Raw genomic sequence first — 72089 nt, 5'->3', positions numbered from 1 at the left:
GATAGGAAATTACACCAGTTGATTACAGGACAATACCAAGTCATGAAGCAAGTTGTAGATTGGTTGGGCACATATTGGTTCATTCTGCCTACTGCTAGAGAAGGACTTTGTATAGTATACAAATATTAGGGATAGATAAGATTTTTTTTCAACCACATCGGAATACATATATTGACTTAGTTTGTTGAATTAAATATGAATGGAATACATATATTGACTTAGTTTGTTGAATTAAATATGAATTTTTATGTATGGATTTCACTCTTATATATTTTAATAAATTTTGACATCAAATATTCGTTTACTGTATGAATTTAAGGGTCCTAATTTTTAGTTTTTTGGGATACTGGAAATTGTATCTGATACATATTTGTGATACATCTAAATGTCCCATTACGTTCTTTATGGGATATTTATATTTGTTTCAAAATCATATAAGGACGAATGTAAATGTCCTAATACTATGTCTGTCGGGACATTTAATTTTGTCTCCAACTTTATCGTAACAAATATATTTTTCCTATCAAGTGTCCCGATAAAACACTCTGTAGGGACGCTTCAAGTGTCCCTAACTTTATAGGACACACATACTTGCGACATTTGCAACAATTGTCCCTAAAACTCTAAGTGTCCCAAGATGTACCTTATTGGGACATTTATCCGTGCCCTAATATCCAGTTTTTGTTGTAGTGTACATGTGGGTTTATTCAAAACAACTCAATCTTTGGAATCACACCTTCCAAGAGATATTTATATACAGTGGGTACAAATATAACCCAAAATCCTTTAAATTTGAACTTGTGATTAATAGCCTCTAAGTTGGCTTTTGACGGGTTTTAACTCGTCTAGTGACTCAACGAGCTTCAGGCTCGGAGATATTTTCAAATATTTGGCCTTTAAATCGGCTTTTGACGGATATTATCACGTCTTGACTCAACGAACTTCAGGCTCGGAGTTATATTTATGATTTAGCCTATAAATCGGCTTTCTTGTCTCAACGAGTTTAGACTCGGAGTTATATTAACGATTTAGCCTCTAAATCGGCTTTCTTGTCTCAACGAGTTTAGACTCGGAGTTATATTAACGATTTAGCCTCTAAATCGTCTTTCTTGTTTCAACGAGTTTAGACTCATAGTTATATATCAGCAACAATTCAAATAGTATACAATGAGCTGTAAATGTATATACACGAATCCATCATATCCTTTGAGAAATAATAGCGTATAAAATACTGAAGTATTCGCTAATCATTCTCGTTTGTCTTTTCGACAATAGATCGATGATCTGGATTTTCGTATAATAAAAAAGAAAGAAGAATACGAAAATAGCAAATCCCTATCGAGCAAAACCTCGTGCTGATATATACAGTGGGTACAAATATAACCCGAAACCCTTTAAATTTGAACTTGTGATTAATAGCCTCTAAGTTGGCTCTTGACGGGTTTTAACTCGTCTAGTGACTCAACGAGCTTCAGGCTCAGAGATATTTTCAAATATTTGGCCTTTAAATCGGCTTTTGACGGATATTATCACGCCTTGACTCAACGAGCTTCAGGCTCGGAGTTATATTTATGATTTAGCCTCTAAATCGGCTTTCTTGTCTCAACGAGTTTAGACTCGGAGTTATATTAACGATTTAGCCTCTAAATCGGCTTTCTTGTCTCAACGAGTTTAGACTCGGAGCTATATTAACGATTTAGCCTCTAAATCTTCTTTCTTGTTTCAACGAGTTTAGACTCAGAGTTATATATCAGCAACAATTCAAATAGTATACAATGAGCTATAAATGTATATACACGAATCCATCATATCCTTTGAGAAATAATAGCGTATAAAATACTGAAGTATTCGCTAATCATTCTCGTTTGTCTTTTCGACAATAGATCGATGATCTGGATTTTCGTATAATAAAATAGAAAGAAGAATACGAAAAATAGCAAATCCCTATCGAGCAAAACCTCGTGCTGATATATACAGTGGGTACAAATATAACCCAAAACCCTTTAAATTTAAACTTGTGATTAATAGCCTCTAAGTTGGCTCTTGACGGGTTTTAACTCGTCTAGTGACTCAACGAGCTTCAGGCTCGGAGATATTTTCAAATATTTGGCCTTTAAATCGGCTTTTGACGGATATTATCACGTCTTGACTCAACGAGCTTCAGGCTCGGAGTTATATTTATGATTTAGCCTCTAAATCGGCTTTCTTGTCTCAACGAGTTTAGACTCGGAGTTATACTAACGATTTAGCCTCTAAATCGGCTTTCTTGTCTCAACGAGTTTAGACTCGGAGCTATATTAACGATTTAGCCTCTAAATCGTCTTTCTTGTTTCAACGAGTTTAGACTCAGAGTTATATATCAGCAACAATATATTCAAATAGTATACAATGAGCTATAAATGTATATACACGAATCCATCATATCCTTTGAGAAATAATAGCGTATAAAATACTGAAGTATTCGCTAATCATTCTCGTTTGTCTTTTCGACAATAGATCGATGATCTGGATTTTCGTATAATAAAATAGAAAGAAGAATACGAAAATAGCAAATCCCTATCGAGCAAAACCTCGTGCTGATATATACAGTGGGTACAAATATAACCCAAAACCCTTTAAATTTAAACTTGTGATTAATAGCCTCTAAGTTGGCTCTTGACGGGTTTTAACTCGTCTAGTGACTCAACGAGCTTCAGGCTCGGAGATATTTTCAAATATTTGGCCTTTAAATCGGCTTTTGACGGATATTATCACGTCTTGACTCAACGAGCTTCAGGCTCGGAGTTATATTTATGATTTAGCCTCTAAATCGGCTTTCTTGTCTCAACGAGTTTAGACTCGGAGTTATACTAACGATTTAGCCTCTAAATCGGCTTTCTTGTCTCAACGAGTTTAGACTCGGAGTTATATTAACGATTTAGCCTCTAAATCGTCTTTCTTGTTTCAACGAGTTTAGACTCAGAGTTATATATCAGCAACAATATATTCAAATAGTATACAATGAGCTATAAATGTATATACACGAATCCATCATATCCTTTGAGAAATAATAGCGTATAAAATACTGAAGTATTCGCTAATCATTCTTGTTTGTCTTTTCGACAATAGATCGATGATCTGGATTTTCGTATAATAAAATAGAAAGAAGAATACGAAAATAGCAAATCCCTATCGAGCAAAACCTCGTGCTGATATATACAGTGGGTACAAATATAACCCAAAACCCTTTAAATTTAAAGTTGTGATTAATAGCCTCTAAGTTGGCTCTTGACGGGTTTTAACTCGTCTAGTGACTCAACGAGCTTCAGGCTCGGAGATATTTTCAAATATTTGGCCTTTAAATCGGCTTTTGACGGATATTATCACGTCTTGACTCAACGAGCTTCAGGCTCGGAGTTATATTTATGATTTAGCCTCTAAATCGGCTTTCTTGTCTCAACGAGTTTAGACTCGGAGTTATACTAACGATTTAGCCTCTAAATCGGCTTTCTTGTCTCAACGAGTTTAGACTCGGAGTTATATTAACGATTTAGCCTCTAAATCGTCTTTCTTGTTTCAACGAGTTTAGACTCAGAGTTATATATCAGCAACAATATATTCAAATAGTATACAATGAGCTATAAATGTATATACACGAATCCATCATATCCTTTGAGAAATAATAGCGTATAAAATACTGAAGTATTCGCTAATCATTCTTGTTTGTCTTTTCGACAATAGATCGATGATCTGGATTTTCGTATAATAAAATAGAAAGAAGAATACGAAAATAGCAAATCCCTATCGAGCAAAACCTCGTGCTGATAACGTGTTATAGAATAAAAAATATAATACAATAGTATATATATATAGTATATATATATATATATATATATATATATATATATATATATATATATATATATATATATATATATATATATATATATATATATATATATATATATATGAGATATACTTTTATACTGTAAGTGTTCAGAATACAAAATAATAGATGATGCATTCGAGAGAGAGAAAATGTGGAATTGCTAATGAAAGCTGCTATGTTTTCATTGCTAAAATGGGTATTTATACACAAATTTATTACAAGCATTGTCATGCTTTATTTCACTAAGCAATTGCTAAAAACATGACACGTATTTCATCATGGAATAATATTGAGCTTTGATATATATCTTGCTTTGTCATTCCTTAGTCCATAAAGTAATTAAATATAATAATAAATGTTTATTGTAATTATTATTTTTTACATATGCCCTCTTTTGTTTTGTTTTTTTTTTTTTTTAATTTTTTTAATTGTTTATTTAATTTTTTATTATTTTAATTTTTTAATTTATATATATATATATATATATATATTTTTCATTAATTCAAATTTTGATAAATTTACTGTACTGAATTACTACACATGACTATAGTATGCTACAAGTTATATAGTCATGTATAGTTTTATGTAGTCATGTATTGTCTTTTTGCCCCAAAATTCATCTACAGCAACAACAAAATTCTCAATTTGGACATTAATATTATAAATCAACTAACCAACAAAAAAGAAAAATACAATCACATGCATATATTCTTCAAACATGAACAAGTATTACTTAACATTAAAAAACATATAGCATGCATATAACTATATGTGACTATAGTTATCTACAATTATCTATAGTTATGTATAGTGACATAAAGTCTGGCGTACTGTAGCAAGAATGCAACTTCACATGACACTTTTCTGTATCTTATTCTTTGCATCTCATAAAGTTATACAAATAGCAAAACTTGTGAGAAAAAAATACGAATTAAAGAAAACGAAGAACAAAAATGGAACACGCAAATTACATTACATGAAAATTTTTAAAATACAAAAACAATGAAAAACATTTCTTTTGACTAATTTACTTTAGTGAACTATAATATCATTTAGTCAACTATAGCCTCATGTAGTTATGTTCTTTCTTGTTATTACATGTGACTATATAGGATTACATGTGACAATATATATAAATAAAACTCATCTACACGAGCAAAGAAAAAAGGTTGTAAACCACGTACTCCAGACAGCAAAAAAAAACAGTAAACCATGTTTGTAACATTCATATACAAACGAAAGATTAATTTTCATCATATAAATACAATAAGTATATACAAATCAAAATATATACAAACCAAAAAAAAAAAACAAGAGCAAAACCTCAAACCACCGTTCTTCTCCACCGCCCAACTCAAGGAAAACAATTCATCAAGCAATTTATTAAGGAAAAAAATACCTAAACAATTGGATAAATCATCATTCTAATAAATCGGAAATATATATTTTTTCACATAGTTCGAATTTAATACAAGTGCCAAACATCAATCTAGAAACAATCGAAAACTACAACAAATTACCTCATTATTTTTCAAGGGACGAGTTACAATCTTGCCAAGCCAGAAACTCGTGCAGCGGAATACGGATTCCCTTCGCCGATTTGGCCGGAATACGGATCCTGTTCTTCGGCAATACTAATCGTCGTCGAAATACGGATCCCGTGCGGCGGAATATGGATCATGTTCTCAGCATAGGGGAACACCGGCGGCGGGCAGCGGCAGATGGAGCAGCGTCGACGGGCGGCGGCGAAGAGAGCAACATCAGCGGGCGGCGGCGCAAGTCGGGGGAGGAGTAGAGGTGGGGCGCAGGGCTGTGAGAGAGAGAGAGAGAGAGAGAGAGAGAGAGAGAGAGAGAGAGAGAGAGAGAGAGAGAGAGAGAGAGAGAGAGAGAGAGAGAGAGAGAGAGAGAGAGAGAGAGAGAGAGAGAGAGAGAGAGAGAGAGAGAGAGAGAGAGAGAGAGAGAGAGAGAGAGAGAGAGAGAGAGAGAGAGAGAGAGAGTTAGAGAGATGAAGAGAGAGGGATGGAGATGTAACGGCTGAATGAGAGGAGAGAAAATACTAGAGTTTGAATTAAAATTGAAATTAAAAGGGTAACATAGGTACTTCAAGTTGCTCAGGGGTCTCACTGATTAAGATTAAAATTTTGATTTTTGACTAGGTGCAAAAAATTATTGGATCTATCCCTATATATTTTCAAAATTAGGTTATCCCTAGGGATGGCAATTTGACCCGCCCCGACGGATTCCCGCCCCGCCCCGCCCCGAAATTTGCGGGTATTACCCGCCCCGAAAAAAAATGGGGCGGGTATGGGGATTGAAATTTTTTTTTGACCAGGTACGGGTACGGGGATGGGTTTGCCTATACCCGCCCCGTACCCGTCCCCGTACCCGCCCGCATTATTTATATATATAATATATATTTTTTAATTATTATATTAAATATAAATAATTAAATAGTAATAATATATTAAATATTAGTTAAAAAAGGGGATTTTGAGGTTTCATTATATAATTAAATATTAGTATTATAATTAAATATTGATTTATTTGTTGAAATAAACTTTTAAATTATAAGTAAATTGCATATTTATTTAATTAAAAAAAAAATAGACGGGGATTTTTACCCGCCCCGATATCCGCGGGGATTTTATGGGGCGGGTATGGAGATTCTTTTAATACCCGTGGGGATTTTTGACGTGGATGGGGATGTGGATTTCCATAGCGGGGCGGGGATGGGGATTGCAAAACTCGCCCCATACCCGCCCCATTGCCATCCCTAGGTATCCCTCATTATCCCTTATAAATTTGTGTTTTGAGTATTAAGAGCATCTCCAAGAGTGTAATGTAAACCTATATTATACACAATATGAACAACAAATTGTAACTTTGGCTAAATTGTAACTTTGGCTTCTCAAATTTGAGAAACCAAAACTACAATTTAGCTAATGCAAAAGATATTAAAATAATATTATATTGTTCTTTATAATATATTTAGCATTAAAAATTATTTTATATTGTCTTTTTTTTTTGCAAATAAATGTACTAAAGATGAAATTTATTATTTTACTTAACATTAATAATAAATAAAATTAGAAAAATATTTATCATTTTAATTAACATAAAAAATATTTTCTAATGAATTATAAATTTTTAATGTTTATTTATATATATCAATTAAGTTATTGAAATTTCTTTTATCAAATTTAAAATTATTTTTGTATACTTATTAATTAGTATTATTAGTTATTAGTATATTAACTAAAATAAAAGTCAAATAATTTTGTAAAACAAAAATTATTAAATATTCCACATATAAATATATTGTTTAGAATAATACACATTTTTATTAATATTTAATAATAATTGAATATCATGTAGAAATTATTTAATAAAAATAATTAAATATTATAATTGTGTAAAATATAAACAATATTGTTGGAGTGCAATGTTAAAAGTGAAGTGCTAAAACACTGTTCATTGTGTATAATATAGATATAGACAACCATTTTTAGACAAACTGTTGGAGATGGCCTAACATCTTTTATATATTATTTTAACATTATAAAAAATTAAAAAAAATCAATTAAATATTATAATTAAAATAATTATTAAAAAAATCGGTAGGTTGATAATATTTACCCACCGACTTTTGAATAAATTGAAAATTATCGGCCGACGCATTTATATATGGGTCGGGTTAAAATTACATGTCCGACACAAAATCATTAACCGAAAGAAGCAGTGGAAAGTGGGTCGATTAAGCGATAAAACTGACCCATGCCCAGCCCTACACCATTCATTTAAATAACCCAATTGATTCTACAATTGGTTTTCTTTTCTTTTTTGTTAAATAATAATCAATATGACAATGCAAATAATTTACTTCCGCAAGCATAAAGTCAAAAGAATTTCTCATTGCCAAAAAACAGAAAAAAAAAAAAAAAAAAAAAAAAAAAAAAAAAAAAAAAAAAAAAGAAAAAAATAATCATCTTCACTGGTCATCCGTCATCATCGTCGTCGTCAGGCTGCACCGACTGGCGAAATTCAGCATCCATTAAAACCCCATCTATAACATACACCACCACACTCCCCTTTCTCAAACCCTTCTTCTCCGAAGCAACTCCGTTCACCACCACTCTTCCCTTCAAATCCTTCCTCACAACCAAATCGAACCCCGATATCGAACCGTACACTCTCTCCAAATCCAAATCCAATTCCAAATCCGCCGTACTAATCCACCGCGGCACCGCCGAAAATCCCAACACTCGCGTCAGCGTTGCGTAGGAATCGCTGTCGTTCCGGTCCAACCTCAAGTCCCGCCGGAACGCTTCTTCCGACGGCAGAAACAGGGTGAAAGCGAGATCTTCAGGTAACATTCCGATCACCGTTTCCCCCAATTCGCCGATTGAGGGTTTCATTACTGGTTTGGGGGAAGAGGAGATTGTTGAGGTGAGCTGAAGAAGTGCTGAGATGATTTGAACGATGATGAATGAAACGGTGACGATTATGCAGATTAATTTAACTGGGTTCTTCGAAGCCCTGATTTTTCTTCTTCTCATCATCTTCTAGGTAGAGAATGATGATAAATTTTACATTTACTTGGAAAAACTAATTTTGATGAATTATATTTGGGTTTTTTTTTTTACCCTTTTACAAATGGACATAGCTGGGTTAACTCGGATCACGTTATGAGTCGTCAACTGAGTCGGCGCTGGTCAACTTAAAAAACGTTGTGTTGACTTAAGTGGAATTTTTTTAAATTTGAAAATTTGTTGTCTGAATTACGAAAAGTGGATCAAGAATAGGATGAGTTCTTGAATCTTATGAGGTGTTTCAAATAAGTTTAGTCAAACATACTCTAAACATTGAGAATATAAATTGTATATCCGACAAAAAGCACTTCATCCCATGATTTTATTTTAATTACATTTTGTTGAATTATAAGTTATGTAATATGGAAACTTTAAATGTTTAATGTTTTCGCGTTTCGAAAACTCCAGGACATCTGTAAGAGCACCTTATAGCTTGTTTTGCAATTTTAGAAAAATTAAAAACATGTTTGAATTATAAAATTTCAAATATTTTTGTTGTTTTCCTAATTATTTACATGATTTAACGATCAATTGCATATTGATAGTTGATACCTGATAGCAATGTTGTTAGAACCGGACCGGACCGGCCGGTTCGACCGGTCCGACCGCGACCCGCGATGAAAACGGTCCGGTCCAACACTGAAACCGGGCAAATCAAAAACCCGGGTCAAATGTCAAAACCCCGGTCCGACCGTCTGAAACCGGAGAACCCGCAAACCGGTCTATGACCCGGGTTTTCATACAAAATGTTGAGTCGGACGCTGTTGGTGGCGGGATTTGGCCGTAATTCGTCGAGGGTGGCCGGATCTGGGTGGAGTAGGCCGTGGGTTGTCGGAATTTGACGGATCTGGCCGTGGATTGCCGGAATCCGATGGGTTTGGTGGTTGCCGAACATATGTGTGGCTAGATACGGAGGGAGAAAAAAGCTAGAAAAGAAGAAAGAAAAAATAGAAAAGGGAGAGAGAGAGGGGTGCTGAATTTTCTCGAGAAAGAAACAGAGATGAAGATGATGAGCAGGAGAAGGAGCCGGCAGTGACGAGAGAAGAAAATACAGAGAGAAGACAGATAAAGAAGAAAAAGAGGGCATAAAAAAATATATAAAAAATGTGTGGCTGAATAATAATAAATGTAAGTGGCTAAAAAAAATAATAAAGGGGAAGAAAATGTGAAAGACAAAAAAAACTGTATAGAAATTATAATTTAAAATATTAAAAATAATAAAGTAATTAAAATATTAAAAAACTAAAAAACCCGGGTTGAACCCGATTAAACCGGTCCAACCGTGACCCGAATGGGTAGCCGGTTTTCTATCCGATCCGGTTCTGATAACATTGCCTGATAGTAACGAATATGTTGCATGAAAATATATAAAATATTTTCTTATATAAATAAGAAGCTACATAGCATATTTAGAAATATACTTCTATACTTTCAATATTTGCACGTTTCCTCCAAACTCCCGTATCCCCATTTTTTGGACATGCCGTTTCCCATTTCCTCTAATCACCATTTTTGTGTCCGTGCTACATAGATATAAACCATTATGTACAATGTTTAATTTGCATTTTGTTAAGTTCTCTTAGTAAGTAAATTTCAGTGTTTGTGCACGATCTTGTCAAGCTTCATATGTGCTTATAATATCTTGTTAGACTTGTAAATTAAATCCAGACCATATTTTGCAGTTTTATGTTTGAAAAAGAAAATCTTAGTTCTCATTATGAAATAAAATCAGCACTGTCTTAAAAAGAAATAGACTTGTAAATCAAATTAAAGTAATTGAAACTCAATTGAAATATCTCGTTAAATGTAAGAGGCAATTTTACCCTCTTATTTTCTTTTTGGTAATGAAGAAACCCGCAGCCAACTGTATAGGTGCATCGGATAAACTTCACTTGATAAATTTACACTCTCGTATAATAGCTTGCAAACCGTGTATGAGAGACGTAAATCACCATTAGGCTAACCATGTGTGACAAACTTGACTTAGCGACCGTTGGCAAGATGATTCAAACTTGGATAAATTGATACATTTGCTCCAACCACTAGACGATCCCTTACGGGATTTTTTTTTTCATTTTTTTCAAAATGTGTGCCTTGAAATTATTATACAGTTCTTGGTCAAGAAAGTTACTGTCAGAGGGCTATTAATCTCATTATTAATCATTGCAATGTTGGAGAAGGAAACAAATGTTGTAATAATTAATTGTGGTTAGTTATGAGTTATTTTCACATGTCTATATTGAGAAAAGCCTATTCCGTGGAGTTATCAAACTAAGATTATAATCTGCCAGAAAAGGTAGGAGGGGCCATTATTACCAATATTAATTCTTGAACAAATCTCCCATTTTCAAGTTTCACTAGTGTGTCTAAATACATGAAAACGAAATACATAGAATTTATGAGCTTATTCCATATGAAGTGAAGGGGCCAACGAATCTTCTAGTTGGCAAGTTATCCTCTACATTCATTGAATCACTGGAAACAAAATACCTTCATTAAATCGTCCTACCGGTCCCAAAGCGAAGAGAACAAATACGAAAACTCTTATTTCAGACGAAAATTTTGAAAAACATTATGATGATTTCAAAGTTGGATATTGTTGGTGATTTTTCACGTACGCAAGTGCATGTATGGTTAACAAGTAATAAAGTGTACTCTTGAGAATCGGGATATCGTACTCACAAGGAGCAAATTATTTTCTACTTCTAAGTATCTATATTATCACTACTTATTTTTATCCGAGCAACAAAATTGGAGTTTTGATTTACAAATCCTAAAACCTAATTAGGCGAAGCAAATAAATATTAAAATCGAATAACGGATGATTCACTCAAATTGGGAACAACCTAGGATCGTTTCGTTTCCCTCTGTGTATACTTGTTGAAAATAAAACTCATAATCATGCAAGCTAATGATTTAATTAATTAACCGGAAATACACGATTAATTATAATCCTAACATGCATAACTAATACACGATACGTCTATGCAAATAAATTAACACTTGCAACATTAAGAACAAATTTTGATTACGACTACTCAAGGAATAAATATATATCTCTATCAGATATTCATGCTACGATTTATGAAATTGACTCGAGAACTCTTATACCCACAATTCTAGATAATTAAGCAATTCATCAATCACTTCAATAAAACAAATCACAAATTTATACAGTTTAATGAATAAATTACGCTCAAGGTGAAGAAATAAATAACTCATAAAACTTGCACAATAGATAAATTTAATCCAACAAATGCCACATAGTGTGTTTGAGTAGGTGACCTACAAGCCAACTTGTGGTTGTGGTCTTTCCATTTATTCTTGTAATAAACAATCATTTTTCGTATTTATGATAAAAACACCTTGGTATTCTATATATTTGTCTCTTTGTCTCAAACATACATATAGTCCTTACAGTTATTACAAGTACTAGTAATTGATCTTTAGGATCGTGAGATATTTACTTTAGTATTATAACTGTTAAACGTGTTCCTAGTCGAAGGGTTACGCCACCAATGAGGATATCGGCCTTTCTCATTAAGAGACTAGCACTTAGTGTATGTGTAATGCATCTCATCAGTAAACGGTATTATGATATCAGCATGCATAAGTGGGTGCTCGTAAGTTGACGAGTTCACTGAACTCCCTCACTCTAGAAATCTCTAAGTGGTTCTCAATAATAGAGTAGAGATATCTATGGTATAGTTGTACATCATTAGTCCTTATGACCTAGACATTACCGTGACTTCACTAGAGGACCAGTTGTATCGTGACATGTCCCTGAGTTCCACCGAGGACCGCCCCAAGGGCGAGTGTTCGTGCAGTCCGAAATCTAGTGGGAGGTATGTGCATTGTAGTCGGGGATTTGATCGCTAGAATAGTCTTGGATGTACTGTGTGTTCTCATACTTTGTAATCTCTAAGTCTCTGGCCAGAGCTGACTAAGTGATGATTAGAGAATTCGATTCTCTAAGTCATGCACGTACCGATTACAACACTTAGAACGATCGCACAGTTATTGAACTACTAAGGAGGTCTCGATGAACCAATGCCTCTAGTTCGATCGGGACATATGAATCAAAGGGATCGTACTGTACGTTAACTATATCAAAAGGTTCTTGCAGGCACTTCATTTGTATCTAGGGAATCATGATGCGTAGTTGCTAGACGCCAATCTTGATTCGTTGGGTGGTAAGGTGAAACGAGCTTCATCTTAATCGTAACTCTAAGAGACGAGTTTAGACCATAAAGGGTTGTGGACCCACGGCTAGCTTACTCCAGAACCATCGAGGGTCACACTGCTCGTGCACTCGAGATCTTTGAATAAACGGTCAGAGATAAAAATGTTTTATCTTTGCATGATTGGAAGTCAATATGATTGAGTCCAACATTCGTAATTTAGAATTATGAATGAGAATAAGAAAAGGAAAAGAATATGCGAACATCTTAGTGAACTTTCTAAATTGGGAAGTTTCCAAATTTAGAAAGTGCACTGAATTAGGGTTTCTACTTTTAGAAATTGGAAATCGAGAATTGGCACTCGTATTGACGAGGGCATTACAATGAATCCGAAAATGTAATCGTTACAATTTTCCAATCTTTGGGTTGTGAGAGACGAGCGAGTAAAGAACTAACGAACTTAGGTTGTTGGGCCCGGTCCAACTTAACCCCGTTAGGGCTTTTATACAAGACACTATAAATACATGATTTATAGCTCTTGCAAAGATACACACCATAATTTACAAACCCTAGCAGCTCAAGCTCCTAAAATACTATCGGTAGTATTTTTCCTTTAATTTTATTCTTCCATTTTTCTGACTTTTACGTGTCTAGTGCCACGTAGTTAGTTGATTTCGGTATACGAGGTGAAATCCGAGAGGAGGAAGATCAAAGAGTCGAAGAACCGAGAAGCAGCCCCCAAGCCGACGACGCACGCGCCCTCACGCGCCGCCCGAAGACAGCGCGTGATCAACACGCGCCGCTGTCGTTAGCACCACCGCCGCCGTCGCCGCTCCCGACAGCACGGATTGGTTTCCGTGGTAGTCTTGCTTCAATTCTTGCGCCTACCTCACGCTTCAAGAGGTAAATTTCTAATCCGATATTCGATTAAGTTTTAATTTAATTAGATTAAATTAAACATGTTTGTTTTCGTAGTATGTTTTCGTGAATTTATATGTGTTCGTGTTTATATATGAAATTCATGATTTACTGCGAGCATGCTAATTGATTTACTGTCGATTAAATTAATACGCATGATTGTTGTTTTTAATTTTCGCTGGAAGCGCAAAGGTACGCAATTAATTGGTTTAAATAATTGTCGGGCATGTGATTATGTGAATTAAATCCGTTTGTTTCACATAAAATTTCTATTTCCCGCTGCGTACATGTGCCCAATTCCCAACATAGGGTTCTAACGAAATCCTAGATTAAAAGTCTAGCTACTCATGTTGTTCAAAGAAAAACAATAAAAATAATAAAAATACATAGATTTATAAAAGAAAGATAAAAGAGGAACTATGATGAAGATTTATCAAGTCTTCGTCTACTTCCTCTTCTTTCTCAGTCTTGTTTGTGAATTTTTATGCTCTAAAAGCTCTTTCTTATTTGCCTTGGAAACCTACTTTTTATACCTAAACTTTTAGCCCAAATTTCCAAGATTTCAGAAATTTTCCGCATAAACCACTTCGCGGACCGCGGTATGAAAGTTTGTACTAAAATTGAGACCGCGGTCTGAGAATTCATTTTTTTTTTTACCACTTTAGCTTCTCGTACCGTTGTATGAGAAATTGTACTATAAATTGATACCGCGGTATAAGGCAACATAATGCCAGTTTTCTTTTCTTCTCTTCTCGGACTGGGGTATGAGATTCCTTCACGATTTTGAGACTGGGGTCCCATAATGCATCAACGACCTTTTGCCTGATTCAATCGAGTTTTTCCGCCATTTCATTAGTTCGTCTTCTCAAGTCCGAATTCTTCCTCTTTTCCTACATAGTCAATTTGAACAACATTTCAATGCATTTATTGTGTCTAAACATACAAAAGTTCAACCAAAAGTACACAATATTAAGTGTATTTTACACACTTGATAAATATTCGCAGATCTAGATCAAAATTAAGAACTCCAATATCTAGGCGTTCTCAATCAGTCCCAAGGAGGTTCATTAGGTTCATGAACCATTTATTTAAAGGGTAAATAGCATTAAAACGGTTAAACCTTGCTTGTTTATACGAATTACTACATCAACACAAAAAAAAAATAGAAAAAAACTCGATCGCACCTGAACTCAATTAAGTGTGTCTCGCTGCCCTTTTTTCTACTCATTTTCATGCCAAAATGGTCGAAATTGGAAACTTGCGCATTGCACATGCGATTTTGAAGGACTTTTTGGTCTTTTTAATTTCACAGGCCCTAACTCTTGCAATTTTCACTCCATTTCACATATTCTTTCCAAGTTGCTTTTTCATGTCTCAAACACCAACTGATAATCAATCAAATTGAGGAGAACATCCATTTTCGCACATTTCCTTGTTCAGATAAATACATACAATGGACTCACATGTTCATTGGTGATGGAATGAAATCAAATTTACCCTTCATCGCTCCATAATTTCTCCCCTCGGTTATCAACCAAGAAAATATAAAGATATTTCATAAATTAAAAGAGAGAATGCGTGAATGACGAGTGTGATTGATATACGATCATGTGCATAAACTCGATCTGCAAGAAGAACGGCAAATTCGACGAGTGCCCAAGGAATCCAACTTCTCCGGCGATGACGATTCCACCCGCTTCAAAGCCTCTGTAGAGTCTAACATCCAATATGTCCTCCAAGTTTTAATGTTTCCATTTTGGCTCCTCGATTACTCATGTTGCTTCAAGAATTCATAATATTCATTTTCCAAACCTTTTAGTTGTGCTTGGAGTTTGGTTTTTTCATCTGGCTGATACGAGAATTGAGAAGAATATGAATTGGGAAAACTTATGCCAAAATTGGGTAAGATTGCTAGAAGCACAACAAGAAAAAATGACTTTTAACATCATCCCTTTAACAACTTTCAGTAAAGGTTATACGACAACACTCCGTTGCGTGTGGTAAAACATTGTGCTACCACGTATTTGACAACATGCTATTAATGTGCTTTGTCGTTTGTGTCCGGCGATTTTATTTTACAACACTCGTATTTTGCGCCTTGTTATATATGTATACCACAACATGCAGATACATCTTGTAACTATGTCGTTTGAAAAGGTTATACGACAAAACTCCGTTGCGTGTGGTAAAATATTGTTGCATACAACAAGCCTCTCAGCGTGTGGTAAAACATTGTTGAGATAAGGAAGAGAGAGGAAGAATTTTTAAAAAATTGTAACCGGATTGCTGGAAGAGGAAGGAGATAAGGAATTGGCCGGGGAAAATTATGCCAGAAAGGTTTTTTAACTTGAAAAGCCAAAAAAATCCTTCCAAATCGCGCGTGGCGTTGATTTTTTATTCTCCGTCGGTTTTTTACGTTGATATTTTTTTCTCGGTCTGCTTTTTCCCCTGCCCGGTTTCGCCGTTGTTATTTTTAATTATTTTTTTTGTGTTTGCATTTTTCTCCGCCGGTTTTTAGCATTGACCCCCCCCCACATACCTTTTTCTTACGCTCGTCGCTGAACGTTAACCGTAATTGTACTGTCATTAACACCTTTTTTTTACGCTCGCCGCTGAACGTTGACCATAATTGTACTGTCACTAACAGTAATTGTATTGTTGCAGACAGTAATTGTACTGTCGCTGATAGTAATTGTCAAGAGTACATTTATGCAATTGTACTGTTGTTGACAGTACAATTACTATCAATCACAACAATATTATTATTTTTTTGGCTTTTTTTGATTTTTGATTTTTGTTCCTTGACAACTCAACGTAATTATATTACTGTCGTTGACGGTAAAACTACTGTAAACACAATAATATTACTGTTACACATCAATATTATTTTTTTTCGGCATTTTTGTTTTGTTTGATTTGTTGATCGATTAGCGTAATAGTATTACTGTCTACTATTGTAATATTACGAAAAACACAATATATTACTGTGGTTGACGGTAATATTACTGTCGTTACAGTAATATTACTGTCAACCACATCAATATTAATTCTTTTGGCTTTTTATTATGTTTGTCTTTGTTGTACAGTCATATATTAATGTTACTCTATTATAAAATAATGGTGATTTTTGTTGTGCTAATATAAATGTGCTAACTATAATAATATTACTCTGTGAAACAGTAATATGAAGAAAAATAAATAAAAAAAGAAAAGTAAACGTCGCCGGGCGAAATTGTACTCAAAATTGAGTTTTTAATCAAAGTTGAATAATTTGTGAAATTTGAGGTCAAATTGAGGTTATGTTGAATTAAAATATAAAATTAGAGCATATTAAAATGTGATGGAGTATTTCAGTCTTTTACACACCTCTGGATAATGTTTGGACTTTTTTGTAAAGAATTTTTCGTCTCTAACCTTTTATGAATTAGTATCCCATGATGGGCGTATTTGTAATGGACTTTATATATTAATCATTGTAGAATAATTATGTATTACTTTTTTTTTTTTTTTTTGGCCAAAAGATTTTATTATTCCATTATGATAAAAGATGGGGCCTCGTTAAAACCTTGTGGGCCTACACAAGGAAAAAGAGTACCCCTACAATGGTAATAAAAAATCATAAGGTACCCTATCGAAGCTATTACAAGAAAGCCCCAAAGCGGGGTAAAAATGACAACCTCCAAAGCTAGAACTATTAAAATTGCAAAAGTGCCCCTTGGTGGAGGTAAACATGTAACTTCGCTTACTCATCCAGCAAACTCCCAAAGCCAACTCCTGAAATTGCATATTAACCCCAACTCTAGAATTGTTAATTGCATATTGCACCCTAGGAGATAGAGATGCAATATATGCCCAACTCCACTTCCAAAACCAACTGTAGAAGAAAGTCATGGACGAAAATTGGCGACTCCCAACTTATCACTTATATATGCAGCCCGGGCCTCCCTCGGTAAACTCATTTCAGAGAAATATTCTTGATTTGACTTATGAGAATACGCCCAATTAGCCAATCTATCCACCACCGTGTTTTTTTGCCTCACGACGTGCTGGAACGAGAAGGAAGGCTCTATCTCCTTCAAGCATTGCCGAAAAATATACTCAAGCTCCCATGCAATGTGCTTGGTCCGAATTGCATTGATGACCAGTAAGGAATCACTTTCCACTATAATTTGTGAGAGACCGAGAAGCTTGCACAAGATAAGGCCATGAACCACCGCCGAAAATTCCGCAAAGTTATTGGTGCCAACCCCAAAATATTTTGAAAAACTAGCAACTATTCCTCCTTCCGAATCCCTAACAATCCCACCGCCCGTACATTCCTCCGCCGTGGAAGAGCCATCAGTATTAAGTTTAAAAGCACCACCCTTGGGCCGCTCCCATTTGAACCATTTTCCACGCTTATAGCTAGGCTGCACTAAACAGACTCCAATGGCTTGGAGTTGGAGACTTTGAAGCTTCGTAGACGGCTGTCGAGGAACATGATTGATGACCACGTGCTGAATGTGAGAGAATACTCGACGAATAATATTTTCTCTATGCATGATTCCCCCATCATAAATTGCTTTGCATCGAGCCACCCACAGCTCACGAAGAATATGACACACAGTAGAGGTTCGAACCATTGTGTACTGCGATTGTATTTGTGGTTTGGGGACCCATACGGCAAGAGCATGCTTCGCCGACACAAACTGCGATGGGAGATGAAATAGCAGGCTAAAGTGCTGCCATACTTGCCCCGCCACTTCCGATTGGAAAAAAAGATGTTGGACGTCTTCTTGTTGAGGATTTTTACAGCAAACGCATCTGGAAACCATCGGAATTCCTCTAGAGATAATTCGTTGATCAACGGGGAGCGCGTGATGCATCAATTTCCACATGAATCCACCTGTCTTGTGTGGCAAGAACTGGTGCCATATGCGATTTGTCCACGCCTCTTGTATTACTTAAACATTCATTTCCAATGTATAAATTTCATGCATGTAGTCCATTATATAAAATATTAAATAATATTATAAAATTAAGCCATATACAAGTTATGATTAAACTAAGGGATTGTGATAAAATAAAAAAGGTTAAAATTACAAATATTTGAAAAGAATACAAATACTATTTTTTTATGAAAACAACATATTTAAAAAAAAAAGTACTGAATCCTTTGTAAATTAGAGACCGATTCAAGTCAACAAAAAATATTTATATATTACATTATAAAACTCTTGAAGTATTTAAATTCCTTTTAATATAACTTTGAAAATAAATCGATGAATGTAAGTTCAAATCCTGAATCTTATTCACTATGCTAGTGATTTTGTCACCTAATATTATTTCTATAAAATATTTTTTAAGAAATATGAAAATTAATAAATTTTTGAACTACTTATTTTAATCAAGTTTAATTATATTTTTTTTTTTTTTTTTTTTGAAGAGGTTTATTTCAAGTTGAACTATAGTGAATTCAAACTCAACGCATAAACTTTTCGGTGTTAATAATATAAGGGATTTTTGTGCACAAGTCCCCAACCAAGCATCTTTATTATTCTAGGTTTAGAGACTATATCTCTTTCACCAATAAGCACATCCCTTTAATATTTATTATAAATAAAGGAAACATTCATGTATATGCCAATATTACCCCCAACCTTTTATCCCCAATATGTTCAAATTTCATCCTTAACTTAATTTAATCTCAATTTCACCCCAAATTTCACAAATTATTCAATTTTGACCCAAAACTTTTTTTTTCGAAAAAAAAGTTTCAAATTTCTTTTTGCCGCCGGATTCCGGCGTTGAATTTTCAAATTTTTTTGTTTTTTATTTCTTTCGGATTTTTTCGCCGGTCTCCGGCGTTGACTCTTTTTTTTTTTCTTCCGTATTTTTTCGCCGGTTTCCGGCAGTCTCTCGCGTTGACTTTTTTTAGTGTTTTTTTTTTCTTGTTTGGTTTGTTCTTTTTTCTACGTCTGTCGCTAAATGTTGACCGTAATTGTGCTGTCACTGACAATAAATTAACGTAATTATACTGTCAATGACAGTTAATTAACGTAATTGTACTGCCGTTGACAATACATTTATGTAATTGTGCTGTCGTTGACAGTAAATTAATGTAATATTATTATTTTTTATTTTTTTGTTGTTTTTTTGTTATTTTGTTTGATTTGTTGACAAGTCAACGTAATTATATTACTGTCGTTGACTGTAAAATAACTGTAAACACAATAATATTACTGTCAACAACATCAATATTATTATTTTTTTGGGTTTTTTGTTTTGTTTGAGTTATTCACGGAGTAACGTAATAATATTACTGTCTATTATTGTAATATTACTGTAAACACAATAATACTATTGTGGTTGACGGTAATATTACTGTTGTTATAGTAATATTGTTGTCAACCACATCAATATTATTATTTTGTTTGGATTTTTTGTTTGTTTGAGTTATTCACGGAGTAACGTAATAATATTACTGTCTATTATTGTAATATTATTGTGGTGGACGGTAATATTACTGTTGTTATAGTAATATTACTGTTACTCACAGTAATATTAATTTTTTTTGTTTTTTATTATGTTTACATTTGTTGAACGATCAACATAGTAATATTACTCTGTTACACAATAATAATGAGCTTGTTGTGTTAATATTATTGTGCTAGAGATTAATATATCAATATTACTGTGTTAAACTGTAGTTTAGTTAATTTTACTGTGTTTAACAGTAATATAATTAATATTACTGTCAATCACAGCAATATTGCTGTTTAAACGAAAAAAAAAAGTTACAGAAAGAAAGAAAGAAAAGAAGAAAAAAAAAATCGAAAAAGTCAACGCTGGAAACCTGCAAAAAAATCCGGAAGAAAAAAAAAATGAAAAGTCAACGAAAAAATTTTGGGTCAAAATTGAATAATTTGTGAAATTTGGGGTCAAATTGAGGTTAAATAAAGTTAAGGATGAAATTGAAGCAAGTATGAGGGGTTATTTTAGACCTTTACAAAAATCTGAACCATGTGTGGACTTATTGATAAAGGAGTTTTTTGTCTGGATCTCTTTATGAATAAGTACCCATTAATGAGCTTATTTGTAAAGACCCCATAATATAATTCAAACTTGATTCAACTCACAAGTGACTCGATTTGTCTCTAATAAAATCGTTGGAACCATCGGAATTTAGGTAGATGCGACTCAATTGACAGTCCTAAAAAAAAGAGCAAATTATTATTGTCCCATTTATTATAATACGTTATCATCACGAGATTTTGCTCGTTAGGGATTTGTTATTTTCGTTTTTTTTTCTATTTTATTTTACGAAAATCTAGATCCTCAATCTACTGTCGAAAAGACAAACGAAAAAGATGAGCGAATACTTCGGTATTTTATATATATATATATATATATATATATATATCATATATATGTTGAATTGCTGTTGAACTTATATTTGCAGGTAAATGTAATATAGCTCCGAGTTTAAGCTCGTTGAGAAAAGAAAGCCGATTTAATAGCCAAATATCTGAATATATCTCCGAGCCTGAAGCTCGTTGAGACAAGATGTGATAATATCCGTCAAAAGTCGATTTAAAGGCCAAATATTTGAAAATAACTCCGAGCATGAAGCTCGTAGAGTCACTAAACGAGGTAAAATCCATCAAGAGCCAACTTAGAGGCTGGTAATTACAAGCCCACATTTAAAGGGCTTGGGGTTATTTTGTACCCAAATATATAATCTCTCTCGTCTCTCGGAAGATGTCATTCCGAAAATTGAGCTATTTTGAGTGTATCCATGTATAATCTCTTTTGGATGATGTGATTCCCAAGATTGAGTTGGTTTGAATAACCCACATGTAGATATCTCCCTTGGAGAATAAATACCCGAGGTCGAGCTGATTTTGATACACGTACATGAAAAATATGGACAAATATGACTATTGCCTACTCGATAGTGCAACTACACACTCAATATTCAATAATAAAATATATTTCTCGAGTGTGACTTTGTACAAGGCACAAGTTAAAACCATAGCCGGTTCCGCGGAAATAATAGATGGCCCCGGGAACGCAACAATTGTGTTGCCTAATGGTAGCACTTTGCATATTGAAAATGCATTGATATACGGTAGATCAAATAAGAATCTACTGAGTTTTAAAGATGTGAGACGCAATGGGTATCATTTAGAGACACTGGTTGAAAATACCGTGGAGTGTCTATGCGTCACATCATATGTCATGGACAAAAGATTGTTCATGAGAAGTTCGAAGCGACAGCTTCTGGACTGTATTGTGTCCAAATTCGAGCTTTCGAATCCTACGCCACTATGCCATGGAAACTTGTTAATCCCGATATACACGGGTTATGGCATGATCGACTGGGTCACCCAGGAACGACTATGATGCGTAGGATTGTACAACATATTAAAGGACATCCATTAAAAGATACAAAAATCTTGATAACAAATGAATATTCTGTGAATCATGTTCACAAGGAAAGCTCATTATAAAACCTTCCATTGAAAAGGTCGGTTATGAATCACCATCGTTTTATGTTCACATGGAAAGCTCATTATAAAACCTTCCATTGAAAAGGTCGGTTATGAATCACCATCGTTTTTACATAGTATTAATGGTGATATTTGTAGACCAATATACCATGCAAGTGGGTCATTTAGATATTTTATGGTTTTGGTGGACACATCTTGTAGATGGTCCCACGTATGCTTATTATCTATGCAAAATGTTGCATATGCGCGTTTGCTAGCACAAATTATTAAACTCCGAGCATATTTCCCTGATTATCCCATCAAAAATATAAGGATGGATAATGCCGGAGAATTTACATCAAAAACTTTTGATGAGTATTGTGCAGCACTGGGAATAAATGTCGAGCACCCAGTAGCATACGTTCACACTCAAAAATAGACTGGCGGAATCTCTGATTAAACACGTCCAAATAATTGCTCGTACTTTGCTGATGAGATCTAAACTCACTAGGGCAACATGGGGCCATACAGTATTGCATGCATAGCACTGATTAAATTACGCCCCAATGCGTATCATATGCATTTCCCAATACAATTGGCATTAGGCTTTGAGCCCGATATTTCGCACCTTCGCACATTTGGTTGCGTTGTGCAAGTGCCAATTCCTCCTCCTCAGATGACTAAAATGGGTCCCCAATGCCGCATATACGTTGGGTTTGATTCACCGTCGATTATTAGGTTCTAGTAACCAATGACGGGTGATTTATTTACCGCTAGATTTGCGGATTGTCACTTTCATGAGACATTATTTATACCGATTGGTAATGATATTCAGAATATCCGTGATAGTGATAAACATAAACCAATCGAGAATCTCACATGGTGTGAGCAACATTTATCTCATCTAGACCCACGTACCTCTGAATGTGAAAATGAGATCCATAGAATCATTCATTTACAAAATATTACCAATAGACTTTCTGATGCATTTAATGATGCCAGTAAAGTAACGAAGTCTTATATTCCAGCTGTGAATGTTCCAGCTAGGACCGCTGTTCCTGAAGAACATGCGAAAATGAATGATGATCCCCCACGACAAAAACGTGGTAGGCCTATTGGATCAAAGGACGTTGTTCCTAGAAAAAGAAAGGGGAAAATCAATAAACCCTCAAATGAGGCGGTTCCTAGTGAGAATGCTCCAGATGAATCTGTTGAGCCTGAAATCGAAAAAACGATATCAAATCCCGGGAACACCGAGAATCCCATAAGTTATTGCAATGAAATATGAGATAGAAATGATATACTCATCGATAATATTTTTGCATTCTCGGTTGCACAAGAAATTATGTTTGATGATTATGATAGTGAACCTCGTTCCATAATGGAATGCCGCCAAATAAATGATTGGCCTAAGTGGGAGGAAGCAATAAAATCTGAATTGGCTACCCTAGAAAAACAGAAAGTATTTGGGCAAATCTTTCAAATTCAGGATAATGTAAAGCCCGTTGGGTATAAATGGGTATTTGTCCGTAAGAGGAACGAGAACAATGAAATTGTAAAATATAAAGCCCGCCTTGTGGCTCAAGGTTTCTCCCAGCGGCCAGGGATTGATTATGATGAGACGTATTCACCAGTTATGGATACGATCACTTTCCGTTTTCTTATCAATATGGTTGTCCAAGAGGGACAGGACCTGCGTCTAATGGACGTTGTAACGACCTATCTATATGGTTCACTAGATTCATATATTTATTTGAAAATTCCCGATGGATTTAAAATGCCAAACTCTGGCGCTCCTCGTGAGCTACACTCAATCAAATTACAGAGATCATTGTATGGTCTAAAGCAATCCGGTCGCATGTGGTATCATAGATTGAGTGAATACCTTATTAGGGAAGGTTATAACAATGATCCTATTTGCCCATGCATTTTTATTAAACGATCAGAAACCGGATTTGCTATTATTGCGATTTATGTAGATGACATGAACCTCATTGGCACTCCTGAAGAGTTGGCCAATGCTGCGGAATATTTAAATAAAGAGTTTGAGGTCAAAGACCTTGGAAAACTCAAACTTTGTCTTGGTATTGAGCTTGAGCATAAAAATAACGGCATACTTATACACCAATCTGCATATACTAAATGAATGCTCAAAAAGTTTAATATGAAAATTTCTAATTCATTGAGCACCCCTATGGTAGTGCGCAATTTAGATCCTGAAAATGATCCGTTCCGACCTAAAGAATTTAATGAAGAGATACTTGGTCCAGAAGTGTCGTATCTTAATGCTATCGGAGCGTTAATGTATCTAGCACAATGCACTCGACTTGATATCGCTTTTGCGGTAAATGTGCTTGCGCGATACAGTTCTGAGCCTACCCGGAGACACTGGAATGGTGTTAAACATATTTTTCGATATCTCCGTGGTACTGCAAATTTGAGATTATTTTATTCGAAAAATTCAACTAACCAAGGGTTAGTTGGTTATGTCGATGCAGGATATAGATCTGATCCCCACAAAGCTCGCTCACAAACTTGATATTTGTTTTGTTATAATGGTGCAGGTACATCTTGTTGATTTACCAAACAAGCAGGCCCAATTACATGATAATGTTAATTATATAGTGCAGGGAAGAGTTAGATAAACAAAGGGCGGATACATAAAATGTGATAGGACCAAACATATATCACCAAAGTTCTTTCATACGCATGAGCTTCAGATAATGGAGAGATCGATGTTCGACAAATTCGCTCATGTGGCAATCTTGCTGATTTGTTTACAAAGTCCTTGCCGACTTCTACGTTTGAGAAGTTGGTATACGCCATTGGAATGAGAAGAGCCAATGTGAAGTAAGATTGACGACCCATTTTGGAAGCTATATTGCTCATTCCAGGGGAGCAATGGTGCGCTGCACTCTTTTTCCCTTATGACTGGTTTTGGTCTCATTGGATTTTCCCAGTGTTCTAAAAATCGGCCGAGGCGGCCGATTAATCGGTCGCCGAGGCGGAGGCGGTCCAAAACCTTTACGATTTTAGTGTAAAGGTTTGAAAAATCGGTTTTTTGCCTGTGAGGCGGTTTGAGGCGGTCCGAGGCGGTCTGAGGCGGTCCGAGGCGGTCTGAGGCGTCTGAGGCGGTCCGAGGCGGTCTGAGGCGGTCCGAGGCGGTCAAACCTTTAAGGCGGGTCAAACTTCGGTGGCAAAAATCGGCAAAATATCGGTCAAAAATCGGTTTTTTTTTTAAATCAAAATAAAAGTTGAGTTTTTAATAAAAAAAATGAGTTTATGCTTTATTTTGTTTATGTTAATTATTATTGTTAAAGAACTAATGATGTATGCCAAGAATGTATGTAAATTCAAAAAAAATTGTCTTTTTATTTATATTTTATGGATATTTATCTATTATGATCTTATTATTATTAAACTTTTATTATGTTATTAGAATATATACATGATCAAGATATAACTATGTTTAAATATATTTTATCTATGTTTTGAGTATTTATAAATAATATCTACAAATATATTATTTTAAATTTTAAAAACCGATTTATTTCTGATTTATCACCGATTAATCACCGCCGCACCGATTAATCGTGAGTCGGTGCCTGACCGACTCGGACCCGATTACCGATTTTTACAACCTTGGATTTTCCAGCAAATGTTTTTAACGAGGCAGCTTGTGCACACGGTTTGGATTGAGTTATGCACTTTTTTTCCCTTATGTTCGGTTTTGTCCCACTGAATTTTCCTACTTGAGGTTTTTAACGAGGCATACATTTATGTTTTACTCATCCAATTTAAAGGTATTACAAAAGATACTTAGTGCAATGAGGAGTATTATAATACCATTATCTTTGTATCTATTTCTAATTTTTATTCATTAGAAATTTGTGCATGTTTTATAAATTAAATTCCGGCAACTGCCATCTTGGTCATTGTCATAGTCAATTTAAATATTTTCTCTCTCTAGATCTCGCTTTTCTCTCTCTCTCCCAACATCATTTTCCCAAAATCAGCCAAAGCAGAAAACAAACAAAAATAATTGGAGTTCCGTATAATAAATTATGTCGGACGCTTTGATCAACGGCCTCGCCGGTGCCGGCGGTGGAATCATAGCTCAGCTGATTACTTACCCTCTCCAAACAGTACGATATTTCAACTTCCGTTTCATTTTTTTGTTGCTTCGTTTGCTGGTTACTTGATCGAATTTTTTGTTAATCCGATTTCTTATTCTGTAAACTTTTTCTATAGATTATGTCTTTTTTTTTTTCGCTTTTCGTTTATCTTTTGGGAAACGATGAACCGTGTATGTGATGATCGTCTGTTGTGTATTAGGTAAATACTCGGCAACAAACAGAGAGAGATCCGAAGAAGGAGAGGAAGAAGAAACTTGGGACTGTTGAACAAATGTGTCAGGTCTTTTTTAATTTTTTTTTTTCAATTTTCAAAGTTTACAATTGACCTTTTTCTTTTCAGTTTTCTCACAAGTATTAAACATGTAGAAATATGATTATGTTATGTGTGTAGGTTGTCAAACAAGAAGGGTGGGATCGGCTTTACGGAGGATTAGCTCCGTCTCTCGTCGGCACCGCCGCTTCTCAGGTGAGCCTCTTTTACCTCATCCTATTTACTGCTTCTAGTTTAGCAAAGTAAAAGGCAGGGACTTTATTTTCATGTGGTAAAATTTCGGGTCTAATGTGCTATTATTTGCTGCGAAGGGACTTGAATGTAAAATGAATAGTTTTACCTGTTTGCCAACCTTCTGAAGTAGCATTGAGTGAAAATTTAAGACCGAGGAAAAGGAAAAAGAAAAAAATATTATGTAGGGGGCATGTGGTCCCGTGACATTGTAGTGTGTGCCATTGACTGCAAAAATTATATGCAGCTTATTTATTTTTGTTGTTGCTAGTCATAGTCCTCAGTATGGTATAAACAAATAAAAAATACTCCTCTCATAGAATCAATCTAAATTATCCCGAGTCCTGACCTTACATTATCTTACAAAGTTATTATTGGAGACCATGTCGATGAGATTATTGCGACGTATGCTAATTCTTTCGTCTTTGTATAGTCAAGGTTGTAGGAATGGAGTTTATAACGGAAATATGTATTGATATTTGAATACGGTATATCATTAATACTGCAAAGCCTTAACAATATGCTAATCAAATACATCATGACAGTTGACACTAATCTATTTGCTCACTATCAGATATCCGCCTGCTTGCTTGAACAAAGTACGTTCGTACTTTCTGACCGTATATGTGTGGAATTCATATCAAATATCTACTCTTATCTCCTAAGTTTGTTTCACTAATGAGCCCTTTCTCAGTGTTCTTGATAGCTGTACGTATGACCTTTGTCTGTTTCTTATGTAATTGCACTTCTATGGTACAGGGTGTTTACTATTATTTCTATCAAATATTCAGGAACAAGGCTGAAGCTACTGCCCTTGAACGGAAGAAGAAAGGCCTTGGTGATGGATCAGTTGGAATGCTCTCGTCGCTTGTGGTTGCTGCTCTATCTGGGTAATTGATTTTTCCATGTATTCCTTGTTATGAGTTATTAATCCAAACTTAGTACATACAAAATTTCTAATTTCCATGTCTTCCATACTCAATACTGCTGTAATTGTTTGGGGTAATTTTCTGCTGTGCATTCTATAATATTTTTCTTTTGATTATTGTGCAAACCCAGATTTTTCTTGGCAGTAGTTATTATGTATCTATTGTAGTGCTTTTTGGGTTTGGGGTTTAAGTTGGTCATCATACAACCAAATACACTACCTTTTAGAAGCACTGTCACAATTTGTTAAGTAATCTATGCAACGTTTTGGTGCTGGATGTTATTGTTATTATATCATTTCTCTTTCAAAGAGAATTTTGAACTTACTAAACTTGCATAGAGGTTTACCCGTTTTTAAAGCAAAAAACATGTTTTACGCACATTATTAAAATGTAATTTCATGGTAAAAAAAAATTAGATCAAAGAGACTACTGGATACATAAGGAACTTTTATTTGAATAAATAGAACATTCGTTGCACTGTGGTGGATAATATGAGGTAATGAACCTGTAGTTTTTAATGAGATGATGTACTTCTAAGAAAAGAATACCGGTTATTGTATGAAGTCTTATCATATGTATTCTATTTTATATTTCTCTAGTTGTTTCTTGGACTGATCCTATTATTTGTTGAGCATCTTTAGACTCAGCATTGGCAAAGGGCATGTTCATGTCAAGCTCAAGTTAACTTAAAAATTCATGGTTAGGGTTCTCCTTGCTGGATCCTCTATATTTGTGGCCCTTGTGTTTCAGAAGTCCATTATTTTGGGACAACTCCTACACTAATTCACTTGAGATATTGAGATGCTAATACTATTACGAGTCAATTTGTATCAATGATTTGACAATTTTTTGCTGTCTATATTGGCATGGTGAACTCATTCAGAAGTTAGGTTCTCGAAAATTAATTGTGATCTGCAGTTCACCTCTGACAGTTTCTTAACTTATCCAGCCTATTATGTTATGTTTAAGTAAATTTGTAATAATGGGTGTAACAGAACAAATCATCTTTTTACCCTGGGCAATTTTTTCTTCTCAATTTGTTATTGCTTTGTCGATTTTCCTTGGGAGAATCAACTGTATATCTGGTAGCTCAATTACTACAAAATTTTATTGATTTCTATAGCTTCTTCGATCTGCATACTTGAGGTAGATGTAACAAAAAAATTGTGATAAGTTTAAAACATTTTACTCTGCCTGAAATTTTACGTTTTTGTTTCACCAAGTAAAATACATCTTTCTGCAGATGCTACTATCTCTCTCTTTTTTCCTTTTTGTATAGGAATAAAGGTGAGATCAGCTTATTGTAGTATTCTTCTTGATTTTGTGTGTTAGAAGTAGATTTTGTTTGCAGATAGCGGCCAAATGACCTTTACTTCTTTCCTTTTCTGTAGGTGTGTAAATGTGCTGCTGACAAATCCCATATGGGTTGTTGTGACTCGTATGCAGGTAAAGTAAAACCTCCCTTGTGAGGAAAGTCTTCAATAAAAATATCATTGCATTAATTGTTTGAACTGGCCCTGTAACTATTGCAGCTTACTCTTCAGGTTTAGTATTTGACGAGTTTCTTTGGGTGATGTTTTCCTCTGCCAATTTGTAGAGATTTCATGAATTGCTAAGGATCTCCACCTATCTATTTATTTATGTAACTAACTAATAGAGAACAAACTTAGCATGCAAAGGAACGCTTATAACTTTGATAGAACAAGTTCTGAAAATACTAGAAAACTCAAGAAGCTTCTCGAGAAGCCCATAATTCCCAGGCCTTGAACCAAAGCTAATTTTCGTTTATATTTTAGAATGACATCTAACAATGAGGTATCATTTTAAAGCTGCGTTTGAAATTGAAACCAAGTCAAAAGCTATGTTGAAGTCTGTATGTGGCTCCTGCATTTGGGCTCCTATTAAAAGTTTCATATTATGCGTACATCTTCAACTTATTCTTGGTAACGATCTTGCAGACTCACACGAAGAAAAGCCAACCAAATCGTATTGGTTCTCTAGCTTCAGAGGAAGCAATCATTGCTGCAGTGGAACCTCCTCCTTTTGGCACTAACCATGCGGTATGTAGTGAAGTTGAAATTTTGACCCATAAGTAAACTGTTTCAGTCAAGTAGCTACTCAATCTGTTGTATGTTGACCTTAGTCTAATATCAATATCTCTACAAAAGAATTACATCAGTTGTCTTCAACATAAGGCTGGGGAAAGAGAATAGCTGGCTGCATTTAATGTGCATTCTTAACACATAAATAAATAAATTATGTTCGTCCTTGACTTTGGTTTAACTTCTTTGATACCTAACACAGAAAACCCAACTTCATTTTGATAACTAGAATATGTTCCTTTACGCAGGTTCAAGAAGTTTACGATGAGGCGGGATTCTTGGGATTTTGGAAAGGTGTTTTCCCCACACTGATAATGGTATGTGTAAATTTATTATAGGTATTAGCGTGTGGGTATTTATTGATTGATCCTTCGTGTTGTCACAGGTGAGCAATCCTTCAATACAGTTTATGCTGTACGAGACTTTCTTGAAGAAGCTGAAGAAACAGCGTCTTTTGAGTAGTAAGGGTAACAATGTATCTGCTTTGGAGGTGATTTTTTTTTTTTTTTTTTTCTCGAGTATTCTAATACTTTGGTATCTCACATTGTTCCCGCTTTATTTTTTTCGACATTGTTGTCTGATATTACCTCTAAAAATGGTGGCTAGATATTTTTGCTAGGAGCTTTAGCAAAACTTGGAGCTACAGTTGTGACATATCCTGTTCTGGTTGTGAAGGTAAAATTTATTAAAGTCTAATGTTTCGATAAGGTAGCGCTCATTTCTTGTAATATTAAATGAAACTTGAATTTTCTTTTACTGCAGGCAAGACTTCAAGCGAAACAAATAACTGGTGGAGACAAAAGGCATCAGTACAGAGGTTTGTACTTGTGGTTCTATTTTCTATTGGCCTTAATATACGATGCTTTTTACTTCCGTACCCTGCACTAGTTGATTTAGGAACAAGCTTGCATATAACAGACTGCTTTGTTTGGTAATTATGGTTAAGCTTTGGTAGACAATATAATCAAAACTTTGTCAAATGTTTTGGGTTTAGGTTTTGAGCCTATGATAGAAAACAGCCTTAAATTTTAAATAAAGAATATGAATGATAATTAGTCCTCACAAATCCCAACATAAAACAATCACATATTAGATTATCACAGACAATGTAATCGTAACCACTAATTCAATCAATGTTATAAATCATAACAACATTCTTAAAACTAGTGGTTCACGTAAGGGCTGGCTTGTATTGTTAGAGTCTAAGGCTTCGTTTGGTTGGGGGGATTAGCATGATAAACTAAATAATAGGACTTTGTTTGATGTTTGGTATACCCAATAACTTTCCGGGTCGACCCGGAAATATTATGTTATCGTGGCTAATCTTGCCCTTTAGGGAGTTTTTTTTTTTTTTTGGGACCTTCCACGGTTCAATAATACAATTGGATTTCATAAGATTGTTCTTGGCTAATCCTATCTTGGCAACCAAACGAGGCCTAAGAATAAACTGTATTTCCTCTTTACAATGTGCAGGCATGCTGGACGCTATACTTAAAATGATACAATACGAAGGATTTAATGGGTTTTACAAAGGTATGGGCACAAAGATTGTACAAAGTGTTCTTGCAGCTGCTGTTTTGTTCATGGTTAAAGAAGAACTTGTCAAGGGTAGTCGATGGTTGTTAACAAGGGGGGCTATTGATTCCGTAAAACCAAAGCTCAAGTAGAAAAGTTAAGTTACCCTGGTATGTGTCACCTCCACAAACGGACCTATACATTTTAATAAACCTGAAACACTGTCTAAAATCGATGAATAGTAGCATTATATTGTGTAGCACATTTATGTGCCACGTCACTAAGAATACCACCGTTCCGATATGGTGAAAAGATCGACATGTTCAAGAGTTAATAGTTTAGCAGATATGATCGAAAATCGTGATACAATGTAGTCAACCATTTATCCGTCGAATAATGTTACATGTTGTAGTTGGTTAGTAGCCCCAGTCTCGGAAGCTGCGATGTTATTGAATATTGACGATGGATGCATCGTTTCGTTTGAAAGTATTGGTAACGAAATTGATGATATTATGTAAATTAAAAGCTGTTTTATGGCAAACACGATGCGTAACAGTATTTCTATTGATAAATGATATTGCATTAAGAAACGGAGAAGGAAAAGACAGTATAATGGGGAAACATCCATTACAAAAACAACAAATAGGTAAAGAATAATGCGAAACCATTTGACAGAGCAAGCCAATTTCGTGTTCTGTTTCGATTTATTTTCTTATATATTCTGCAGTGCACTACCTACTTCTTGTTACAATTTAGAAATCATGCCCTAGTCATAACAAAATATGCATGTGCCCTTAACGAAAAACTAAAACAACATTTCCACGAACAAGAGAGAAGGTAAAAATCAATGAGTTTCATTCGTCATAGTCTCCGTGAAGGGACAAATTCCGAATATCTTAGTAAATGATCCAACTATGATGTGTAATAATCTTCAAAAAACACCAATATGTAATATCTAAATAGCAAAAAACCCTATGAAACTATTTATATGTACACTCGGCCCATTATTCATTTTAGTATTGATTTGATATAAAAAGACACAAATACCCCCAGGTTTTGTAATTATTAAATTCTTATATTTTATAAATATTTTAAGTATTTTATTTTTGTTATATCTTACTTAAAAAAGTACGAGTCTTTTATTTCTATTTTATTATCATATGATTTTTGTATATATTTTAAATTATCCTTACGTAAAAAAGAAAACTTAAATTTCATTATTATGTATTTCTTTATTTTGTATGAAAAAAACCTATACTTCATTTGATTACCAAAATTTCAGTAACTTTTCAATATAATTGCTTATTATTTTTTTAATAATATTTTAATTTCTAAACAATCAAATTAAAAAGAAAATATATATACATATAAATACATTTTGATGGACATTTTCGTCATTTCACGTCCAAAAATAATTACCAGCCGCACATTCAGCAAGTGAGCCACACGAAAGTCAATTGGAGGGGTTTTTGCATTTGACTAAATTTCACAGGGGTTGTTGCTATTTAGAGATTACACATGGGTACTTTTTGAAGTTTACTCATATATATATACAACCACCCCTGAGGTATGGTTAAATTACCAAAAAAAAAAACTCTCTTGTTTGGATAATTACATCTACCCCTCAACTATGATTTTTTCTTACACTTCCACCCTTATGGTGTCAAATTCAACATAATCATCTAGATTTCGTGGAATGTGCTCTAGTTTGTATTCGTTTTGTATAAAAACACAGTTTCTCATGCACCACAATTTGATATACACAAGCCAAAAAACACATATTATAATCATCTTGCTTCAAAATGTGGAGTTCAAATGAGATAAAACGGGTACAAAAGTGATAATATTCCATATAATCTCGAAGATTCCACTAAATTTGAAACCGCAAGGGTGAACAAGTAAGAAGTTTTATAGTTGAGGGGGTGGTTTTAATTACCCAGACAAGAGGGGGGTTTTCGTAATTTGGCTATACCTCAGGGGCTGGTTGTAGTTTACCCTATATATATTATGAAAACATATTTTTTATTTAAAAGTAAAAATATATTTTTTAAATTTTAAAAGTATAAATATTTTTTTAAGATTTTATAAGTATATATATTTTAATTTGTTTTTAAATCATTTATTAAAAATGAGAATAATTATAAATAGTAATTGCACAATATCCGATTAACCATCGAACCAGACCGACGGTTCACTCGAACCGGCCGTAAACCTCCATATTCACGGTCCAATTCAGATTTACTCAAAACATAAACCTGAACCGCCGGTTCCGAACCAAAACCGGCCTAGAACTAACCTAACCGTGGTCAGGTTGAGAGTAGTTTAATCTTTTCTAGATTTTTTTCATAGAAAGATGTTACTGGATTTACGGATCAACATGAGTTAGTTAAATTATGTCATCATAGTAAAACAAATCTTTCACTTGTATTCTTGATGATGTTAGTCTTTTTAAAGCTTCACTAGAGTCGAAGTAAGTTGTGGCTGATAATTGATTTAAATTAGGGGCTATTTGAAAAAAACCACCTCATTCAATTTCGGTTCAACAATAAATTCAAATTTAAATCCTATATTTGAGATAATTCCTTTTCATAAGAAAATACCATTAATTGCATTTTTATCGATTTTGCTCATTATCACTCTTAACTAGTTAATAGAAAAATAATTAATGACAACGGTATTTTAGTATTTACTATATTATTTTTGGTAATATATGTGTATTTATTGAGTTTCTAAATATGCGCGCAACTGCACAAAACATCATCTAATATGGGATGGAGGGGATATTATGAAAAGTCAATTAAAAAGGCTTGTAGATATACAAATCACTTAAATTTAGTATTTATCATAATATCTTTGTTATCCACTCCTGATCAGCTACTCACCACTTCCAAGAAAATAGCAAAATCCTGAAATAAAGATGAAATCTTTATGAGAAATAATAATGGCGGCTGTAGGAAACTCCTTAGGGTTTATGTGGGATCTATAAACTGATCTAAACTACACTATACATTAACCTGGAAAATCGACAAAAGATGGGAGCAGCTTCCTTGTCCTTTTATGCTGCCAAAAGTATGTGAAGATAGGAAGGTTTATATATATGTGACACCTCCCATGCAAAGCTGGTGAACTCGCCTCGTTGGCCGAAACAGCAGAGAAAGAAAAACCGATGAAGCCGGCAAATTCAAAGTGGCAGCACTGGCGATGGGCGACGGCGGTGGATTAACTTCAAAAATTTGTTTCTCTTAAAACATTCATGAAAAGCACTTAAAATGTTTACCTTTTATTCTAGTATGGGTCTATATTAATCATTTATAATAGTTTTGAAATATATTTATCCATTTGAGACAAGTAATTGGTACATAGGCTCGGTTGAGAACGTTGATATTACCTTCGTAAATTCTCTACTGTATCAAACACTTCCAAATTTAATCTCAGAACAGATAAGTGAATTGGGAATCTATTCTAAATGGAATCAATCAATTTGAGTCAGCAAAACTTCGATTGTAACAAAAAATCCTAGACTGACCATGTTTTAATGCAGTTGTGAAAAACAATTCATAACAAATTCATCGCTTATCAAAATCATACAAAAAACCTATCAAAATGATCACAATAGAGAGATGAAGATATATATAAAATTACAAAATTTTCCAGACAGACAACATATATAAAAAGTATTTCTAAACCTCGGGACAAAATACAGAATAATACTAGCCGAAAAACATTTATAGCTAGATGAGTTTCATAAAATTTGCTTTCGTTTACAAAATACTACGGAATACCGATTACATGTTCAAAAGATGGTAATCCTACTTACTATTACACATTAGGTTTTTAATAATTCTCACCGATAGGAGAAAGCGACCGGTAGAAAATACCTAATACCGTATCAAATATCTTTACGAGCATATTATACAAATAAAAGCACATAGCTATATTAAGATCTAATACAATCTACATCCCCTCCATATGAACTCTTCCCGATTCCCAAGATCGATTCCAACTTCACTCCTCGAGCTCCAAATCGGGCATACCTACAAACACATCACACATATATGAGTCTTTGAGGACTCAATGAGAAGTTTGAAGTATTATCGAATACATATCACATAGCATATATACATATATTCGTTTATACTTAAATAGGTACATGGAACAAATTTAAATCAAGCACATACTTCCCTTTTTGTATCGAAGTCCTTCATTTTACCTTTGGAAATTATTTCCTGTTTTATTCACTTTCAAGCACATAGAGTGATATTATCTCTCATTTTCATAACCCTATATATGTCTTGATCCTTGTATTGAAGACCATAGAGTGAGATTCTCACCTTTATACTTTATGATCCTTAATTTAACCGAAGACCATAGAGTGAATTTTTTCCACTTTTATAGCCCTATGCCTCCAAATACCTTAATGAGATATGCATGCAATGAATAATCATCGGGAATCCTTTTGGAATAACCAATCTAAATTTCGACAAATAATCCATGTTTTACGAACTCGAGCTAACTACGTGGAATCGAACAACCCCTAGGTCGTCCTATATATGGTACCAACTCGTCGTACCCTTGGTTATTTAATCGAGACTTCGAAAGATTTTTTAAAACTTTTATCTTTTTAAAACCGTGCACTTATACACCCTACACATGCACTCTTCTACTTGCCATTTTCTCATCCTCACACGCAATGATCAATACACATAATCAAGACAAGATTACATAACAAGATTCAAGTAAGAATTCCAAATCATTATTTAGCACATACTCAAGTAAACATAATGAAATCAATAACCAAGTATACACAACAAATAGAGATCTTATGCATGCAAGAGTAATCTATACCAAATTAAAGATTAATTAATTTTAATAGTTTTACAAGAAGAAAGTTCAAGACTTGTTTTCTAGTTCTTCCACAAATCATCATAGAAATGCTAGATCCTAACATGTAAGACAATTAATGAAACAATTTCATCATTCATATATTTTTCCCCAAAAATCCGAACACTATATACCAATAATTTATTTTCCGCACAAATTCCACATGTATCAATATATACCTTTACCACACTACTTCTATTTTATTAAATTTCCATTTCCACTAGTTTAAGAAGCAAATATAAAGATTTCACAACTTAAGTCAAAATTCCAATTATTTTTACCAAACAACAATCAACTACTAGATAATTACATGCTAGGCATTTAAATCGAATACACAGTGAAATAAGGAAATGAATAATCTACAAGAGAAAATGTAAAAGGCTATATATGTGGAATGTGATTCTGTCCATAATAAAGACCAATCAAAATGCATATTAAAAACGTGGGAGAAGTGCTAAACAATTTGTATGTTGGGTGGAATATAGTTATCCGTCATTTTGAGGAATTGAAAATGTTGGGGCGTAAATAAGAGATGAATTAAGTTGATTGAGAATCTTGTCTTTATATATTATGGCCTCGTTTGCCTGCTACTATTAGGTTAGATTAACTAAATAGTAGGGGTTAGTAAGATGTTTGGTTGGTAGGATTTAACAGTACTCAAGCCCGCTACTAAAGTTGAAGTCCGCAATTAAGTGCTACTCAAGCCCGCCATGAACACCCCCCCCCCCCCCCCCCCTATTAGTTTTGTAGGGGATGACTAAAACGGAAAATTACAAATTTATCCTTAAAATAATAATTTAATTTTGTTAAATAAAAGATTTTATAGTCAATTGACGTACAATAACATAATTTAACAAATTTAATACAACATGTAATCCAAAAAACCAAACATATTATTAACTAATTAATTAGTTAACCAGTAGGAAATTAATCCAATATAATCTAATCCAATCTAATCCAATTAATATTAGTTTTAACATTAGCATGTTAATATTAGTATTAGTGTTAGTATAAGGATTATCATTAGCATCTGTATATTGTGATTTGCATTTGTATTTGCAATTAGCATTATTATTAGCCTCGTTTTTCTTAACTATATTGGTTTAGATTGGACTAGATTAAATTGAATTAGGTCCTTATTGATTAATTATTAATTAGTTAATAATATGTTTGGTTCTTTAGATTACATGTTAAATTAAATTTATTAGATTATGTTATTTAAGAAAATTAATTTATTGTCTTAAGGATAAAATTGTATTTTTCTCTTTTAGTCACCCCTACAAAATTAACAGGGGGATAGGTGTTACTAATTTTATGACATAGTAGCACTTAATTGCGGGCTTCCACTTTAGTAGCGGACTTGATTGATGTTGAATCTTATCAACCAAACATTTTACTAATTTCGACTATTTAGTCAATCTAATCTAATACTAGAAAGCAAACGAGACTTTAGTATATTAGGATTAGCATTAGCATTATAAGCATTAGCATTAACATTAGCATTAACATTAGCATTAACATATCATTAGTATATTAGGATTAGCATTACGACTAATATTAGTATTAGGATTCGAATTATGTTTAGAATTATGATAGTATTAGCATTATGATTAAGATTTAGATTATTAGTATCAATTAGAATTAGCATTAGCATTAGCATTATGATTATTATTAGCATTTACATTAATATAAGAATTGCCATTAGTATTAGCATTAGCATTAGTGCATTAGTACTAGCATATTAATATTAATATTAGATTTTTAGCATTAATATTTATATTAGTACTAGCAAGCACCACGTGCGTTGCACCTGATTACGTATGATTTGTCTAAATATATAACATATTATTAATTAATAAAAGTTACATACTATATTTTATAAAATAAATATTTTTAAATAAATTAATAAGTACAAAACTTCATGTTCTACTTATGTATCAAAACGTATGATGAAATAAAATTATTCTAAAATTGATATCAATAAAAATATAAAACTACAAGAAAATAATTAAAATAAATTGTTATATATAAAGTCATCCATGAAAAATGCTAACATTAAACTTTCTCTTATTTTGTTGTGATAGTTGATAATTTTCATTATCTTGAATTTCTCTGCATAATTATTGTTTCAAGCAATTAAGTATTTTTTTTTCATGTTACTCGTATGTTATGATCACTCTGGTCAAATTTTACCAACAATTTCCTTAAAGAAAATGCAAATTTACTACATCAGGAGGCCCTGATATTTAGTGTAATTACAGCTAGACTACCTCTAATTTGAAAATTGCACATCTCCCTTGAATTTGGATAGTAGCTAAGAGTTAATTCATTTGATCATTTACTTTTTTAAATTCTATTTTTACCTCTGTACGTCCAAATGTTGAGTAAACTAAATTAACCTCCCTTCTAGGGATGGCAATGGGTACGGGTTTGGCGGGCCTTGGACCCGGAACCGACCTGTTTGGGGCGGGTCTGGGTCAGCTAAATGTAGGGGTGTGCGCGGGCCATAAACCCGCGGGTTCTATCAAAACCCGCCCTCGTCCCGTCAAACAACGGTTCTTGATTTTGAAGAACCGAACTTGTGGATTTTTAACGGGTTTATGATAGGCGGGTCCATGGCGGGTTTGTAGTAGGACTCAACCTTTACGGGTCGAAACCCGTTATCGTCTAAACTATTTTTTTTTTATATATAATTTATAAGTTTTACGGGAGAATAATTAGAAACTAAAATGAATAACCTAAAATTTTAAATTGAAACCAAACATAAATAATGTAAATGTCAAGAGTAAATAAAAATTAATATAAAACTAAAAATAACTAATTCATAACTTAAAAGACAAAATTTAAATAAAAGAAATATAGTCTTTTCAAGCATAACCAACGCTATTCAGCTCCATTCAACACCATTTTCTTCTTTTTTTTCTGCCGTGTGTTGACCGTTGTATATATATGTTTTTTTTCCTACATTTTCTTAGAGATTTTCATAATCTTTATAGCTATTACTTCCACAATTATAATTTAGTTGATTTATGTATTTGATACACTAGAGATACTTTATTTATTCATTAATATTATTAATTTATTATACTATATAATGTAAACAAAACGACGTCGTTTTGTATGGCGGGGCGGGACGGGTTTCACGGGTATTAAAAAAAATTGAACCCGTCTAAGACCCAAACCCACGGTTCTTCACCATTTTAGGACCCAATCCTATGGATGGATCTATCCGTCCGGTCCCAACGGGGCGGTTTTTCACGGGTTTGACGGATGTAGCGGGTTGATGGGTCCGACTTGCGTGCTCACCCCTAGCTAAATGGTTCTGGGTCGGGTAAAGGGTTTAAGTTTCTAGAACCGGATGGTTCTGGGTCGGGTTACGGGTCTTATCGGAACCGACCCAGAACCGACCCGTATATATATATATATACATATATATATATATATATATATATATATATCGGATTTCATCTATCAAACTATCAATTTCCATTTTGTCTATTCTCATTTACCTATTTTCACTGTTTTATGTTTCGAATTTCATTTCTCGTGAGTAATATTTATCGCTAATTGTCTTGCATTTTGAATTTTACTTATTATCTTATTATCGAAGTTAAATATAATTACTTGTAATTTTACTGTTCATGTTATAACACTTGTAGATATTTTTTAAAATATTGTATTTTAGTATTGAGATTATTTCGTAAAAATATACATGCAAAATGTTATGAAAGTTAAAAAATATTAAACTTTTTGTATGTTAATGGGTCTAGCGGGTCTGACGGGTCAGAACCGTTTAGTTAGGGTCTGAGTTGGGGCGGGTCTGGGTCTAAGCTAAAGCGGGTAGGAGCGGGTCTTGGGTTTATATATTTTTCGTGGGTCGGGTCTTGGGTTTAGGCAAACCCGGCCCAGAACCGACCCGTTGCCATCCCTACTCCCTTCGATCTAATTATACGTATACACCCTTATATTTAATTTCTTTCTTTGGCCTCACAATTTAAAATAGTTTTGATCATCCACGTCTATTACTTAATTTTATTTTTTCATAAATTCTTTTATTAATATTGATGTTTGAATTACAGTATAATATTTACAAAATTACCTAAGTAAATAATAAGACTAATTATTAAGTACTCCATATGTCCCATATTATTTGTCCTTTAAGGGTTTTTTTGTCCGAAATTATTTGTCATTTTAGAGTTCCAATAAAGCATTAATTGCATTTCTATCAATTTTGCCCCTTATCACTTCTTAATTAATTAATTGAAAAATAATTAATGAAAATGGTATTTTAGTATTTAGTATGTTATTTTTTGTATAATCTATGCATATTTATTGAGTTTCTTAATTTGCACAAAACCACCAAAAAAACATCTAATACAGGACAGATGAAGTATATAACAAGGCTAATTATTACATCTAAAGATTAAAAATACATCAAACGTGGAGCTCTCAATTTAAAAATACAAAGTCATTTTTATGTGATCAATTTTAAAGTTGGTAGAGGTGGAGACATAGATTAATATTAATATTAATATTAGTATTATAATTGGGAGAAGATGATTATAATTATTATTAGGATTATGATTTATATTAGCATTAGAATTAGGATTAGGAGTAAGATTATAATTAGGATTAACAAATTAGCATTAGAATTAGGATTAGGAGTAAGATTATAATTAGGATTAACAAATTAGCATTAGAATTAGCATATGCATATTAATATTAGCATTAGCATTAGCATATTAGGATTAAGATTAAGATTAGAATATTAGTATTATGATTAGGATTAATGTTAACATAAGGATTGTAATTAGAATTATAATTAATATTAGCATTAACATTAGGATTAGTATTAGGATGAGTTATATGTCATGTCAATGCATGTGATGTAAAACACCAATTTGATAATAAGTTTTATGTTAAGGGTCTGAGTTCATTGGATGAGATAATTGTATCATTTGGTTCAAATAATGCATCTTAACATTTATATCACGATTTTCGTATTTTATAAAAAGAAATTATCATTTAGTTTATTAACTCGCCGCTTAAAATACTAATACTAATACTAATATTAATATATCGTATTAATAATAAGATTAAAAATATTTTTTTTTAACAATGTTTAAAAAAAAAAAAAAAATTGGATCATATCGTATTATATATCAATTATTCAAAGTTATTGTTCGATTATTTTATCTAAAACATATTTTCACTTTTTCTAGATTATCGGCAAGTGAAATACTAGTCTATTGTTAATTCAATAGAATTTCATTTAATGTTGATGAAATTAAGCGAAGTTTAAAATATGATATAAGTAGAATATAATGTTTTTCCTTATGGCAGATGTGAATTTTGAGCTCAAGATTGCTTATGTGATTGGAGATTTACCTGGTGCGACCTCTCTATTCTTGCAGCTGCATCGCTGACTCGAGTCCCCGAACGACTTCACTCATTGTCGGTTTTTCACTGTCCTTTCCATTTTCGCATGCAAGGGCTGTCTCGACGAATTTACTTAAACATTCAGAGGCAATTTGAATGTACAGATCATGACTTATATGTTCTTTAAGTGTCCCTGTACGACAAGACTCAACCCATTTTTTATAATTTGGCGGCTTATCTGGCTTGGTGAATAGCACTTGGAACAATACCAAGCCGAAGGAGTACACGTCATACTTTTCCACGCTCGATTTTTGCCAGATATAACCTGGCGCTACGGAAACCTTGGCCACCCAATCGTTATCCAGTAGGATGTTTCTGGCGTTGACCATGCGATATATGCATGTTGTGGTACTCATTACAGGTGTTGAGGTATTGCAATCCCCTGGCGGCGCCTATGCAAATCTGGAGGCGTTGCTTCCACTTCAATCGTTTATTATTATTCTCGTTGTGGAGACAGTCTAATAAGCTACCACGCGCCATGTATTCGTAGACTAATATCATCTCACCGCCCTCGTTGCAATAGCCGATCGGTGATACCAAGTGGAGGTGCCTTAGATTTGACGCCATGTCAATTTTATCCAGGAACTCGCGGTCACCTAGGCCTGACGACAATTTCAGCCTTTTGATGGCCATGGTGGTGGCGTTGCCCTCAAACCCTTTGTACACTTTGAAGAATCTTCCGTTGCCGATGATGGAATTTTCGTTCAAGTTGCCGATGATGGTTTTGATATCTTCGAACGAGAAACGTCTGCATAAGTTCGATGTAGAACAAGATTCACTGATGGCAGGTGCACTTGTACCCACATCAACCTCTGCTAGTTTAACATTTCAGGTCATTAAAATAAGACCATGACAAGTTTGAAAATCAAGATATGAATAGTCAAGGTTTTTTTTTTCACTATTATCGAATTTGTACATACCTGATAATGGTTGCCCCGTCTGAACTGGTGGTTCATCTTTGTCATTATGTGGAAGCTGAGCAATGACCACATTGTTATTAGTTTGTTCGTTCGGAGGAGGTGTGGAATATTGCACAGCTGTAGAGAAAATTGTTGTCTGCTCTGTCTGAACTGTTGATGGGGCCATCTTTATCATTATTAAGACAATATGGTTGTCATCATCAGAAATATTTGCTACTATTTCAAAAGGTTGTTTTATCTCCTGTTGTTCAGCAGCCAACTCAAGGCCCGACACAACTTTAGACATTGGTGGTCGTTCATTCGGTTCATCAAGCAGGCATCTTTCTACAACTCTCACAAATGTCTTGAGGCTATTCGGCGAAATCTCCTCCTTCAGATTCGTAGCTACAATTTGATCTACTTCTCCCTTGTTAATCTTATCTCGAGCCCACACGGTCAGTAATTGCTCATTCTCTGCAGCCATCGAATCGACTGCGGGCCTCCCACACAATACTTCCAACAACACCACTCCAAAAGCGTAAGTATCACTTTCCTTGCGTAGTTTATTAGTGTGGTAGTAATTTGGATCAAGGTAACCACGTGTTCCTTTAACTTCCGTGCTAACATGGCTATGTAACTTGCTTTTGTTTTCAAGCTTGGCCAAGCCAAAATCTGAAACCTTGGCTGTGAAATTTTCATCGAGCAGAATATCTGAAGTCTTTACATCCCGATGTATGATTCCATTGCCTGTATGAAGATAATCGAGTCCCCGGCCAACTCCGATGCATATATCAAGGCGTTGCTTCCACGTGAAAGAAGAAGAAGAGGTACTACCATTTTCCCTTGCATTGTAAATGTGGTCAGCTAGAGTTCCACAGGACATGTATTCATAAACGAGGATCATTTCACTTCCCTCATTGCAGTAACCAATTAGAGGAACTAGGTTAACATGTCGGAGCTCGGGAACAGTTTTAATCTCTGCCCAGAACTCGGGTGCCCCTTGCTTGGAGCTTGATTTCAACCTCTTTATAGCAACGGTAGTTTGCTCGTCATCAATGTGGCCTTTGTAGACTTTACCAAATCCGCCGCTTCCAATTAGTAGTGTGTCGCTGAATTTGTTTGTGGCTAGATGGATCTCATCTAGTGAAAAACGACGACAAATACTTTCAGCCTAGTAGATGGCTCTGGCTTTGGCTTTGGTTCGTTTCCCTCCTCAGTAATATTAGCTTCCTGAATTTCTTGCAACTTATGAACAACGATACATACCAAAGAAATTATAGCTACTACAACAATTGAAATTACGTTTCTCTGACAAAGAAAATAGAATATAGTTTGGACAGTCGTCTGGGATGGTGAATCTCGAGCTGGAGGCACGGGATTTGGACTGGCAAGACTATTATCAGAGTTGCTCAACTTAAATATTTCTAATCGTGAAAGAAACGTGTGAGCATCTATAAGATCATCATATGACTTGAAGGAAATCAAGATATCGCGTTTTCCTTCCCGTTTGTTCCCTCTCACCACCACCATGTAGTCACTATACCAGATTATGATGCTATTTTCGTTCCTTCCTTTAACTAGGTGGTCAATATTAGTGTGCACAATCATTTCATTAATAAGGACTTCAAAAATGATTTGATCGCCACTTCCTGCGATCTTGAGCCCCGACTCTGATAAATGAACCCTGATCATGTACTTGAATCCCACATCCACCGGCATCTTCCATGTGCTGTTATATCTCTTCTTTGTAGTTCGGGTTGCCCACTTCGGAAACATGTCATCATCTAAATCTCCCGCAGAGTGAACAGAGGTTTGCTTAATCTCCATTCGGTGGAATATTTCAAGTGCAGTGTTGTGATCAAAGTAAAACACAGACTTTTCACCAACCAGTTGCTCCCCAACATCTCCGCCGTCAAAGTAAGAAAGATTCTCGGGCACCGAGAAAATCTCAATGCCATTTATGAAAGCATATGTATGTAACGAACGAATACTTTCGGGAGAGAAAATTATGTCTAAATGTTGATTCTCTTGTACATTTAAACAAAATTCCTTGATGATAGAATCAACGCCGAGCGCATCAGCAGTGAGGGAGGCGCTAAAGTTACCTAGCAAAGTAAAAGGACCGGCTTCAACGGTGAATAAGTCCTCGAACCGTCCTTTAAAACCTTTATACGAAGTGGGACTAAAGTGAAGGCGGATAATTTTCTGGCCCGGGCTCACTTGGAATGCATACGAGAATTGAGATTGAGAGATTCTTGCCGTCTTGTGTGGAACTGGATCAACAGAGATCAAATTAGGGATGACGGTGGAGGTGGTGGTTGACGAGCCCTTAAGTTGCAGCAAGGAAGACGATTTCGGTTGTACATCTCCAATCCATTCCCTGCCATTATTTGAAGCAGAATTTCCTACGGAACCGCAACTAATCGAAACATCACGTGTTAAGTGAGTTGGATTACTACTAATAGTAATAGCAGCTGTGAATTTGATGACAAGGAAGAGAAACAACACACCGGTTAGAAGTGAATACAGATTCATTGTTCAGTTTTTCTTTTTTTTGCAGAGAAATGATCATTGATCGGAGTGATGAATTTCATAATTATTAATACTCTAATGGTGACTTACTTTCCAAGAAATGAGAAGGTACAACTGCCTTGCGTTGACCCATTCTACATCTATTTATTATTATTATTGTTACATCTTTTCATTTTCAATGACTTTATACACTTATTAGTTGGCATCTAAATATATTAGCCAACTTCTAATGAAAGGGATTTGTCTTTAATTAATAATAAGCATAAGCATGCAAGCGACCTAGCAAAGCAACATAATTAGTAAATCCAACTAGTTATCAAATATATTTTGAAATAACATAGGAATATTTTGATATTTCTATAGTATTTATATTTATGATTTTATTTATTATTGCCGATTTGTACGTAGAACATGCTTTTTAGTTTTTTCCAACTTTTTTTAATTTTAGCATTTTCTTGTCAGGTTTCTTCGATGCTGCGTCCGTAGATGGTGTGTATTCTTGTGATTTTATATTGTTCTTTACCAAATGTCACACGTATTAGCCATAGTAAAATATGAAGAACATATGAGCTACATACATCACAATAGATGATTTTGAAGCCGTAAAAAAAAAAAGAAAAAAAAAAAGAAAAATCAAGTGCAAGGCTTCAAATATAATTGGAATTTTTTAAATATAAATTCTAAATTTGGTTCTAAAATTGGAATTTAGTATATATTCCAATTCTAATCTAAAAGAAATGGAATTGAGAATTCTTAATGAACATACTTGTTTCAAAATCGGACAATTTCGAATCGAAATTGAAAGAAATTGAATATTCCATTACAAGTTTCACCACTAGTATTGTAATAGTATTACTATTTGATGTGTGAATACGTTGACGTCAAGACTGCATATTACTCAATATGGAAGACTTCTTTTTTTTTTTATGAATCAATATGGAAGACTTCAAGAGAGGAAGAATATTGAACTGTGTTTTTGTTAGGAAAAAAAACCTAAAAAAAAAAAAGAAGTGGTTCAACTGCTGAAGAAAGTCAATATATTGTTAAAAAGGACATTTCATATAAATCTATATATAATATAAAAAGAGGATCTATGCCCTCAATGATTGACATGTGGCAAATGATGATGTCATCTATTTTTAATATAAAAAGAGGATATATGTCCTCAATGATTGACATGTGGCAAATGATAATGTCATTTATCAAAATTGCTTAGTTGGAGTTCAATTGATGAGGTGGATTCTTCAGTTGGTGAGTTGTCAATTTTATTTTGGTATGTATTTAAGTTATTTCCTATTTAACATTTGTACACTCATTTAAACATTTACCACATGTATATGTATTATTTCCAATTTTAATATTCTATAAATTCGAAAAATATTATCTTTTTTATAATTTTAATTTTCTGAAATATATTTTTGGAATTTAGTATGAATATTCAATTATATATATATATATATATATATTCGAATTTAGTATATTTTTATAATAATATTCAAACTATTTTAAAAATTTAAAGTCATATTGTTTTATAAATAACATTAATATATTTCATTAATGCATTATTATGTACTTTATTCATCCGATTAATAATAGATCAATTAATCAAATGAAATATAATAAAACATATTTGAATACATTATATGAATAATATTAATTTGTATATGTCATGAAATTTATATTGGTCTTTAGTATATTGCAAATTAATTATCTGAATATAATTTTGAAAAACTTAATATGAAATAAAATCAATTATCCGAAATTATATAGTAATTTGGATCGATCATTTTCATGTATATTTTGAACCGTATCAATGTGTAATGATTTTAAGACCAAAACTAATTGATATTTTGATTTTCAGTTTGTTTCATTTGGATTAGATGATTAGATTTTCCGTTTTTAACTTGCCATATTTCGTTTCAATTACTCATTGTTATGTATGTGTTCATAACTTGCCTTTTTTTGTTGTAATCAAATCACGGGAGATCATTTCTAGAATGAAAGTCAATGAAATTATTTAGTTGCTAATTAAACGTATGTTTAACTAAATGTAATATATAACACACATAATTTGATTTCTCCTAAATATAAGCACTACATAACTGACTCATAACATAATATCCGATTACTTTTTTTTTTTTGAGTAAATTATCCGATTACTATGGTAATTTATTTTCTTTACTTTTTAATATGCTCACTAATCAATTTTTGAGTTTATGTAAATCAAATCAAACTAAACCTAAATTAATCAATTATTTTCCTCCATTAATACATTTAATATTTATTTCCTTAACAACATGTTATTTATTTTTTTATTTAAATAAATAAGTATAAATACTCCTTTGAAACCCATTCCAACTCATTTATACTCTAACCACATTTTTTAGAATCACACCAACAATTGGTTTGGCTCATATGCTCTTTCTTTCTTTCTGTAGTTATATCGAATTATATATTATTGTGTATAATATATAACTAATTAGTTTGTCCAATGCATTGTGTTTGTTGTAAATCGTCGGTGTTAGCAATTTTTGATATATTTAATTTGATACTAAATTACAATTTAATTTATGTTTTTTTTTTTAGATACACTAGGAAGGTGCACGTGCGTTGCACGTGTCGGGACATTATTTTATACGGAAATCAACTTGTTAGGTGAAAAACTAAAAAGCATAATTTAAATGTAGGGAAAATTGCACATCACCCCCTATAAATTTCTAATTTTTGCAGTTTACCCCCTTAAATTTTTTAAAAGTGAATGCCCCCTTCAAAATGTTATTCTTGTTGCAAATTGCCCCGATAGCAAAACTCCGATGGAATATTCATCGGTATTGAGTATTTTTGTTGCACGTTGCCCCTTTAAATATTATTTTTATTGCACATTGTCCTTTAAAAACACTATTTTTTTTGCACGTTGCCCATTTAATATGTTATTTTTATTGCACATTGTCCTTTAAATATTTTATTATCAAAGAAAAATATATTTTTCTAGAAATAATTTAATTGATATTTAAATTTGCAAAAATATTAAAAAGTCTTGAAAAGTCTAATTCACCTCCCTCCTAGGCATATTTAATCTCTCAAAGTAAAATCTCTTAAAATATAAGAAAATTAGATGCAATTAATTAGTCAAAATATGCTTTCTCGTCGCCTCCTCCACCACGCCTCCTGCCGCCGCCGCCGCCTCCACCACGACGCCCTCCGCCGCCCATGCTCTTTCTCTCTCCGTCGCCGGCGGCGGTGGCCTTCTTGCTGCTACCGGAGAGAGAGAGAGAGAGAGAGAGAAGAAGAAATGGCTTCCACCAAAACTCCCAAAAAGACCAATCTTTTGGATCATAAGTCTATCAAACACATGCTCGATGAGTCAGTCACCGAGGTTCGTACGATTTCACTCGCTCAATCAATTTCTGTTTTTTTGCGATTGTTTTTTCTATTTTATTTTTCTTTTCTGCTTTTGGTTCAATTGTAATTCAATTGTGTGTTTTTTGGCGGCTGGAATTGATTTAGATGTTTGATTTTGTTTATTTATTATTTTAATGATATTTTTGTTGTTGGGATATGGTATAGATCGTGACGAGCAAAGGATTTCCAGAAGATAATAGGATGAGTAACATTCGTTTGTTGATTGGTGTTGTCATCATCGTCATTGCACTTTTTGCCCAGTTTTACAACAAGAAGTTTCCCGAAAATCGCAACTTCCTCCTCGCTTGCATCGGATTATATCCTTTTCGTGGCCTTGTTTCCGGTTTCTATTTAGTTATTTCGATCGAATATATGTTGTTAAAAAACAGTACAAATCAAAAAAAAATCTCATAAATATACTGAACCAATACGTGCAACGCACATCCACCTTCCTAGTTTTCTAAAATTAACCTAAACGATGTTGGGTCCACAAAATCTAACGTGATTCATGAGTGTCATACTTTGGCCCGTTTTGCCTTAGGTAGAGTTTGTTTTTCCTACTCAAATACGGCATGTGTATGAAAGAATTAAGTATGTCAAATTAATCATGTAGAACAAATAAACATTCAAAATCCACCGGAAAAGATTTAAAACAAAAAATTAAAAGAACCTTTGAAAATTTTATTAACTATTAAGTCAAAATTATATTTTAACGTAGATATAAGATACGTATTTATAATGCTGAAAATAATCAAAATTTGAGAATACTTGTACCACACATAACAATTACCTGCATACAAGAATATATATCAAATAAAAGTTACAACAATATCCCATGTTATCACATTCTTCCTACCAAACGATAAATAGCATGTAGAAACATAAATAGAAACTCAGTAGAATATAAAGAAATAGTAACACCACCAATATAGTGATTAAGCTAAGCAAGCAAGAAATCAAAGTAGAATTTCTTACAAATGGTCGATATGAACCGGCTTAATCGAGCTTAACGTCAGGCACATGTCGAACTTTATAAAAATCTTCTCCTCGAGCATCTGCGGCTCTGAGCCGGTCCTTGAAAAGATCAGGCATCCACCTGGCATTCAACTTTTGAAGGGTGCTGACGAATTTCAAACCTTCCGGAAGCATTTCCAGCTGTCGGCAATGCGCAATGACTAAACGTGTGAGCTTTGGCATAGCTTTGTTCAACCCTCCATCTCTTCAAATTCGGCAAGTCCCACAGTTTCAAATACAAAAGCCTCGGAAAACCATCTGTCGAGCACACCATGTCCTCTCCCACGTAGGAGGAGCCGTACAGTGTCAGACTACTCAGCCTCGAGAGCTTCTCCAGTGTTGCCATTGGGTCTTTGTCGAGCGCGGATGCCTTGAAGGTGATTTTAGAAATGCTCGAAGAGAAATGGTAATGTTCCGGAAGCTTAGATATACGCCCGTTTATGGATAGCTTGTACAGACGATGGCAGCCTAGCAAAGTTCTCAACAGGCTCAGCTCTTCGTCCGAACAGAACTGAGGGCAAGAAATCGAAAGGGAGGAGCGCCTCAGATGGTTCTGCGTGAAGCTTATGTACTTGATGATGTTTGGCAGGTCGTTCAGCTCGTCGTTTATTGCTGCTCTTAGTTTGCGAAGATTATTCAGCGTATCGAGATCTCTCACGTCGCAGAATCTTGTGTTGAAGTTCACGAGTATCTCCAGCTCACTCAGTCCGTCCAGCCTCAACTTTTTGCCGTCGTGAGTTTGAAATTTGGCGGGAAGATATAGATGCTCTAGTCTTGCCAACTTCCATATGACATTCGGGACTTCCAGTTCGTTATCCACTTCCAAATCGAGGGTCTGCAAGAATATCAGTTTGCCCAACGACGACGGCAACTTCTTGAAATGAGAAAAGCTCAAGCTCAAGTGCCTCAGATGGATTAAGTCTCCGATGGTTTTAGGAAGCTGGTAGCGAAACCCTTGAAGGTTGAGTACTCTGAGTAATTCAAGGTTGCCGAAGTGGACTTTCTTACGTTGCATAAAGTCAACCGTAAGATCATTAGCATAGAAGAAGGCCGACCTGATGTGACGGTATTCGCTGCAAGCAGCAACTGGATCGGAATTTGCAATGTTACTATGGCCCAAATAGACGGAAATTCTCCGCATTGTTGTTGCTGTTATCGCTGCTGTGTTGTTGCTGCTCGACGATTCGTGTCTGAAATCAACAACTTTGGCGAAGTTCTCTTCTTTGGCTTTACTTATACAGAGATCTCTCATAAGATCGTGAAGGCGGCAGCTTTTAAAACCGCCAGCAGTTTCCTTGACATTGACTTGTACCATAGACCTTTGAGCCAGTTCGGCCAAGTATCTTTCAGCTACATCAACCATTGTTTCTTCTTCAGCTCTATCGTCTCGTGATATAAAACCTTCGGCCAACCAGAACTGGTAGAGCTTTTCGGCTTCTATCTCGAAATCCTCGGGAAAATTGGCGAGATAAAGAAAGGGTTGCTTGAACTTGTACGGCAGATCATGGTAACTGAAAGCCAAAACGTCGTTTACAGCTTGTTGTTGTCCGTTGCCTCTGCCCCTGGCCAAGTACCAGGTGATGTTATCATATACCATTTGCCAATCCCTGAGTGTGTGTTTTGTAATGAGTAGCCCACCAAGAACACGGATGGCTAAAGGCAACCCACTGCACCGACCAACCATCTCCTTACCTAGTTTCTCCATGTCCAGGTCAATCTTGTACTCTGTCCAAAAACAATAATTCTACGGTCATCCTTATCGCAACTTTCGAAAGAAAATGAGGCTCAATTATATAAGGGCTGGTTCGGTTACCGCTATAAGGTTTACACTGACTAAATAATAGGGGCTAATAACACGTCCGGTTGACAAGATTCACATTTTTTCAAACCCGCTACTAAAATCAAAGTCCGCTATTAGATGCTGCTGTTGCATTAAATTAGTAGCACCCCTCCCCCATAGATTAATTTAATAGGGGTGATTAAAAAGTAAAAAAGACAATTTTATCCTTAAAATCATATCGTATTATTTTAATCTAAGTGATTTTATAGACAATTCATACATAATAACTGAATTTAACAAATTTTAATAGAATATCTAATCTAAGAAACCGAACATGCTACTAACCAAATAATTAATTAGCCAGTAGGGAGTTAATCCAATATAGGTAACCGAACGAGCCCTAATGTACATCAATCTAACAGAAACCATGCATCATCCTATGTGCAGTTTTTGACTTGAGTATATAAGATGAAAGAAGGAAAAATGAAGTATCTTACCAGCAACATTATCTTCACTTTTGGGAAATGTTTTCCTCCTGAGTAGCTCCCAGCTCTCCTCAATGCTCAAAAACCTCGGTTCGTAAAGAAAACAACTAGGGTTCGCAAGATCCGGGACTTGTCTGTTGCGAGTCGTGAGCAGAATCTTGCTACCTGCTGCCCTGGTCGTCATTGTCGTCGGGAAAGCGGGCTGCAACCTCTCCCAATCTTGGCCAGACCAAATGTCATCAAGAACCACCAAACACTTATTCTTAAGCTGGACACAGTGAAGCTCCTTCACCAATTCCTCGTCCCTCATGCCAAGGATTTCGCCCCGCTTCTCGGGTATAAGCTTGATCAGTATCTCCTGCAAAACATCCTTCTTATCCCACTGCTGGGATATACAAGACCAAGCAAACACATCGAAATGCCGCCTCACGTCACCGTGCGTGTACACCTTCCGAGCTATGGTGGTCTTCCCCAGACCCCCCATTCCATATATCGAAACCACTCTATCTCTCTGCCCGTCGTCGATCAAATGTGCAGCCAACATATTGACGTCACCCTCCAGCCCAACAAAGTCTTCGTCCACAACATGGGAATAAGACCGCCTCAAATCGAGAATCCTCGCCCGGCGCCTGAAATCTGTCCCTTCACCGGAGCTTTCAATAATCGGGTTCATCCCGAAAGTATGCATGCAAGCTCTCGGTGAGCCCGGTGATCTTGGCTCTGATACCAGACATCCGTGTACCCACACTGTAAGTGGCAACGATTTCCTTGAAGAAACAACCCATTTTCTTCAAAGGGTTTGATGAATTCCTCGACAACCTGGAGGCAACCTTAGCGGCCACGAAAACGACAACGTTGTCCTCGATGTCGTAGGCTGCTTCTCGTACTTCCGACACCCAATTGCTCAATCTCTCGTCGGCTTCTTTTTTGGAGGAACGATCGCATTAGCTGAAGCACCGGGTGGATAGCTTCCACCTCGGACTTGACTGAGGAGTAGAATCTAGCTTCTTCCACGAGGAGATTGCGGATTGTCGAAACTACTGCCTCCGCCATTTCAATCTGATCTTTCTTTTGGTGAATTTGTACACTGCAGACCAGAGAGATTTTTTTTCTGCTTTCTTTTATTATCAAAAGCTTTTGATTAGTCAAAAAAAAGCAAACAAAACAAGATCAAGTGTTGGACGTCCACAACTTCAGCTGACAAACAAGAACTCTGTGTTTCCTTTTGCAATGTGCAGTCCCCACCTTTGGAAAAAAATTATAAATGACAAAATTAATATGGGATATTTACAGTTTTGGCCCCCAAATTTTCACGTTTTCACTTTTGATCCCCATTTACCGCCTTCAACAAAGTACACACTAATGTTATCACATTTTAACACATTGAAAACCTTTGACCGTCAAGAAGTAACCGTCAACTATTGAACTAGGACTGAATTTGAGATTTTTCATTGAGAAAATTGTACTCAGATCCCTGCACTGTTTTAAAATATTCTAAAAGCCCCTACAATTTTATTCAATCCCAATTGAACCCCAAATTTCATCATTTAATCAATTTTGACAAACAACCCCGATTTTTACCACCATTACAGCTGACTGTTGACCGCCGTTGATTTTTTTTTTAACTTTTTTTTTTTCAGTATTGACTTTTTCTTAATACTGTTTTTGACGCTGTTCACCGACATTGGATTGTCGGTTAACAATGTTGACTTTTCTATTTTTCTTGATTTTTTTTAACTTTTTCCTGTGATTCTTTTTTTCCGATCAACACAATATTATTACTATATAACACCATAATAATACGTAATATTAAAATTACAAACTTCTACAAAAAAATTATCTAGAATTTTGGGCCAGAATAAATACAATTTTAAAAATTCTAAAATTCAATAATTTCTCCTCTCAAAATTTTCTTCGTGGAACCGCCACTGCATTCCAAATTTCTTCTCAAAGAAAATATGAAGAAGATGAATTAGACATGTGCGGAGTAATTTGAAATGAGATAACCACTCTAGTACAACGGTTTTTGGGGCTAATACCGGCAGTCAATTTTAATGTTTTTTTTTTGTTTTAAAAATTTTCTGTCGTTGAGCTGCGTTGACTTTTTTTTTTTTCTTTTGTTTTTTAACTTTTTTTATGATATTATTTTCTCACTGGTTATCAGCTTTGATTTTTTTTTTTAAATTATAGTTTTTCCACTACACAATAATTTAAATAAAAAAAAAGTAAACGATGTTAACCCGACATTCAACATTGGTCAACAGCGGCAAAAAAAATCAATTGAAAAAATAGTGAACCGAGTTAAAAAGAAAGCCAACGTCGGATTAAACGATTTTAAAAAATCGAGGTCATTTGCTAGAATTAATTAATAAGTTAAATATATTTTACACCCATGTACTATTATCACTATCGCGTTTACCCCTTGAACTATGAAATGCGACGAAATGGCCCATGCCGTCAACAAATATGTACTATTAGTAAGTTTGAAGCGTTGATTGAGTATTGATACTTTTGTTGGACAAATTTACCCCCTTTATCTATATATATACTTATTCGCATTTAATAAAGGGTTAAATACACTTTGCACATGTACGGTAGAAAATGTCGCATTCACCACCTATATTATGAAAAACTAGAAACACCCCCTAATTTTAATAGTGAATGGTCAAATAATAGAACCATTAATAATTATGGTGCATTTACTTGTATATCCTCTTATTTACCTAAATAGGGTCTATTTTTTTCTTCTCCAACAAAATTGCACGCCTTCCTCCCCATCATCGCCCCTATCAACCTGGTCTGCCACCCACACCAAGATCTTGAAACTCTAAAATCGCGACAATGCGATTTTGGGGATTTTCTTCGTAATATCAGAGTTCATTCGATTTAGCCATGGGAAAATCATAGAAACGTTCTCGGGGAAAAAAATGATAAAAAAAAACGAGTTGCCAAAACCGGACGAAATCGGATTTTTAGATGGAATATATGAGATGAGCTTACCTTCGTATCTAGTCGGTGGAAGTGGGCTCCGGCGAAAACAAGTATCTGATCGGATTCAACTTGGTTTTTTTGGTGCAGGAGGATTTCTTCTTGGAAGACCAATTTTACTGAATTTCTAAAATAAATTATGTTTTATTATTCTTTTGTCATTTTATAAATTGTCAGAGCATATTTCATTATTGAGTAATTCCTATTATTTTTTGCAAAATATAACATGCGTAAATGAATTTATAATTTTAAACAAGAAATGTAATTTGAAATTTCAATTTTATAAATATTTCTAATATTTTTTTATTTTGCATTTGTAGTAACTTCTGAAATAGAGTATTAATATATTTTTTTAACAACATAATTATTTTATTTTTCTTAAAATTTTAAAATAATTTTATGTTGCAATCAATTTTAATTTTGTAAGTTCTCTTAATTCGTTTACCAATTATTATATATAATATTTAAAATAAGTTATAATAATTTTCTAAATCAATTGAAACTTGTTGTTTTCCAATTATATAATTATTTTCTGTAATTTTACAATTTTATAACCACACACACACACACACACACACACACACACACACACATATATATATATATATATATATATATATATATATATATATATATATATATATATATATATATATATATATATATATGGTAAAGTGGCAAAAAAGTCCAAAAATAAAATAAATGGGGTCAATATGACACATTAGCTTCAACTAACAGAATAGTTAACGTCGGTGGGTTTTGTAGTTTTTGATACTATAGGGGGTGACTGCGACATTTTCCATAGTACAGGGGTGCAAAGTGTATTTTACCTTTTAATAAATGATTTTCTTTTAGCAATTAAATTATTTTCAATAATGTTTAATAATCTAAAATATTGAATCATTAGTCATGGATTAGAATTTAAATACTTATTATTCATATGAAATAAAAATGTAAAATGTCTAGATATTTTTTTTAATAAATGATTAAATTGAACTAGGTGTTTAAAAGTTAATTGATCAAATTAGGGTTAACTGCAAAAAAATCCCCTAAAACTTTGGACGTTTTTGCAATTTATCCCCTGAACGGAAAAAAGTTGCACGAGCATACCTGAAATTAATAAATTGTTGCACTGACAGCTAGAAATTCTATTTTTAGCCAAATTCTTCCCTGAATCGCACACGTGCAATTGACACGTGAAAATAGAGAGGCAAATTCACCGTCTCACAAGGTTTTTAGAAAAAAACGAAAAAAGAAAAACGACAGAAGAAAATTAAAAAAACAGAAAAAGGAAAAAAAATGGTCATCTTCTTCCTCATCCTCTTGGCAGCCGAACAGAGCACGCGAATTTGACCACACACAATTCAAAGACCACCACCACCTCTGCTCAACAATTATGAGGGTTAATCTAGTAAAATTTGAATATACATTAATTGTTCAGTTATCAAACAAGTTTAATCATTCAACATTCAGTATTCAGACATCGCTATTAACAATTCAGTCACGTATTCAGTATTCAGTGTTCAATGCTTAATTCTATCAAACATAACATTAGCCTCTTAGGAGCCATAGTTCCCTGAGGGGTTGTTCAGGAGCTAGCAATTTGGTAGCTTTCAAGTGGTGAGTTGCCACCCTTAGAACTCTTGATCTCTCCTTTTTGTTTCACCATATTCTCCTGTAATTTGGCTTGAATTATGGCATGGGCCGAAGTCATTGGTCTGGTCATATTGACCATGTAAAATATACTTTATTCATGTATTATATATTATTAAGTTATTATACTACTTAATATAAACAAAACGACGACGTTAATTTGTATGACGGGCGCAACGGGTTTTATAGCTATTAAAAAAAATTGACCCCGTCTTATACTGAAACACGGGAATCTTCTTCATTTAAGAATCTAATCTTATTGATGGATCTATCCATTTGGTCCCAGCGGGATGATTTTTCTCAGGCTTGACGGGCTCAACAGGTTGGTGGATCCGACTTGCTCACTCCTAAGAAAAATAAAGTAGATAAAAATATCAAAGACAATGTTTAGATAAGTTTTGTGAGTTATTTTTATTTTATTTTGGGGAATTATATTTTGAGAGAATAATTGGATAATGAAAGTGATTTTGTTTATACTTTAAAATGAGACAAAATAACTGTATTAGTGAAATTATATTTAAAGGTGCTAGAAAAATGTATGGTAGAAGAACAATTTTAAAAATAAAGTGATGTTTGTTTGTTTTTTAGCGAAGACAATTTTTACTGTAGCAGACAAGTCATTTTACTGTAGCAGTCACATCATGTCTGAAGGATAGATAAACTTTAGGAGTCCGTTTGGATGGACGGATTTGGGCTTGGACGCATTCTAAATCCGATGTCCAAAACCATTACCTCATTTGTGCCACAACTTAAATCAAGGACCCATTTTTTGACAGATTTCAAATCCTTCAATAAGGCCGGTCATTTGAAATCCACTGTTTCCACGTCTTCAATCGAATTAGGGAATTCTATCTTCTTCAACCTTCATATTAGGGATTTCTCTCTTCTTCAATCTTCGATCTTCTAGCAAGGGGATATTTCTCTTCACCTACGGCACTAACCTGCAGCCTTCAACTTCGGCGCAATTGTCTTTTTCTGATTGAAAATCGATACGCTCACTTCTCTATATTTAAATATAATTTGTTTATGCTAATTTTTATATGTCGTGTTTATGTAGAAGTAGAATTAGGCACAATTACCTCCATGATAGTATTTTAGCTCGGTTAAGTTTCACAAAATATAGGGTTCATTTGGACATTTTATGCTAATGTAGTACATATTTGAAGCCTATAATATCCAACTATAGCTTATGCTCTATTTTCTCATTTTCTTTTTGGTAAGGCCCCTTTCATTTTTGTTTTTTGCCTGTTAGGAGGAATTATGTAATTTCTGGATTTTTTTTTTGTTTTATATTTAAATTAATCGTTGATTTTTTGAAAAATCATGATAGTCGTAGATTTATTGTACTAGGTAGAGTTTGGTTAGTTCGTTGCATCTTGTTCGTTTTCTACTTTCAAGCAAATTGTTGTACTTTTGAGTATCATTAGCAAAATGAAATAGGGAGGTGCAATTTCAAAAAAGCTAGACATGGAAGCTCTCAATGTTAACATGTCAACTAGTGGTCACATTAGGTAAGTTAACATTCATTTTTAATATGCAAAGTTGTTGCTGACTTTATCAAATTTTTATTTGGCTGAGGATGTTAGTGAATTTTTACATCTGAATTTAAATAATTCTCATGTTAAAAGCTTCTTCTTTGTGTTGTGTGTTCGCATAGGATTAAAATCTTTGTGAAAGTTTAATCTTGATAAGCAACACTAGCTGGATATTTTAATCGTGTTCTGATCGTTTTTTTTTTTCTTCTTGAATGGTTATTTGCAGCACCCAAGTATAAGAAACAACCACATGTTTCTTGGAACAAAAAGGATGTACAATCATTTGGCAATAAATTTGACTGATCAAATGGCTCCAGGAAATGAATGTGATATTGATACCTAGGCTAATTGGGGATGAAGTGTTTAAAGTTGTTCGGATGTTGATGTGATGAATGATAACTAAGAAGAATTTAATTTGTTAAAAGCTCTACCGGATGAAAAGAAAAGGGAGTTGATTTATTATCTAGTTTACTCTTTAATTGTTTGTAGGTTTTAATTTTATTTGGCTACAGTTCTTATTGTGGTTACTGATAATCTTTTTAGTTGAGATGTGTTTGTGTGTGTTTATAGTTATTATTTAATGAAACTCATCAGATATTTCTCGGAAGTTCTATTGTAACATCACATTTGTAAAATTTGAAAACATTTATAAAACTAATTAAAGAGTTTAACTCCACTAGTGAATTTGGTTTGTACAAATCCTCGTGTATCAAAATAGGGGATTTTAAATGGTATGAGTTTCAAATTCGAGGTATTTCCATTCGTTTGAAATCCTCCAATCCAAACGGGCCCTGGGAGTTGTTTTGAGAATTTCTCTTAGAAACCTTAACAAATACGAATTTTTTTTGTGGAAAAAATTTGAGTGAGATGAAAATGTAACTTATCTACTTTGATCTGCACGTGTAAACAAATTAGACATCCGATAAAATTGGCCAAAGTGTAGAATCGAACGAACCAAAATAGACAAGACAAATTAAGCCCAATAAGTCCAGATTAAATAACTAATGGTGATGTCCCATTTGATGAGCCCAACCCAATTTGGAGATGGATAAAGTGGGTCGGGTCGGATCGGGTCATGACCCAAATTAAACCCCACCAACCCGAGTATTTCGTAACTTGTCACTTGTTTCTTGTTTCAGTCTTATAAATTCTCAGTCAGTGTAGAATAACTCATTTTCAGACAAAAAAAGAAAACCCTAGAAATTGAGAGAGAGAGAGAGAATGCAGGAGAAGAAAGAAGAAATGGCTTCCACCAAAACTCCCAAAAAGACAAATCTTTTGGATCATAATTCTATCAAACACCTGCTCGATGAGTCAGTCACCGAGGTTCGTACGATTTCACACGCTCATCAATCAATTTCTGTTTTTTCCGATTGTTTTTTCTTTTTTATTTTTCTTTTCTGCTTTTGGTTCAATTGTAATTCAATTGTGTGTTTTTTGGCGGCTGGAATTGATTTTGATGTTTGATTTTATTTATTTATTATTTGATTTTTGTTGTTGGGATATGGTAGATCGTGACGAGCAAAGGGTTTCCTGAAGATAATAGGATGAGCAACATTCGTTTGTTGATTGGTGTGGTCATCATCGTCATTGCACTTTTTGCCCAGTTTTACAACAAGAAGTTTCCCGAAAATCGCAACTTCCTCCTCGGTTGCATCGGATTATATCCTTTTCGTGGCGTTGTTCCATTAATTTTAATATTTTTTTTTAATTTTGAAAATAGTAATCGAATCTGTTTGTAGCAATTTTCTGTTTTCTGGCCGCTTGCCTTTCTCTTAAATGTGTATACAAAATTAATAAGGTTTAAATTTTGGAGAAGGCATTAGCAATAGATAGTGGATCAAAAAGTTTGTTAGGAATTTTATTCCGGGGGTGAAATAATTGGAAAAGTGGCTGAAAATATATGGATGGATCTCGAAGAACTTATCTTTTGCTTTAATGGTGGTTTTAGATAATTAAAACATTAAATATCAATAAAAAAAATAGATTTTGTGGTTGTTCTTGCTTTAGGGATCACGGAGAATGTCATTTCAAGCGGTTTATCGATTTATGTTTTCAGGATTCCTTTATGTCTCCATTACAAATTGTATTATTTGTTTGATCTTTGACGCGAACAAGTATGTTGTATTCAACGGGCTGTTACAACTCATCATATACATGAAGGAGAAGAATGCCATACTATTCACCTATGCTCCATCCGTAAGTTATCACTATTCTCTTTGATTGAATTTTCTGCACATGGCTTGTATTATTTCAGATTCGTTTTATACTAAGTTAGGAATTTTTAGTGGTCAATGTTTTTATCCGTTGCATATTAAGTCCTGTATTTGAATTGGTTTATGCAATACTTTATGCACTTGTTGACATTCTAATTATGCCTAATTGATGATATTTTTTTGTTTAATATATTGGTGCTGAGCATGGAAATGGTTTTGGTATTCTGTCATATTATGCTTTGTTCTTTGCCTGAAATTATGTTTCTGGAATTGGAATATATTCAAAAAATGAGATACATATATAAAATATCGTCTTTATTTGATCACTGAACATTTATGGAAAAGGAATGCTTTGGCATCCGATTTGAAAAGTTCTTTCCATTTTTCGGTTAATTATATTCATTTGCCCATGTCATTAATTGGTATTACGGTCACCAACCCAAGGTTTAATCTCATTACAAAAACCTATCTTGTCTGAGCTTTACAATTATCCCACTGAGTTTTGTAATTGTCTTACAAATTTACTCTTACTGCGTCGCTAGTAATGGAATGTTTTAGATTTCAGGGAATGTATGTTCTTATGAAAGTTCTAAATTTACCCTTTGGGTCAATTGTAAGATTTTACATTTAAAAGGGTTCAAAAGTAATATTTTAATAAATGTTCATTATGGTTGTGGCAAAATAATTTGAGTCTTTTTTTTATCAGTTACAAAACAATTTTGTGTCTCTTTTTAATTAGTACTCAAAAAACTTTGAATAGCATCTGATGGTTTATAGTTTTCCCCAATTTTTCAAAGGAAACCTGATGGATTGTAAAATTTAAATTTAGTGTTTGAATATTTTTTTTATTTAATATTAGTTAGTTAAATCATGAAAGCAATGTTTTATTTTTTCATTTTAAATGATCGAGAAGAATAGCATCTATCTATTTTTATATCAACGTATTGATATAATTGTAGTTTCACCAAAAAAGATGGGGATATTTGTAATTCAAGCATACTTTAAGGGTTTCTTTGTGATTTATTCTATTTCTTTTTTTATGAATAATTTAAACATTTCACGAATTCCATTAGGAGTTTTGACGGACAATTATTTTGAGGGGGTAATTTTAGTTTCTTCAACAAAGGGATTTGATATAATCAAACCAAATTTTTGGGGTGATAACCGTAATATATCCTTAACGAATTTGCCAAATCACAAGGTAACCCGGAAAACTTTATCTGTGTAAAACACCTCTCATGAACATCATTGAATTTTTGTAGCATATTTTTTTGGATCTTCTCATTTTCTTTTTTCGGTTGGCTCGAGATTTGGTAACAATGTACGTAGAAATGCAGGACAAGGTTAAAACAGTCATAAATTTAGATCTATTAACTACATTGCATCTCCAAGTTCTTCCTTGATACTGATTCTAATTGATAATTTGACAAATTTGGCTTAATATACACGATGCTGATTTCAATTTGTGACAAATTGAGTTGTATGTGTACCTGTTTGTGTGGCTAAAAACACACGAGATAGCATTTGTTTTTTTCAAAACTTAGATAAACCTGAAATATCTATTGAATTTTTTTCCGACAGGGATCTTTCAACTCGACAGGGTTAATTGTAACTTCTAAGCTGCCAAGATTCTCAGATATGTATACCCTTATCATAGCAAGTGCAGATCCCCAGTCGATATCTGCAAAAGCACCGGTTGAATTCACCAAAAGCGTGACTCAGTGGTAATCTTTTTTAATAAAAATAAGAAAAATATCTTCTTTCTCTCCCCACTTAGAAGTATTTGGTTTTTGGTACTGATCTCGTGTTTGTTTGTAGGTTCACCAAGGATGGAGTTTTGGTGGAGGGACTTTTCTGGAAGGATGTTGAAGGACTGATAAACGAATATGCAAAAGAAACTAAAAAGAGCAAATAGAGAGTTTGTTAAAACTTGCATTTATATTATGGTGAGTCATTCTTGGGAGAACGATACATATGCAGAACTACTAGTTTATGGTAACTGAAACTAATTTTACTCTCTTGTATCGACTTTATTTTTAATTGAATATCATTGAATTTATCCTGGATAACTTTTGGGGAGAATTTGGGTGTTATATCTGTGGTTTGCATTGGCCTAGTTGATGATGATATTCTAAGTACCTTTCTTTTTCTGTATCATTGAATTCGGTTTCTGGTTAGTTCACTCACAAATATGCACGCACATCCGTAGTTGTCATTTTTAGTTCTTTGTGATCAATTACGGGTTTTGAGATTAAGTATTGATAGTTATAGGTTGCCACCTCTCCACAAATTTTGATGTCATTGGTTTTGTGATGGGAGTGGTTGAATCCGTCAAATGGTAGAGGTCGATTCTTCGATCGGAGGAAAATCGAACATCTAGAATGGAAACAAACAAAACTGGTTCATAACAAATAAATTACATAATATAAAGGGCAGCTAAAATTGGTACCAAAATTTTCTCACTTTAATACCTCTTTAATACATATTTTATAGAAGTCTTTACATTTTTTTCTTAGTTTAATACCTTCAAATAATTTTTTTTATTAGCAATACTAAAACACTCTTCCTCAAACAAAATACAATTTATGCAAATAAATTTTGTTTCCTCTCATTTAAACGATTTCCTCCCTCTCTTCTTCTCCCCCAAACTCGATAAACCCTCTCTTCTTCATCTTCTTACGAATCCTCCAAATAATCTTAAAATTCAAAAATAAAAACATCACAAAACTTATAAAATGGAGTCACAAAACAACGAAATTGTAGTTTACATGGAAGGAGAACCCACTAAAAATATGTATCTATGTCTTTTTAGAGCTTGGAAGTCGATTTTGAAGTTTTTTTGTTTGAACTCCCGCCAGTTTTCAACACATACATGTCTAGACTTTTTGTCAAGTTTCGACACCAACTTGTCGAAAAATATTAAGAAAAAATAAATAAAAAAATAATAATTTCAACACATACATGTCAAAAACCACACATTGGGCAAATCTCACTTCAGGACATCACTTAAATGTGATATTCTTCTTAACAATCTGTCGGAAACCTTCAATTCGATTATATTGGATGCTATGGCTAAGCCATTGCTTGGAATGGTGGAGACAATCAGAATATATTTGATGAAGAGGCTGCAATCTAGGAGGGACTACATCACAAAGTATGCAGCTCCACTTTGTCCAAAAGTGCAGAAAAAGTTAGAAAAAATGAAGGATGAATGCAGAGTATGTATTGCTAAGCATGCAGTGGATGAAAAAAATGAAGTGATGGATATTTATGGTTCCAGATATGTAGTGGATAATGATATAACAATACACGTTCTTGCAGAAGATGGGACTTAACAAATATTCCTTGTACACATGGGATATGTGCTATTGCATGGTCTGGGAGAATTCCAAAGGTATATGTTCATCAGTATTACTCGAAAGAAATGCATATATGAGCTATAAGCACATCATATATCCAGTCAAAGGTCCGCAATATTGGCCACAAACTGGAAAATAGCTGTTAGTGCACCTGGACAATTAGATTATCTGGTAGGCCTAATGCAAGAAAAAGAGAAGTTGATGAACATGGTCATTCTACCAAAGAAAAGCTGAAAAAAAGGGTTAAAAATTTCTTTATTACAAGGTATGTGGTAAAGATGGGCAACAACACACTAACATGATCTTCTAAAAAGAAGAAAAGAAGGGAAAATGATAGTACTCCATCAACTACTCATGTGACCGCAATAAATTGTACTAGTAATAGTATCGTTTCAATGAGTGTTGATGCGATTCTTGGTCAAGTAAAAGAACCACATAAAAAGAGGAAGATCAAGTGTAGTGTATGTTTCAAAGAGGGCCATAGAAGAAATAAATGTGATGCTCCAGCAGCAAAAATTTGGAGAAATCTTGATTTTTATGCTCCTAACCACCAGTACATGCCACAAGAAGAACCAGAGTTGCATGTATTAGCACAAGAAAATGTGAGTAAATTATTTTTCTTTGTGTCAGTCAGTATATGTATTTAGTAATAGTTTACTTTAAGTAATTATTCACTTTTTGTTGTTCTTGATATATGTGGTTCAATATGTATACAAAGTACTATTACAGGGGCAAATTCAAGCTTACCTATTATCAATATTGGGGGAGCTTCACTTAAGACGGATTTTATTAAGCATGGCAAAAGATGTGTTACCTTAAAATTATTACAGGGTTTTGCAAAATCAGAGTTGAAAAACAAAAACTAGGAGAGTGAGTACATTCACTAGATAAGTTGTATTTTTTTTAGGATAAATACGAGGTACTTTTGATTTCATTGGTTATGTTTTGATGCTTGAATTTTGTTTGTAAAAAAAGACGTCTGATAGTCATGATTATTTCATTAGCAACGGCTTGTTACTAGGAAAATATATTGTAATATATTTAGAATAAAAAAACAATTTTCCCATTGTTTTTTTTCCTTGTGTTGTATTTCATTGCATTATTTACTGTACAAACCTTATTTTCTTATATTTTTATACTTGCAATGAAATAGATTTTTTTTAGAGTAAATTAGAAAAGTAAACTGTCCATAATATCCTTATTCTTAATTGATTTGACTGACTTTCAATTAGTAGTTAACAGTAGTTAACAAAAATGTGAAAGTAAAGATGAGAATGAGATGGGTTTGAGAGATGAGTGCTATAGTGGTACATTTGAGAGATGGAGACTACAACGGGATGAAATCTAAAGATGAGGGACTAACAAAAGGATTTAGCCCATACATATTTCAACTTCGACCCAAGAAAGTTAAAAATTGGAATTTTCAGGATTCATGATAAAAAAGAAATTTATTCCAAAACTGTTTAAAAAAAAAAATCGGAATCTGCAATAATTGAAAATTTCCATTCAAATTTTCACAAGTAACTCCGAGTCACATAAACCCAATGAAAAAGTCAAGTGCGTTTTCTTGTCTTGATCACTTTCTCAGTAAACTTTCCACCTTCGTTTTTTGAACTAGTAAACTTTCCACCTTGCAAAACAACAAAATCAAAGGTTCAATTGGACATTAGAAAAACGAGTAGTATATTTGCCTACGTTTCAAAATACAAAATCAAGCTGTTGGAGAAATATATCATCTGCAATACGCCCTCTCAAGTGCGGGGGAATACATTTTAAGTCTAGCACTTGAAATATTTGAAATGGGTGGCTGTGGGATTCGAACAAGACCTTTTCATTTGGCCTTACTCTGATACTATGTTGAATGACCATCTCACAAAACGCTTAACATGTTAGTGAAATGTATTATTTAATATTAATATCTTTAATAAAATCATGGTCCCATTATAAATGCATTTTCTGGAATTCAAATCAAGATCTCATATACATTTCAATAATTCAAAATTCCGTTGAAATTCTCACAAGTAACTTCGAGTCGCAAAATTCAGTGAAAAGGTCGAGTGTTTTTCCTTACTTGGTCACTTCCTTCCACTCTGCAGAATGACAAAATCAAGAAAGATAGGGAAGAACCAATAATAACATCATATAAACAAGCCTATGTCACTGAAACTAGGTGCTCTATAATGAATAAACACCAAGCAAGAATAGTGAACCTTCAATTCAAAGTTTTAATTGGATAGAGTAATGAGTAGTATTTGCGTACCTGCCATAAATAAAGGATAGTAATACTGATCCACCATAATACTGTTGGGGATCGTGCATGTATACGCAGCGGAATTTAAAATTTTAGATCGAACTAGTTTCGATTACATGCATAAACTAATCACATAGTCAACGTACTTTAACGCTTCCGTCATACATATGGTAATTATCGATTTAATTGAAAAATACATAAAACCGAAAATCACGAAACATGCTTATTCATCATTCAATGAAATCGAAACACGTAATCACATATTACTCACAATCATAAATTATAATTCATACAAACATGCTCGAATTAATTTACGATAGTTTCGATTTATTTACCTCTTGTAGCGTGAGATTTCGACGAATCGAAACCTAAAACGAATCACGTACAAGCTGCAAATTACCAATCCTCGGGGCTGCAACTCACGACTGGAACAAGCTGATCCAGCAAGCGACGAGCGGCGGTGAATGGCAGCAGCAGCGGCGGCGCGTGAGCGGCGTAGCGGCGCGTGCGGCGGTGCGTGGATTCGTCGGGGCAGCAGCTCCTCTCCAATTAGGTTTCACCTCGTATTTTCGACCCACTCGAACTACAGCACTAGATGTAAACGAGTTAGATAACAACACGAATAAAACGAAGGAAAAAGAGGAGAAAACCGGCGGTTTTCCGGCAATGGTCGGCGGTGGCGCGGCGGGGCAGCAACGGCCGAAGGGGAGAGCGGCTAGGGCTTGAGTGGCTAGGGTTTTGTGCTGAAAATCTGATCTCAAACTCTTGTTTGAGGTCTATTTATACTTAGGGTTTTCAACCCTAGTGGGCTTAAGTCATTGGGTTTGACCCACTGATGCATTAAGCCCATTCCCTCGTCGGCCTCGTTTCTAATAAACGATCGTCCACAAAATTATAACAAAATTATATTTGTGACGAGCTCAAAGTCCTCGTCGATACGAGTGCCTCTTCGAAATTTCCAATTTCCAAAATTGGAAACTTCCACTTTAGTGGACTTGCTAAATCGGGAAACTTCCCAATTTAGAAAGTTCACTAAATTCCGCATTTCTCTCTTTCTCCACGTTTATTCCAATTCGCAATTCACAATTATGAATCTTGGATTCAATCATATCGACATCCAATCGTTCAAAGATTAACACATTAATCTATGCTTGTTGTTATCAAGGATCTATATTACACGAGAGGTGTGACCCTCAATGGTTCAGGTGTATGCTAGCCGTGGGCTCACTACTCTTTGTGATTCGAACAACACATTGTTCTTATACGAACTCCTCCCAAGAGTCCCGATTAGAGTAAAACTCATTTTACCTAATCCCCGATCAAGTCGGTGCCCAACGAATCAAGATTGGCGTCTAGCAACTACGCATCATGATTCCCTAGATACAAGTGAAGTGCCTGCAAGAACCTTATGATATAGTTAGCGTACAGTACGATCCTTTCGCAGCACATGTCCCGATTGAACTAGAGGCATTGGTTCACCGAGACCTCTTATAAAGTTCAATAACCGTGCGAACGTTCTAGGTATTATAAATCCGTTCGTGTGCGACTTAGGGAAACACATTTCCCTAATCACCCCACTATCAACTCTGGCCAGAGATTCTATGGATTATAAACCGTCAGAACACACAGGACATCCATGACTACTCAAGCGCTCGAATCCCCTACTACAATACACAGACTTCACACTAGATTTCGGATTGCACGAACGTTGACCCTTGGAGTGGTCTGCGGTGGGACTCAGAGACAGGTCACGATACAATCAGTCCTCTAGTGAAGTCACGGTGATGTCTGGGTCTTAAGGACTAATGGTGTACAACTATATCTTAGAAACCTATTACTCGATGAATGAGAACCACTTATAGATTTCTAGGGCGAGGGAGTTCAGTGAACTCATCTAATATGAGCACCCACTCAAGTATGCCGATGTCACAACACCGAGGACTCATGAGACGCAGTACACATACACTAAGTGCTAGTCTCAAAAGGGAAAGGCCGGTATCCTCATTATTGGCGTAACCCATCGACTAGGAACAAGGTTTAACAGTTACATTACATTGCTGAGTTATCTCACGATTCTACTAGATCAACTCACAGTAATAGAGTAACTCGTTAGGACTATATCTATGCTACTTGCATGGGATAACAGATATAGAATGCCAAATAAGATATTTTATTATTACGAACGAAAAACGATTGTTTTATTACAAGGATAAAGAGAAGACCACAACCACAAGTTGGCTTGTTGGTCACCTACTCTAACAATCTCCCACTTGACCTAAAGCCAACTACTCATAAATCTAAGTCCCATCGACTCTCGATGTTTCTCGTGGACTGATCCTGACAATGGCTTGGTGAAGGGATCTGCAATATTGTCCTCCGAGGTGACTCTGTCTAGCTTGACTTCACCTCTCTCTATGATCTCTCGGATCACATGGTATTTTCTCAACACGTGCTTCGACTTCTGATGAGCTCTTGGTTCCTTAGCTTGCGCTACGGCTCCGTTGTTATCGCAGTACAGCCGTACTGGATCGCTAGCGTTCGGAAATACACTCAACTCTTGGATGAATTTCCTAATCCATGACCCTTCCTTTGAAGCATCTGATGCTGCAATATATTCAGCCTCGGTGGTGGAATCAACCGTCGTGCCTTGTTTGGAACTCTTCCAACACACGGCACCCCCGTTGACTTTGAATATATACCCCGAGTTTGACTTCGAGTCATCCACGTCCGATTGAAAACTAGAATCCGTGAAGCCTTCTAATTTCAACTCGGTATCCCCATAGACCAAAAACAAATCTCGAGTTCTTCGCAAGTACTTGAGCATGTCCTTCACAGCCTTCCAATGGGCTGGGCCGGGTTCGGACTGATATCTGCTCGTGACGCTCACAGCATACGCAATATCAGGTCGTGTACACAGCATGCCATACATTATGCTTCCTGTAGCGGATGCATAAGGTGTCCTTTTCATCTCCTCGATTTCCATTTGCGTTTGAGGACGCATGGATTTCGAGAGACGAACCCCATGGGACATTGGCAAGAATCCCTTCTTGGATTCTTCCATGCTAAACCGTTTAAGAACGGTGTCTACGTACATGGATTGGGACAAGCCAAGCAATCTCCTCGATCTATCTCTATAGATCCGTATTCCTAATACGTAGGATGCTTCTCCCAAATCTTTCATCGAGAAACGTGTGGATAACCATACTTTAGTTGACTGCAACATCCCTACATCATTCCCAATGAGTAGTATGTCATCAACGTAAAGTACAAGGAAAGTCACTGCACTCCCACTAACCTTCTTGTAGACACAAGGTTCCTCCGGGTTTTTCACAAATTCAAACTCTTTGATAGTTATGTCGAACCTTTTGTTCCAACTACGGGATGCTTGTTTCAATCCATAAATGGATCGCTGGAGCTTGCAAACCTTTTGCTCATCTCCAGAAGATATGAAGCCTTCCGGCTGCGCCATGTAAATTTCTTCCTCAATGTCCCCATTAAGGAAAGCGGTCTTCACATCCATTTGCCATATCTCGTAGTCATACCACGCACAGATGGCCAGTAAAATCCTAATGGACTTAAGCATAGAAACTGGAGAGAAGGTTTCCTCATAGTCAACTCCTTGCTTTTGAGTATAACCCTTCGCTACCAATCTAGCCTTGTAGGTCGATACCTTTCCATCTACTCCAATTTTCTTCTTATAGATCCACTTGCAGCCTACGGGAACAATTCCCTCGGGTGGATCTACCAAGGTCCATACCTTGTTGGAGTACATAGAGTCCATTTCGGATTTCATGGCATTAAGCCAATGTCCCTTGTCTGTATCCGATACAGCTTCGTTGAAAGTTCTAGGATCACATCCTTGGTCAACTTCATCAACGAGGAATAACCTATCGGGCGCTCTCCGAACTCTTTCGGATCTACGCAGAGACGGTTCAGGAGGTATATTAGTGGTTTGTTGAATTGGTTCATTATCTGATTGTTGTGCTTGAACTTCAGATTGTGGTTCTCGAACTTCTTCGAGATCAACTACACTGCCCTTTCTATCCGATAGAAATTCCTTCTCAAGGAACACGGCATTTCTCGAGACGAACACCTTTGCCTCGGAAACATAGTAGAATTCGTATCCCATGGAATCCTCGGGATACCCCACAAAATAGCATAGGTCGGATTTTCTATCCAACTTATCTCCCACTAGCCGCTTCACGTAAGCGGGACAACCCCATATCCTAATATGTTTAAACGTGGGTTTCTTGGAGTGCCAAAGTTCATAAGGAGTGGAGTTAACTGCTTTGGTATTAAGCCTATTCAGCAAATACACGGCAGTTAGGAGTGCATGACCCCACAGGTATGCCGGTAGCTCGGTGAACCCCATCATAGATCGAACCATGTCTAACAGTGTTCGATTCCGACGCTCGGAAACTCCATTAAGTTGAGGAGTTCCAGCAGGAGTCCATTGAGACAGAATCCCATTCTCTTTAAGATAGTCTATAAACTCAGTACTTAAGTATTCGCCACCACGATCGGATCGTAGTTTCTTAATACGTCTACCGAGTTGGTTTTCTACTTGGTGTCTGAAATCTTTGAACTTTTCAAAAGTTTCAGACTTATACTTCATTAAGTACACGAAACCATACCTAGAATAATCGTCGGTAAAGGTAACGAAGTAGTTAAAACCACCCCTAGCACTAACGCTTAGTGGACCACACACGTCTGAATGGATCAAATCCAAAAGACCCTCGGCTCGTTCCATCTTCCCTTTGAAGGGAGTCTTGGTCATTTTTCCTTTAAGGCAGGATACACAAGTTTGAAGTGATTTCACGCCCTCCAAGGAGAACAATCCTTCACTCACAAACTTGTTCATCCTTCTCAAGGAAACATGACCCAGTCGAGCGTGCCAAAGTTGTGCGGGGTTAAGACTTATATCTTTTTGTTTTGCTGATATAACGTTAATTGGTATTTCATTTGGATTTAGTTCATATAAATTGTTTATAAGTTGTCCCTTACAAATCACATTTTGATCCTTTTGTATAATGCAAATCGAATTTCCAAAAACAAAAGTAAAACCTTCATTATCCAAAACAGGAATAGAAATAAGGTTTCGAATAAGTGACGGAAAAAATAAACAATTGTTCAAAACAATGGAAAAACTAGAATCCAAAACAGAAAGATAAATCGTCCCAATGGCTTCAGCAGCAACCCTTGCTCCGTTGCCCATTCTTAGGTAGGTCTCACCCACATTAAGCCTTCTACTTCTTGTCATGAGCTGCAAATCATTACAAAGATGTGAGCCACAACCAGTATCCAATACCCAAGCAGAAGATTTAACGGACAAATTAACTTCAACCAAATACGTACCCTTTTCAGAACGTTTCTGATCGAGGTAAGCCTTGCAGTTGCGTCGCCAATGGCCCTTCTTTCCACAATGATGGCAAGCGTCATCAACTTGCTTGGTGACCTTGTCATTCTTCACTCCGCTCGACTCGCCTTTCTCAAGTTTCTTGCTCGGGCCGAAACTTCTTTCTTTCCTTTTCTTCTGCAAAGAACCTTTCTTCGCAGAAGGAGCAACTAGGAGAACAGATTTCTCCTTCTTTATTGTGGACTCATAGCTGACCAACATGTTCAACAACTCATCCAATGGTGGATCGAGCTTGTTCATGTTGAAGTTCACTATGAACGATTCATAAGAACTAGGAAGGGACAGTAGGATCAAATCCACCGAGAGCTCGGCCGGGAGGGTGACATCAAGGCTCACCAACTTCTCAAGGAGAGTGATCATCTTGAGACCGTGCTCGTGGACCGAAGCCCCTTCACGCAGCCTCATGGTGATCAACTCCTTGGTAGCTGAGTACCTCGATGCCCTAGTATTCTCACTGTACATGCTTTCAAGATGATGCTTGATATCATAAGCATGCACGTGAGACTCATACTTCCTCGCGAGCTCTGGCACCATGGATGCTAGCATGTAGCACCTCGCATGGAGGTCGTCCTTCTTCCATGCCTCGAAAGTGGCAGTCTCGTCAGCAGTAGCAGTTGCAGGAAGAGCAGCAGGGGGACGTTCATTGAGCACATAGAGACGCTCCTTGACTTGGAGCACAAGTTTCAGATTGCGAAGCCAATCCAAATAGTTTGGACCGGTGAGTTTGTTTTGGTCGAGGATTGAGGAAAGGGGATGTTTGGACATTGTTGCTGAGAAAATTTTAAGAAGACAATAATTAGAGTTCAGTTCGTAATAATCGTTACAATTAAAATTTTGGACTTTTATGTTTTAATTGTTCTCCCACTAATTTTATCGAATTCCACCACCCTCTAGCAGACAATCGAGAAAACTTATTTTTCTTTAATGGGCTTTAGGTCCAATAGCGCTAATGTAACCCGTAGTTAATCTATCCCAATTACATAAGCCTAAAGGTAGAGTACTATCAATCACATCACTATGTGACCCTA

At 34.8% G+C, this 72089-nt stretch overlaps 7 protein-coding genes and 2 long non-coding RNA genes across 11 annotated transcripts in view; 4 read left to right on the top strand and 5 right to left on the bottom strand.

The window, feature by feature from the left end:
- The window catches only part of LOC148770108 (uncharacterized), a 2344-nt gene extending 2066 nt beyond the window's left edge, over positions 1-278 (top strand). For all 3 annotated transcript variants that reach the window (XR_016031548.1, XR_016031550.1, XR_016031549.1), the window contains one exon: positions 1-278. This exon is cut by the window's left edge and continues 45 nt beyond it. This is a non-coding gene — a long non-coding RNA (uncharacterized LOC148770108).
- Positions 279-7805: 7527 nt separating this feature from the next.
- On the bottom strand, positions 7806-8694 carry LOC105953597 (Fasciclin-like arabinogalactan family protein). The gene has a single exon (XM_012977269.2). It carries the CDS (start codon positions 8425-8427, stop codon positions 7864-7866), a length of 564 nt encoding a protein of 187 aa, XP_012832723.2. The 5' UTR covers positions 8428-8694; the 3' UTR covers positions 7806-7863.
- Positions 8695-17443: 8749 nt separating this feature from the next.
- On the bottom strand, positions 17444-18421 carry LOC148770107 (uncharacterized). The gene has a single exon (XM_088818986.1). It carries the CDS (start codon positions 18419-18421, stop codon positions 17444-17446), a length of 978 nt encoding a protein of 325 aa, XP_088675112.1.
- Positions 18422-25952: 7531 nt separating this feature from the next.
- On the top strand, positions 25953-31752 carry PXN (Mitochondrial substrate carrier family protein). The gene is made up of 11 exons (XM_012977288.2): positions 25953-26172; positions 26363-26443; positions 26555-26629; positions 27425-27555; positions 28986-29040; positions 29553-29654; positions 29945-30013; positions 30082-30186; positions 30303-30371; positions 30459-30513; positions 31170-31752. Exons 1-11 carry the CDS (start codon positions 26092-26094, stop codon positions 31361-31363), a joined length of 1017 nt encoding a protein of 338 aa, XP_012832742.2. The 5' UTR covers positions 25953-26091; the 3' UTR covers positions 31364-31752.
- Positions 31753-41347: 9595 nt separating this feature from the next.
- On the bottom strand, positions 41348-44839 carry LOC105953596 (nodulation receptor kinase-like). Its single transcript, XM_012977268.2, has 2 exons — positions 42452-44839; positions 41348-42343 (listed from the first exon to the last, which is right to left on the bottom strand). The coding sequence occupies exons 1-2, from the start codon at positions 43332-43334 to the stop codon at positions 41829-41831; spliced, it is 1398 nt and encodes a 465-aa protein (XP_012832722.2). The 5' UTR covers positions 43335-44839; the 3' UTR covers positions 41348-41828.
- On the bottom strand, positions 43571-44965 carry LOC105953587 (receptor-like protein kinase FERONIA). Its single transcript, XM_088818985.1, has one exon. The coding sequence runs from the start codon at positions 44963-44965 to the stop codon at positions 43571-43573; it is 1395 nt and encodes a 464-aa protein (XP_088675111.1).
- A 3272-nt stretch (positions 44966-48237) lies between these two features.
- Positions 48238-48741, top strand: LOC148770106 (uncharacterized). Its single transcript, XR_016031811.1, has 2 exons — positions 48238-48338; positions 48530-48741. It is a non-coding gene; the product is annotated as an uncharacterized LOC148770106 (long non-coding RNA).
- Positions 48742-49246: 505 nt separating this feature from the next.
- On the bottom strand, positions 49247-52569 carry LOC105953586 (putative inactive disease susceptibility protein LOV1; the record flags this gene model as incomplete). The annotated part of the gene is given in 4 exon segments (XM_088819824.1): positions 49247-49565; positions 49567-51103; positions 51656-52328; positions 52330-52569. Coding segments are annotated over 4 exon segments (2655 nt in total), but the record flags the coding sequence as incomplete, so codon positions are not given.
- Positions 52570-58981: 6412 nt separating this feature from the next.
- Positions 58982-62151, top strand: LOC105953613 (Microsomal signal peptidase 25 kDa subunit (SPC25)). The gene is made up of 5 exons (XM_012977287.2): positions 58982-59145; positions 59331-59482; positions 59937-60018; positions 61617-61759; positions 61854-62151. The coding sequence occupies exons 1-5, from the start codon at positions 59041-59043 to the stop codon at positions 61948-61950; spliced, it is 579 nt and encodes a 192-aa protein (XP_012832741.1). The 5' UTR covers positions 58982-59040; the 3' UTR covers positions 61951-62151.
- The last annotated feature ends 9938 nt before the right edge of the window (positions 62152-72089 follow it).

Source organism: Erythranthe guttata, chromosome 6 (assembly GCF_056151865.1).
Source record: "Erythranthe guttata isolate IM_541 chromosome 6, IM_541, whole genome shotgun sequence".
In the NCBI taxonomy this organism is placed as follows: Eukaryota; Viridiplantae; Streptophyta; class Magnoliopsida; order Lamiales; family Phrymaceae; genus Erythranthe; species Erythranthe guttata.
The sequence above is the reverse complement of the archived record's forward strand: the minus strand, read 5'-3'. Positions and strand labels throughout refer to the sequence as shown.

What these genes read in the sequence shown, in the direction of transcription:
- LOC105953597 (XM_012977269.2), bottom strand. Translation starts at nt 8,427, where the DNA reads ATGATGAGAAGAAGAAAAATCAGGGCTTCGAAGAACCCAGTTAAATTA.
- LOC148770107 (XM_088818986.1), bottom strand. Translation starts at nt 18,421, where the DNA reads ATGCATCACGCGCTCCCCGTTGATCAACGAATTATCTCTAGAGGAATT.
- PXN (XM_012977288.2), top strand. Translation starts at nt 26,092, where the DNA reads ATGTCGGACGCTTTGATCAACGGCCTCGCCGGTGCCGGCGGTGGAATC. An exon ending in ATCCTGTTCTGGTTGTGAAG is followed by an intron (nt 30,372 to 30,458) that starts GTAAAATTTATT and finishes CTTTTACTGCAG; the next exon opens with GCAAGACTTCAAGCGAAACA. An exon ending in CAAAAGGCATCAGTACAGAG is followed by an intron (nt 30,514 to 31,169) that starts GTTTGTACTTGT and finishes TACAATGTGCAG; the next exon opens with GCATGCTGGACGCTATACTT.
- LOC105953596 (XM_012977268.2), bottom strand. Translation starts at nt 43,334, where the DNA reads ATGATCCTCGTTTATGAATACATGTCCTGTGGAACTCTAGCTGACCAC. An exon ending in GACGGGGCAACCATTATCAG is followed by an intron (nt 42,344 to 42,451) that starts GTATGTACAAAT and finishes TTAAACTAGCAG; the next exon opens with AGGTTGATGTGGGTACAAGT.
- LOC105953587 (XM_088818985.1), bottom strand. Translation starts at nt 44,965, where the DNA reads ATGAATCTGTATTCACTTCTAACCGGTGTGTTGTTTCTCTTCCTTGTC.
- LOC105953613 (XM_012977287.2), top strand. Translation starts at nt 59,041, where the DNA reads ATGCAGGAGAAGAAAGAAGAAATGGCTTCCACCAAAACTCCCAAAAAG. An exon ending in TCGATGAGTCAGTCACCGAG is followed by an intron (nt 59,146 to 59,330) that starts GTTCGTACGATT and finishes GGGATATGGTAG; the next exon opens with ATCGTGACGAGCAAAGGGTT. An exon ending in CTCCTCGGTTGCATCGGATT is followed by an intron (nt 59,483 to 59,936) that starts ATATCCTTTTCG and finishes TGACGCGAACAA; the next exon opens with GTATGTTGTATTCAACGGGC.